Source organism: Ursus americanus, chromosome 24 (genome assembly GCF_024610735.1).
Source record: "Ursus americanus isolate L20-20 chromosome 24, mUrsAme1.1.p, whole genome shotgun sequence".
NCBI classification, from domain to species: domain Eukaryota; kingdom Metazoa; phylum Chordata; class Mammalia; order Carnivora; family Ursidae; genus Ursus; species Ursus americanus.
This window is the reverse complement of record NC_142150.1, coordinates 35,299,056-35,371,144: the sequence shown is the minus strand read 5'-3', so window position 1 is coordinate 35,371,144 and position 72,089 is coordinate 35,299,056. Positions and strand designations below refer to the sequence as shown.

At 40.6% G+C, this 72,089-nt stretch overlaps 5 protein-coding genes across 5 annotated transcripts; all 5 read left to right on the top strand.

Moving 5' to 3' along the window:
• Positions 1-8,787: 8,787 nt before the first annotated feature.
• On the top strand, positions 8,788-9,732 carry LOC123785322 (olfactory receptor 5B2-like). Its single transcript, XM_045787054.2, has one exon. It carries the CDS (start codon positions 8,788-8,790, stop codon positions 9,730-9,732), a length of 945 nt encoding a protein of 314 aa, XP_045643010.2.
• An 11,308-nt stretch (positions 9,733-21,040) lies between these two features.
• Positions 21,041-21,988, top strand: LOC123785321 (olfactory receptor 5B12-like). The gene has a single exon (XM_045787052.2). The coding sequence runs from the start codon at positions 21,044-21,046 to the stop codon at positions 21,986-21,988; it is 945 nt and encodes a 314-aa protein (XP_045643008.2). The 5' UTR covers positions 21,041-21,043.
• A 9,557-nt stretch (positions 21,989-31,545) lies between these two features.
• LOC123784979 (olfactory receptor 10Q1-like) lies at positions 31,546-32,505 on the top strand. The gene has a single exon (XM_045786515.2). It carries the CDS (start codon positions 31,546-31,548, stop codon positions 32,503-32,505), a length of 960 nt encoding a protein of 319 aa, XP_045642471.2.
• Positions 32,506-44,239: 11,734 nt separating this feature from the next.
• LOC123785320 (olfactory receptor 10W1-like) lies at positions 44,240-45,184 on the top strand. The gene has a single exon (XM_045787051.2). It carries the CDS (start codon positions 44,240-44,242, stop codon positions 45,182-45,184), a length of 945 nt encoding a protein of 314 aa, XP_045643007.1.
• An 18,874-nt stretch (positions 45,185-64,058) lies between these two features.
• LOC123785319 (olfactory receptor 10W1-like) lies at positions 64,059-65,003 on the top strand. The gene has a single exon (XM_045787050.2). The coding sequence runs from the start codon at positions 64,059-64,061 to the stop codon at positions 65,001-65,003; it is 945 nt and encodes a 314-aa protein (XP_045643006.2).
• Positions 65,004-72,089: the final 7,086 nt, after the last annotated feature.

The window sequence follows — 72,089 nt, the reverse complement described above, 5'->3', positions numbered from 1 at the left end:
TTTGAGCCTTTCTTTTTTTTTCTTGGTTAAGTCTAGCTAAAGGTTTGACAATTTTGTGTATCTTTTCAAAAAACCAACTCTTAGTTTCATAGATTTTATCTGCGATTTTCCTTTTCTCTATCTTAGTATTTCTGCTCCGATCTCTGTTATTTCCTTTCTTCTGCTAACTTTGGGCTTAGCCGATTTTGGTTTTCTAGTTCCTTGAGGTATAAAGTTCTGTTGTTTATTTGAAATCTTTTTTAAATTTCAGTATTCATTGCTTATGAATACTTATGAATACTCTTGCTGCAATCTGTAAGTTTTAGTATGTTGTGTTTCCATCTTCATGTTTTCAAGGTATTTTTTTATTTCCCATTTGATTTCATTTTTGACCCATTGAATATTCAGGACTGTGTTGTTTAATTTCTGCATTTGTGGGCTTTCCAGTTTCCTCCTGTTATTGACTCCTAGTTTCATGCTATTGTGGTTGGAAAAGATATGTAGTCTGATTTCAATCTTTTTAATTTGCTAAGACTGGTTTGCAACCTAAATTAGTATCTGTGTTGGAGGATGCTCGGTGTGCATGTGAGAAGAATGTATATTCTCTTGCTGTGGGATGTAATGTTTTGTATATGCCCATTAGGTCCATTTGATTAAGCATAGTTCAAATCCAAAGTTTCTTCATTGATTTTCTGTCTTGATATTTGTTCAGCATTGAAAGTAGAGTACTAAAGACCTTTACTATTATTGTATTGAGATTACTCCCTTCAAATTGTTAGTATTTGTTATATTTCCCTAATCTATTTAGGTGCTCTGATGTTGGATGCATATATACCTACAACCATTATATCCTCTCAATGAATTGATGCTTTTATAATATGTAATGATCTTCTTGGTCTCTTGTCAGTTTTTTTTTTTTAAGATTTTATTTATTTGACAGAGATAGAGACAGCCAGCGAGAGAGGGAACACAAGCAGGGGGAGTGGGAGAGGAAGAAGCAGGCCCATAGCAGAAGAGCCTGATGTGGGGTTCGATCCCAGATCGCCGGGATCACGCCCTGAACCGAAGGCAGACGCTTAACCGCTGTGCCACCCAGGCGCCCCTCTTGTCAGTTTTTGACGTAAAACCTATTTTATCTGATATCAGTATAGCTACCTCTGCTCTCTTTAGTTTCCATTTGCATGAAATATCTTTTTGCATCCCTTCTCTTTGAACTTATGGGTGACTTTGAAACTGATATGAGTCTCTTGTAGGTAGCATATACTTGGGTCTTATGGGGTTTTTTTTTTTCATTCATTCAGACACACTATATATTGTGATTAGAGAATTTAATGCATTTATACTTAAAGTAGGGACTTACTATTGCCATCTTGTTCATTGTTTTCTGTTTTTTAATTCCTTCGTTCCTTTTTTCCTCTTGCTCTCTTCCTTTGTGAACTGATGATTTTTCTGTAGCATATATTTTGTTTCCTTTTTCTTTTTCTTATTTGTTTCTACTATAGGTTTTTGTTTTGTGGTTACTCTGAGGCTTACTTGAGACATCTTACAGGTATAGCACTATTTTAAGCTGATTACAACTTAACTTCAATTGCACACAAGTCTACTCTTGAATTCCCCCTTCACATTTTATGTTTTTGATATTACTCTTTTCATCTTTTTATATTGTGTGCTTATTAAGAAATTATCTTAGCAAGAGCTACTTTAATAGAATATTCTGAATCTGACCACAAACTTACCTTTAACAGTACATCATTTCTATTTATATGCTTTTGTTACTAATTAACACTCTTTCACTTCAGCTTGAAGAGCTCCTTTCAGTATTTCCTGTAAGGCAGTTCTTGTGGTTTTGTTTGTTTGGGAGAGACCTTATCTCACCTTCATTTCTAAAGGACAACTTTGCCAGGCAAAGTATTCTTGGTTGGCCATTCCTTCTTTCACTTCAAATATGTTATCCCATTTTTTTCCTGAACTGCAAGGTCTCTGCTGAGAATACCCTGGTAGCATTATGGGGGTCCCCTTGTGTGAGATCATTTTTTTCTCTTGCTGCTTTAAACATCCTCTCTTTGTGATTTTAGTTTGAAAATTTGAGGTGATCTATAGCAGTGGAGGCCAGTGACAGGAATTAGGCCAGCACCGTACAGGTGCACAGCTGGAGGGGCTAGCCCTCAGTGCACTCACAGTTGTGCAGGTCGGCTTCAAGGGTCTAGGGTGGCATCTTACTCCCAGCACAGCTGCAGAGGCCTGTGTTGGCTGGTAGTACATGTTCCAGGCTTTGGCAAGGAGATGGGACTGTTAGATCTTCCAATCATGAATACAGAATGCCTTTCATTTATGCATGGTAGTTCTTGGATTCTAACAAAATTCTGTAAATTTAGTGTAGAAGTCTAACATCACCTTGGTTAAATTTATTCCTGGGTACTTTATTCATTTGGATGCTGTCGTAAATGGAATTATATTTTAATTTCTATTTTGTATTGTTCACTGCTAACCTTTTTTGTGGATTTTGTAGCCTCTAACTTTGCTGATGTGTTTATTAGCTCTAAACTTTTTTGTGCAGCCTTTAGAATTTTGTATGAATGCAATCATGTTATCTGTGAATGGAGATAGTAATTCTTGTTTTTCATTTCAGATGCCTTCTATTTTTTTTCCTAATTGCTCTGGATAGGACATCCAGTACAATTTTGAATAGAAGTGGTGAAATTAATATCCTTTTCTTGTATTTTAACTTAGGGAAAGATTCCTGTCTTTCATTTTTGAGTAATATGTTAGGTGCGGTTTTCTTCGTAAATGCCCCCTCATCAAGCTGAGGAATTTTCACAGTCTTCTAGATTTCTGAGCTTTTCTTTTTATAGTAATAGTATGAAAGATTTTGATAAAAGCTTTTTCTAAATAAATGAGGTGATCATATTCTTTTTTCCTTGATTCTATTTAAGTGGTTTTGCTTTCCATATATTGAACCATCCTTGCATTCCGAGGATAAATCCTATTCGGTCCTGCTACACAATTATTTTATTACGCAGCTGGAATTTGGTTTGCTAACATTTTGTTGGGTATTGCTGCATCTATATTCATGAGGAATACTGGCTTGTGTTTTCATTTCTTGCAATGTCTTTGTCTGACTTTCATATTGAAGTAATATTGACTTCACAAAATGTGTTTGTGATATCCCACTTGTGCATTGAGGAGCTACTTCAGTGGGGAGGTACATTTTTAAAATCAGATTTGGGGAAATTCTAGCCTTTATTTCTTCAAATAATCTTTCTGCCTCCTTTCTTCTCTCTTTCCAGAACTCTCATTATGCAAATGTGGGTACACTTGATGGTGATCCACAGGTCTCTTAAGTTCTGTTCAGCTTGTCTTCATTCTTTTTTCTTCCATTCCTTGCACTGATTAATTCAATTGAAATGTTTTGAAATTTGCTAACTCCTTCTTCTTTCTATTCAAATAATTGTCAAAGCCCTTTAGTGAATTTTTCATTTCAGTTATTATATTTTCAGCTCCAGAGTTTATGTTTAGTTCTTTTATTATAATTTCTATAGCATTATTGATATTCTCTAATATTGAGACATAATTCTCCTTGTTTCCTTTAGTTCTTTCACTTTCCCTTTGCATCTCTCCCCTGCACTCACTCTCTCCCATGGATGGGACATATTTTCTTGTTTCACTGCATGTCTCAATTTTCACTGAAAAATGGATATTGTGACTGTATAGTTTGGTAACTCAGAAAAATCAGGTTCTCCCAACTCAGGATCTTTGGGGTTTTGTTGTTGTTGTTGTTAATTTAAATTCAATTAGCCAACATATAGAACATCACTAATTTCAGGTGTAGAGTTCAGTAATTCATCAGTTGCACATAACATCACACCAAGTGCCCTCCTTAATGCCCATCACCCAGTTACCCCACTCCCCACCCACCTCCCCTCCAGAAACCCTTGGTTTCTTTCCCATAGTTAAGAGTCTGTCATGGTTTGTCTCCCTCTCTGATTTTTTCCCATTCCATTTTTCCCTCCCTTCCCCTATGATCATCTGTGCTGTTTCTTATATTCCTCAGGTTTTTGGTTTTGCTGTTGTTTTGCTTGCTCTGGGTTGTATTTGTTTGTTTAATGACTTTATAAGCTATTTTTATTGACTGTGTATTTTGTGTGTGGTGTCTGATGTCTCTGTCACTTTAGCTTGAGGTCACTTACTTGTTTGACCTAATTGCCTTAAACACCATGGCTAAGTCATTTTCATGATTCAGTGTTTACTTGGTTGCTATACTTTTTGGTATTTTCCATATGTCTGAGTCCAAGTTTATTATGACAGTTTGGCTTGTATTTTATTTTATTTTATTTTATCTTTTTTTAATAATAATATTTTTTATTATATTATGTTAGTCCCCATACAGTACATCCCTGGTTTTTGATATAAAGTTCGATGATTCATTAGTTGTGTATAACACCCAGTGCACCACGCAATACGTGCCCTCCTTACTACCCATCACCAGTCTATCCCATTCCCCCACCCCCCTCCCCTCTGAAGCCCTCAGTTTGTTTCTCAGAGTCCATAGTCTCTCATGCTTTATCCCCCCTTCTGATTATTTTATTTTTGTTTTGTTTTGTCAGGGTTTCTGTGGAGTGCCAGGCCCTTGGAATCCTTTCTCTCACATTTTCCTTGCCTTTCTCTTATAAGACACTGAATATTGCCTTTAGGGTGCAAAAATTAACCCATCTCCCATGTCTATGTGTTTAAGTTAACCGTAATTTCAAAGTCTTTGTTATATGGAAAACATTACATATTCCAGCCAAAAAGATCATATATTTGGGGGTAATTATTCAGTGTATTACAGATTTATTTCTCACATATGAGAGTATAAGTTTATAACACAGGTTGTCTGGGGAGGGGCAGGAGCTCTCCATGTCATCACTCAAAAACACAATTTGGCAGTTTCCATCTAATTAAACATATGCTTACTATCTGACCCCGCAATCCAACTCGACACATTTATCCAGATGAAATTAAAATCTAGACTAGGAAAAAATATTAGGTAAATGTTTAGCTATACTTTATTCCTAATTCTGAGACATTAGGTGGGACACAAGTGTCCCCTAACTGGGAAATGGATGAACAATCTATAGTGTCCATATAATGAAATATAGCCAGCAAGGAAATAAACAACTTACTACTAATATATTATGGGTTGAACTGTGTCTTCTAAATTTTATATGGTGAAGTCCTTACCCCCAGTACTTCAGAAGATGGTCTTTAAAAGTAGGGTCATGTCAAATGTATTAGTTAAGATGAGGTCCTACTGGAGCAGAGTGGGCTTCTAGGTCAATATGACTGCTGTCTTTTTTAAAAGGGAAAACTTGGAGAGACATAACACAAGGAGAACACCTTGTGAAGATGAACACAGAGATCAGAAGGAGGCAGCAGAAAACAAGGAAATCCAAAGATGGCCAGCAAACCACCTGGCAGCTAAGAGAAAAACATGAAGTAGATGCCCCTTAGAGCTTTCAGAGGGAACCAAGAGAACCATGTTGCCAGCTCCTTGATCTCAGACTTCTAGCCTCCAGAAATGTGAGACAACAAATTTCCATTATATAGGCCATCCAGTTTATGGTACTTTTTTATGGGAGCTCTAAGAAATTAATACAGCTAACAATACGGATGGGTCTCAGATGCCCCGTGCTAACTTGAAGTAGCCAGAGTCAAAGTCTCCATGTGCTAAGATTCTCTTTAAATGACTTTCTTGCAAAGGCAAAGCAATATGGACAAGAAATGGTCCAGTGGACACCATGGGCATTAGGTAAGAAAGGGTTGACCACAAAGAAACTCCGAGATTTTGTTTAGATGATGGAACTCTTCCACATCGTGATTTTGTTAATGGTTACATGACCATATAAATTTGACCAAGTTCAAAGAGTTGTTCAAGCTATAATATTAGAAACTATAAAAATTACTGTTTGTAAATTATGCTTTAATTATAAAGTGTGGGGGGAAACATGTAATACAAAAACATGCATGCACCCTCAACATATCCAAGTCCCCACAGGCAATTTAATTGATTTTTTCCTAGAAAAATAAGAGTTACAGATGCCCTCCTGGGAAGACATCCCCAGAGAGCTCATGTCTCTGGAACTCCCTCCTGATCCCCATGAGTTAGTCTCTAAAACTCCCAAGATGACTTAATGTGACCTCATTTGAGAAGGACCAGACTTGCTGAGCCCCTTTGGCCATCGTGTATTTATTTGTCTGAATGTTAGTGGTCTTTAGGACATGCAGCACTTTCCTCCCACCCCCAAATCCTGACCTGAGGATTTGTCATGAATCTCCAATCATGGCCAGGACAACACCTCAAGATGAAAATTATATTCATTGACTTTAGAATGATAACCCCTTGGACAGATGTTTTATAGAGGATCCCTCATTTGCTACTCACAGACACTATTCCTTGAATTATGTGGGAGAGGTAATTTTCTGACTTTTTTTTTCTTTGAGATAAGAAGATTAGAGACTCCTCCAAGGGTACACAAAGAATGCATGGTGGATTCAGCATCTGAACATGGGTTCCTGGCTCCATCTTGTGTTCTTCCCCTCATTTACCTTAAAGATTTTGGAACTATTTGACCAGTACCTGATAGAGAATCTCTCTCACGGCATGTATGCACCATCCCATGGCTGGATTTCTGATTCCAAACTCACTCTTCAGGATTGACTGCACCTTCTTTTCCAGCAGCAAGGTAAGCTTCTATGTTCTATCTACACTTTTAGTGAGAAATGTCATTCAAGCAAAACTCATAGGGCATCGATCCCTGCTGCAAGTGATTTAAGTACAGAAATAAATTCTTAATGCACTGAGTTGAGGCTGTACGTATGTATCAAAACTTCCTCCTGTAGGGAGTTTGGTGATGATTTTGAAATTTATTGTGTCACTCTCCTAAAAGAGATCAGTAAAAATAGATGGATAGGGGATGCTCTGACTGGGTAGGTGTTAATTTTATCTTATTCACTACCTGTGGAAAGAATCAAGGAGGACTGCTGTAAACCAATGATTAACAAGTGACAAATGTCCTTCTAAAGGCTTCCAAGTCAAATGTAAAGATTAAAAACAAGATTCCTACATACAAGATTATATTCAAATAAACTATATTAAGACATGTAGGGGCACCTGGGTGGCTCTGTTGGTTAAGCATCTGCCTTAGGCTCAGGTCATGGTCCCTGGGTCCTGGGATCGAGCCCTACATTGGGCTCCCTGCTCAACAGAGAGCCTGCTTCTTCTCCCTCTCCCACTCCCTCTGTTTGTGTGCTCTCTCTGGCTCTCTCTCTGTCAAATAAATAAATAAATAAATATTAAAAAAACAAAACCAAAAACATGTACTTGTCCAAAACACAGATCTATGGGCTAAAGATACCAACAAACTAGGAACTTTCTACCCATTGATCCCTGTGATTCAACTGTGGGATAACTGTAATGAGAGAAACAATGAGTTTAAGAAAGGGGATACTTTCAACCCAAACTGAAACATGGATATTAAGAAAGAAATTAAGCAAAAGAATGACTCACGTGCAGTAACTGGAACAGCCACTTATGCAGGCAGAATATGGACAGACTGAGAAACACTGAGGACCCAGAAGATCCCAGGAGACCAAGTGTGTCATATAAGGCATACTGAAGAGGGAGGCCAGCTGGCTAAACATTCCTCCCCACCGAGCCTTGACTATCACCTCTGACCTTCCTGAAACCGACGGAGAGGCTACCATTCCATCCTAATACCAATAGTATACCTAATACTGACCAGGCTGTGCTAAATACTCAGCATTTTGCTCACTGGTTTTTATATATCATTTACCTCTTACAATCATACCTTGAGAAAAGTCTCATTACTGTTTTCGTTTTATAGATGAAGCAAAACAGGTTCAGGGAGTTAAGTTAGGACCAACGACTCTTCGGGAGTGAATAGTAGGGCTGACATGCACCTGTTCCCAGAGCCCAACCTTTATACTCGATGCCATGCCGTCCCTTCAGGCTGCCTCAGCTGGTTGTCTGAGCCCCTGCTGGTACCATTATCCAAGCACACGCACTATGCAAGTACCTCCCCATCACTTCCCTGTGAAACCCCAAACACTGAGGTTAGGGCATTGGAGACATAGAGTGATTGTTAACTGAGTTAAATTCAATTTGATTTAAACTCAGTTGAGATTGATGGCCTTGAGAATCACTCTGCCTAGGCACAAAGTTTCGGGTTGGCAGTACTAATTTTGTAAGCCTAAATATAATATTCAAGCTCTGTGCTTCATAAATTACACGGGGATAACAAGTAATCAATCTCATAGGGTTGTTGAGAGTAATAAATGAATATTCATCCAGTGTCTAGAGCAGTTCCTGCCACATAACAACTATAGATATAAGCATTTACTTGGTTCAGGGAACTGAATTGACAGATTCATTCAAGACCTCTAATCATGATCAAGATGTTATATTTTCTACATCTCAGCTTATAAATTTACAAAATTGAAAAGTTAGAAAATAATCCGTGAAGATCCTTCACTTCAACAACATGAAACTTGACCAGTAATTTGTGCCTTAAATTTTATTATCTACTCCATATTTTAGATCTGGAGATATTAAAGTACAAATTATTGCTATAATGAAATATTGTGTGTGTGTGTATACATATATAGTATACGTGTGTGTGTGTGTGTGTGTGTGTGTGTGTGTACACACAAAAAATATTGAATGAATCTCCATTCAATCTCTCATTTGTTTATGACTCTGTCCTTTTATTCCATTGCTACAGGGCTTCCTGTGATTCCCCAACAACACCCATGGAAAACAACACAGAAGTGACTGAGTTCATCCTGCTGGGACTAACCGATGCCCCAGAGCTGCAGATCCCCCTCTTTATCGTGTTCACCCTCATTTACCTCATCAATGTGGTTGGGAACCTGGGCATGATGGCGCTGATTCTCCTGGACTCCCATCTCCACACGCCCATGTACTTCTTCCTCAGTAACCTGTCTCTGGTGGACGTTGGTTACTCTACAGCTGTCACTCCCAAGGTCATGGCTGGATTGCTTATAGGAGACAAGGTCATCTCCTACAATGCATGTGCTGCTCAGATGTTCTTTTTTGCAGCCTTTGCCACTGCGGAGAGTTACCTCCTGGCTTCAATGGCCTATGACCGCTATGCAGCCGTGTGCAAACCCCTCCATTACACAACCACCATGACGACAGGGGTGTGTGCTTGTTTGGCCGTAGGCTCCTATGTTTTTGGCTTTCTGAATGCTTCTGTTGATGTTGGAGATACATTCCTTCTCTCCTTCTGTAAGTCCAATGTGATCCATCACTTTTTCTGTGATATTCCTGCAGTCATGGCTCTCTCTTGCTCTGATAAACATGTCAGTGAGCTGGTTCTTGTTTTTGTAGCAAGCTTCCACATCTTTTTGGCTCTCCTGGTTATCTTGATTTCCTACCTGTTCATTTTTATCACCATCCTGACGATGCACTCAGCTGAGGGATATCAGAAGGCTTTGTCCACCTGTGCCTCCCACCTCACTGCAGTGTCCATCTTCTATGGGACTGTCATCTTCATGTACTCACAGCCCGGCTCCAGCCACTCCATGGACACCGACAAAATGGCATCCGTGTTCTACACTATGGTCATCCCCATGCTGAACCCTGTGGTCTACAGCCTGAGGAACAAAGAGGTCAAGAATGCTTTCAAGAAGGTTGTTAAGAAGGCAAAATCATCTCTAAGCTTCACCTCTTAGGGTTGTAGGATCCACAGTAACCCAGTTCCATTCCTGTCAGTTCTTCTCCGTGCACTTACTCAGGGGTTACATCCCACACAGCATTTAAATTACCAACATGATACTTTCCTCTTCAAAAGCCTGTCACTATGAAAGAAGATAGCATGTCCAGTTGTGTAACATCTGGATGAGAATAGCCACGAGGACCTTATATATTTAATGATCATGCTTATCAGGAACCTTATGAATTATAATTGATATATTCATATTGTTCACATTTTCTCCACCATATGTTAATGAAAGTATATTTGTAAAACAGGGCTCAAAACCATGAAAACAAATGCACGCAAGGATCCTATCTGTGTAGATACATACAAAAGTGGAAAATTTGCTTAAAAAGTAGCTAGAGTTGTGTATAATACCCAGTGCAACTAGTGGATTGTTGAACACTATATCAAGAACTAATGATGATGTACTATATGTTGGCTAACTGAACATAATAAAATAAAATAACAAAAAATAAAAAAGAATTATCAACATGTAAAAAAGTAGCTAGAGTATGGCTAGTTTTTAATACAAAAGTTAAAATAATTAATTATTGGATCAGAGTATAAGTCAACGTCTAGCATTTTTTGTTTTTTTTCTAGTTTAAAAAATTATTCCAGAATCATGGAACATTACATCAAAAACTAAGGATAGACTGTATGGTGACTAACATAACAAAATAAAAATTATTGTTAAAAAAAATAAAGACAAAGTGGCTAAAAAAAATATTCCAAGAGTCTAAAATGAAGAAAAACATGACATGGATTTTAAAAAAGATTTTATTTATGTGTTTATTTGAGAGAGAGAGAGAGACATAAAGAGAGGGAGAGAGAAGGGAGAGGGGCAGAAAGAGGAGGGAATCTCAAGCATACTCCAGGCTGAGCACAGAGCCCAACATGGGCTCGATCCCACAACCCTGAGATCATGACTTGAGGTGAAATTAAGAGTCAGATGTTTAACTGACTGAGCCACCCAGATGCCCCATGACACGGATTTTTAAATGAAAGTATGTATTTTTTTATTTAAATAAAAAATTTTTTAATTAAAAAAATTAAAAAGCATGTACTTTTTGTTGGAACATTTTTTTCAGAGCTATATGTCTGAGCTATAAAATCTTGAAGGAGTTAATATTTGTGTCTTCAGAAAGCCGTTTGGTAGAAAAAGTAATGAGAATTTTCGAAAGCTAGAAGACCAAGGTTTAAGAAGGGATCAATTGATGATAAAGAAATTTCTCAATCTTTCTGTGTAGGACTACCAACTCTTTGACTTTGTGATATAAATGCATGGAGTAATAATGATGTCATCCATACTATGAGACAGCTAATGCCACTCATGCAGGAATACTTTAGGTTCAGATAAATTATGTCTTGCTGTTCTCCTATTCATTCCCTCTTTACTCACACTGAGTTTCCTGTAGTTTCTGGACAATCCAAGCTCCTTCCTGTCTCAGCGTCTTTCTACTTGCCAATGCTCAGAAAGCTCCCTTACTTCCCTTAGGTCTTCGTGTAAATGTTTCCATGCCATAGTCATCCCACCCCCCATGGACACTGTTCTCAACTTGCTTTATTCTTCATGGTTCTGATCACTCCTCAACTATTTCTATTTTTTTGTTCATTTGTTTATTCATTTACCTATCTACCTAGAATGTACACTGCACAAGAAGAGTGATTTTGTCTTGTTTACTAACAACTTCATCCCCAATACATAAAGTATAGCCTGGTTCACACTAATTTCTCAGTAAACATTTGTTAAATTAATCAATCAATCAATCAATTAATTGAGCTGTGAGTCCAACAGTTAATATATTTGAACTACTGATAATTTAGTTCATTACCTATTATGCATTCTTTAGAAAAGAATTCTAGAACATTTCATATGACACAACTAGTTTTGGGGCACTTGGTGGCTCAGTCAGTTAAGCGTCTGACTCTTAATTTCTGCTTAGGTCACGATCTCAGGGCTGTGAGATCAAGCCCTGTGTCAGACTTGACGCTGAGCACGGAGCCTGCTTGAGTTTGTCTCCCTCCCACTGCCCCTCTCCCTCTGCATGCTTGTGCTCTCTCTCTCTCTCTAAAAAAGAGGGAAAAAAGCCACAACTATTTTTTTACTCACTACTTGTATTCCCCAGATTTGGGAAAATTAATCTTTTGAAAACAACATTGTCAAATGGATAACATATAACCAACTTTTAAATTAAAATTTTCTCATTAAATGGCAAATAACATAAAATTAATTCTATTTACTAAATCATACAAAGGCAAAGTATATACAGTTTCTTAATTAATAGAGCTTTAAAGTAAATTATGAAATCAGGTAAGAAGGTTATGCCAACTTTCTGGTTTTTAAGAACTACTTTAAGTAACCTACTAGGTTTATATCTTCATATAAATTTTCAATCAGCTTGTTAGTATTTCCAAAATTCTTCCTCAAATTTTCGTTGAGATTAAGTCGAATCTGTAAATCAACATGAAAATGGCATATTAAAGTCTTCCGATCCATGAACATGAGACACCTTTCCTCCTGTATAGCTTCTCCCTGATTCTTTTCATTGGTGTTTTTGGTTTTCTACTTTCCGGTACTGCACATATTAACTTAGATTCTACCTAATTGCAAATTAATGACCCTCTACAATGACATCTTGTGGAGCCCTGTTGGGATTTCAGAGGATAATGATAAGAATGAGTAGGGACTTTTAGAGACATGGAGTTCTCAGGGGAACAGGACCCCTTGAGGGCATCCAGAGTTCCTCATCCAACTTACTTGCAGAAGAAGCAGTTTACTTCTAGGGACTTTGTTTGAGTTGTTAAGTGAGCACACAGATACATTGTCGTTTCTTCTTTTCCTATTTTTGAGAGACATTAGCTCTATAATATAAAGTTCTCACATTTCTGTATGCCCATTCCTGAGAGTTTAGAAAAATGTATGCAGTACCCACCCAGATCAATATACAAAACAGCCCCATCCACCCAGAATTGTCTCCTGCTTCCTTTGTGGTTAGCCCCTCCCATCCCCCCAGACCCTCATAACTTCTGATCTGCTGACCCCCCATATAGTTTCGCTTTTCACATTGTCATAAAATGGAATGATAACAATATGCAACCTCTTGAGTCTGGCTTCTTTCACTTAGCTCAGTGCAATTAAGATGCATGCATATCCTTGACTGTATCAGTAGTAGGTTCCTTGCTGTCAAGCTTCATTCCTTTATTGAGATGTAATTTATCTATCATAAAACTCACCAAAGTATACAATTCACTGGTGTTTAGTATACTTACAAATTTGTGCAATCATCACCCTAGTTAATTCTTGAAGATTTCCCTCACCTCAGAAACACTCTACACACCCAACTAGCAGTCAATGTTCATTCCCTTGCAACCCCCTTCCTCTGGCCCTAGGCAACCGTTAACCACCTTCTATCTCTATGGAGTTGCCTAGTCTATACATTCCCACCATGTCTTGTGTAATATGAGATCAATTGTGACAGACCTCTTCCACTTGTCATAATGGTTTCGACGTTTATTCATATCGTATCATGCACCAGTACTTCATTCTTTCTTGTTGCCTGGAAATACTCCTCAGCATGACTAAACCACACTTTGTTTATTCACTCTTCACTTGATGGGCTTTTGGGTGCAAGTGGTGTTAGTGTTTTAGGTATGGGTGCTCACAGAAGAGCCTTGGAGCTGGTGTTTGAGGAAGGCATGAACACAGCTCTGGGGTCTAGTGTGTGGGTATTCCTGTGGCCACGGTGGTTCCAGTGTGCTAGGTGTAGGCACTAGTGGAGTGGCTGTGCAGTGGAGGTAACTATAAAATAATGCAGAAGAAATTAAGGAAGATCTAAATAAGTTGAAAGACATGCCATGTTCATGAGTAGGAAAATTTAGTTTTAGTGTAAGATGTCAATGCTATCCAAAGTGATCTAGAAATTAAATAAATTCCTTTCAAGATTCTAATAGCTTTTTTGGCCAACACTAAAATGCCAATCTTAAAATTAATTTGAAATTAGAAAGGACCCAGAATTGCCAAAACAAGCTTGGGAAACAAAGTCAGAGGAATCACACTTCTTGATTTTAAAACTTACTACAAATTTACAGTCATAAAAACTGTGTGGTAGTGACATTAGGATAGACTAATCAATCAGTGGAATAGAATTGACAGTCCAGAAATAAACCCATACATATGTGATCAATTGATTTTTGCAGGGATGCCAAGTCCATTGAATGTGGAAAGAACAGTCCCTCCAATAAATGGTGCTGAGACAATAGGATTTTCATACATTAAAAAAAAATTAAAGTTGTATCCTTACCTCACATCATATACAAAAAGGGGACTCAAAATGGATTAATGACCTAATATAAGAAGTAACCCATAAATTTTTAAAGGAAAACATAGAGGTAAATTTTCATGACTTTAAATTTATGTATGGATTTTTAAATATGACATCAAAAGCATAAGCAATAGGAGAAAAAAATAGACTAATTGGACTTCATCAAAATAAAAACACCAAGAAAGTGAGAAAATAACCCACAGAATGGGAAATACATTTGCAAATCACATGTCAGATAAAGGTTTGATCTTTAGAATGTATAAAGAGCTCATACAATTCAATAATGAAAAAAACAACACAAATTAAAAATGGGTAAACATTGCTGCTAAGAACATTGGGGTGCATATGGCCCTTCTTTTCACTACATCTGTATCTTTGGGGTAAATATCCAGTAGTACAATTGCTGGGTCATAGGGTAGCTCTATTTTTAACTTTTTGAGGAACCAAACTGTGGAAGGAGCTGAGATGCCCTTCAACAGATGAATGGATAACGATGTGGTTCATATATACAATGGACCTCCTTCTTTCTCTGCCTCTTTGCTTGCTTGTGTTCTCTCTCTCTCTCTCAAAAAAAAATTAAACATAGAGTTACCATATGACCCCACAATTTCACTTATAGGTTTATGCCCAAGAGAATTGAAAACATACATTCAAACAAAAACTGGTATAATAATACTCATAGCAGCATTATTTACAACTGCCAAAAAGTTGAAACACCCCAAATATCCATCAGCTGATGTATCAAATGTGGTCTGTCCATATAATAGAATATTATTCAGCCAGAAAAAGGAATGAGGTACTAACACATGCTAAAACATGGAAGATCCTCAAAAATATTATGCTAAGTGAAAGAAGCCAAACATAAAAGGACAAATATTGTATAATTCCACTTTTATGAATTAGCTAGAATAGGTAAACCAATAAGAAAAATGATTACTTGTTTACAGGACGTTAGGGAATAGGAGGAATGAGGGTAAACACTAACATATATTGGGTTTAATTGTATGGTGATGGAAGTGTTCGGGAAGAAGGTACTTGGATGTTGCAAAGCATGAATATGAAAAGCCATCAATGGTAGACTTCGAAATGGTGAATCTTATGTGATTTATATCTCAGTAAAAAATACTGAAAATAAAAAGAATGAAATTGAGCCCCTTCTTCACACCACATACAAAAATTAACTCAAAATATAAACCTGAGTGTAAAAGTTACACCTCTAAGATTCCTAGGAGAAAATACAGGAATAAATCTTCATAAACTTTGGTTGGACAAAATCTTTTTATGTATACTACCCAAACCACAAGCAATAAGAGAAAAGATATATATATTGGATTGCATCAAAATTAAAATATTTGTACTTCAGAAATCACCATCTAAAAAATGACAGGTCAATCTAGAGAGTGAAAGCAACTATTTGAAATCTTATATCAGATTAAAATCTGACAAAGAGGAATGAAGTATTGATACATGGTAAAAACTGGATGAACCTTGAAAACATTATTCTAAGTGAAAGAAGCCACTCACAAATGATCACATATTCTATTATTCTATTTATATGAAATTTCCATACAAGGCAAATCTATAGAATTGGCTTTGCGGTTTCCTAGGGCTGGGGTGCAGGTGGAAGGCAATGGGAGTGACCGATAATCAGTACAGAGTTTCTTTTCCATGTGATAAAAATGTTCTCAAGTTGTGGTGACGATTGCACAGCTCTGAATATGCAAAAAAATCATTGAATTATAAACATCAACAAGTGAATTTTATTTTTTTAAGAATTTATTTATTTATTTTAAGAGATTATGCCCAAGTTGGGGGGGAGGGAGAGAAAGAATCTCATGCAGATTCCACGCTGAGCATGGAGTCCAATGCGGGGCTCCATCCCAGGACCCTGAGATCATGAGCTAAGAGAATTGAAAACATACATTCAACTGACTGAGCCACCCAGGCGTCCCAACGGGTGAATTTTATAGTCTGTTAATTATATAACAATAAAGCTGTAATTTTAAAAAGACATAATAAATGATAAGGGGACCAGTACTCAAGGATCTGTTAAAAAAAAAAAAAAAAGAAAGAAAGACACACAGACAACAAAACATATATAGCTTATTATATGCGTATTAGGGCAGGATAGACTTTGTCATTTGCAAGAGCAAATCAGCCCCAAAGTCCAGGATTTAACACAACAAAGATTTATTTCTTACTTCTGCTGCTACGTGCCTCTCTGCATGTGTTCATTCAAACCCGCAGCTGGTGGAGGCTTTGTCGTCTGTAGCTACCCCCCTGGAACGGGGGTACCGTGGCAGGGGGAGGCAGAGGAGAGGCAGTCCATAGCTGTGTACTGGCTTTTCTATACTTCAACCCAGAAATGACACACATCACTTCTTGTCCAACCCATCACATGGAACTCGTTCATGGCTCTACCTGGTTGCTAGCAGACGAGGAAACGAGGGGAGCAGATGCAATGTTTGAGCACCACTATTTTTGTTCCACATAATGTATCATTTTTTACTGATGGTAAAGTAGTAGCGCTTAAATTTATTGACCTCTTGATATGTGCTGGACATCTCATTAAATCTTTAGGACACTCCTATGAGGGATATATAGTATTATCCTTCTTTTTATAGGTGATACTTTGAAGTTTTGAGAGACTAGATAACTTGGCCAAGGTCACCCTGCAACAGGGGGCAGAACTAGAATTTGAAGGCAGGCCCCATGACTACACAACTCAGACTTGCAGCAGCTACATTGCACTGCATTGATGAAGGAGAGATAATTCTACCTGGTGCTTGTTTATGGTCAAAGATGACTATGCAGATGAAAGAATGGATCCACACCCTTAGTTCTAAAAATGGGGGGGAATCCCCCCAAATATCCCTGAATCAGCTCTGTAGGTTAAGATAAATGAGTATTTTGTTTTAAAAAACTTTCCTGGAGGGACGCCTGGGTGTCTCAGTTGGTTAAGTATCTGATGCTTGATTTCAACTCAAATAATGATCTCAGGATTGTGAGATCGAGCCCCATCTTGGGCTCTGTGCTCAGTGTGGAATCTGCTCGAGATTCTCCCTCTCCCTCTGCCCCTCCCCACCACGCACTCTCTCTCTCCCAAATAAATAAATAAATAAAATCTTTTAAAACTAATTTAAAAATATAAATAAATAAATAACATTCCTGGGGATAATTGGAGGCCTTTAAGAAAGATGTAGATTTGAGAAAGCTCGCGTGAGTTCCTGACATCACCCAAGCCAAGATCTTAGTGAGGTTTTTTATTTTTGTTGCCTAGCATGGCTATGGTACCGCTGATTTGCCGATTGGAGGCTCCTCTCTAAGCTTCCATTCCCTTGTGTCTTCAAAAGCTCTCTCAGCTAAAATACACACAGACGCTATCCTCTGATAGGTCCTGTCAGGTTCAGGTCAGAAGGACCAATCCTGGATCGGGAGCCTCCTGAGATATCCACTCACCCAACACTAAATGTTCCCCTGAGATCTGTGGTATGAAAAGATCATTGTCTCAGCCCTGGTGTTTGTAAGGGCACAAATTATGTTCTACAGCACAGTGCTTCTCCAGCATGATGCTCCCCTGGTTAGGGACTTCCGGTCAACAGTGTGGCCATGAAGGTTTTCCGTACTCCCAACTTTGTATCCTCCTTTGTTCCTAGGACAAAAGTAAGTATCAAGAAAACACACAACCGTAACCGATTAGAAAGGAAAGGGGCTCTAGAAGGTCCAACGATGTTCATTTTACAAATGAGGAAAACAAAGCCAAATCAGCTAGATCACAGATCCCCTGTTAGCTGATCATTCACCACTCTCTCCACTGATTGCAATCAGATGTCTTAAATGAATGGTTGGGGTGACAAAGTCAAAAAGGGAGATCGCGCCTCCTTATTCCTTTTATTTAGAGCATGCTAGAGGAATAGCAGTACAAATACAGCTCCCTTTCTGAACCTCAGGAGTTGTACAACTTTCAACATCTGTTTGGGTATCTTGAGCATAAAGTCATTTTCTTTGGGAACGTCAAAGTTTGGATTTTCAATATTATGGGCTGAATATCCTGCAGTAACCATGAGATGAGATAGACCGTGGAAAGTAATGGCTTAGAGTGCTTGACTAAAATGTTAGCATCTTTTATGCTTTTCAAAGAACTTTCATATTTCTTGTCACATCAGAGCAGAAAAGCAGCCTATGAGGAAGATGGACAGTGTTTCATTGTGAATTAAGAAGATATGGGCAGCATCAGGTCTATACCCAACTGATTATCAACAGAACCAGGATCAGAATTGGGCATGTATTTGTGGTAGAGTGGTATCCACACCCCTACATCTCAAATTCCTGCATCAAAAGAAGCTGTTTTGTGTCCTATTATACCTACAGACTGTATAGATAAGAAATTTGGTCAGTATGTTGGCCAATCTTGGTACATCAGTTACAGAAATTAACTTTTTTTCAAAACTAAATGCAATTGGATTCACATGTGCATTTGGGCCAAATCTAGAAACTCTAGCCAGCACAGACATTTACGAATTGAGGAACCAGTCTCAGAAGGAAGTAACTTCATTGTCACTAGGGTGTTCTGGCACATACCGGACACTTTCATGATAATTTTGTAATACTTTATACATGCATTTATAAAAGCACTTACCACGTTGGGGAGATAATTTCTAGAGCCGACTGACTCTACCCCTTTAAGAAGTCGGGATCATGTTATTCATTTTGTAATGCCGGCTGCTGGTGCAGAGGTGGCTTATGTGCCAAGGCAGCTATGAGGAGAACAAGAGGGAGTTATCACCGAAAACATGCCACGTGCTAGGCATCGCGTTAGTAGAGCTCCAGAAATCACTTAATTTCATCTTTTCAGCTGTGTAAAGTCGATACATTGGGCATTATATGAACTAGGTCTTTCACAGACAACGAACTGAGGTTCACAGAGTATAAGTAATGTTCCCAAGGTCACATCCTGTCTAGGCTGCTAATCAGTGAGTGACATTTATCGGTACTTCTATGGGTCAGTTATACATGGCATAAATAGTCCCCTTAGGCTTTTCTTCTAAATGGTTGTATTAGATCTATCACCTGACACATTTTTTCTGCGCATTTTTTCTTTTAGGTTTCAATCCTATCTGTCTCATTTCTACCAACTACTTTTGCACATCACTCCTTAATTGAGATTTTGATTGTGCCCTGCATTTTCCTAATTACTAATACCTTTTTGCTTATAATTGCCTATTTATACAAATGTGCTTACCAATTCATGCTTTTATCCATGATGTTTCTTCTACCTAGTATAGTAATAGTCGTAGAAATAGCTTGAATTACTTGAGTACTTGCTGTGTAATTGACATTATTTGAAGTGTTTTGCGTGATCTAAGTTATTCTATTCATCTACTTCAAAAGATGAAAATTGTGATCATTCCTGCTTGAAAGATCAGGAACCTGAACCACAGGAAAGATGATTAACTTGACCCACTATTTTGAGAAAGCTGCTTAGTATTATGGAATTTATACAATATTGGCTGGGTTCAAATCCCAGTTCTACCACCAGATTTGCTACTTTGGCAAGTAACTTACTTCTTTAAGCCTCATTCCCATTTGAAGTAAAACTGGGGTAATAATAGTATTTGCCTCCCAGAGTTGCTAAATGAGTTAATATATGTGAACAGCCTAGAACAGTTTCCTGATACAAAATAAGTACTATATAAGGATTTGTTATTATAATAACTAATAATTGTTATTATATTTCTTGAGTCTCCAAAGCCACCACTCAGGAGTAATCATCTCCAGAGGGTTTTCCTTAGTCCTTGTGTTGGGCTAACCATACATCCCTTCTACTTCCAAAGCTCCCTGGAAATACATACTTCTACTTTAGGAATACGTTATGGTGAACATATCTTTTGGATAATAGGTCTCTCTCACAAGGCTATTTGTAAAGGCAGGGCTATATCATATCCTTCCTTCATTATGAAGGATTTTTAATCCAACATAAATGAATGTGATAGGTTCGAGTGAGAAGTGTCTCTTGGGTTGGGAGGGCTTCTCATACTTATACCCAGGGCAGCCATAGTAAGCTCTTAGCTAAGCTGCAATAGGAGGTGAGCACAACCAGATACACCAGAAAACATGGATGGACATCCATGGCTTGGTTGAGGATACAAAGTCTCTAGGTGAGATTGAAAGTGACTATTGCATCTCCCCCCATTCTTCGTCCCCATGAATAAACAAAGACATGGGTGGTGGTAAGAGATAGAAAACAACAGCCTAGGAGAAAAAGAGTGTGACAAAGAGAGAAAACAACTAAAGTTTTGCTTCCACCTTTTGGAAAGCCGTTTCTTCTTTTTTAGAGTTACTGAAAGACGCCAAAATATAGCTAAGAATGTGCCAGAAATCATGAAGTTTCCTTCAGAGGCCAATGGTTAATGTGGAGCACCCAATTGAGGGCCCTTGCAAATTAGAAAGATTAGAGCAGGGCCCCAAATCACTGCATATCTTCAGCCATTATGAATATTATGAACAAGTCAGTGAGGGGTCCCTCAGAGACAGGGAATGTATTTGATGAAGCTTGTCATATCATATGCCAGTGACTTTCTTTTCTATTCTGTTGATTAAGCTTCCTATGTACTTGTAATAAGAGTGCTTTCGAGGTACGGCAAGTAGTGGGAAAGAGTACTACTAGTGTAGTGTAATAGCGTGTACCACACAGCAGGCAAGCTGAAATGTGCCTCCAGAGTCATAAGGACATTCCAGTGTCCTTCCACATCACTTCTAGATGAAGAGCCGCACTCAACCCACCCCTTCCCGGTGTTCAGTCCAACTTGTTGCCCACGGACTCCTGCCCTTGGCAGAAAGCTGACACATGTGGACAAGAGGCACTGTTCACAGTCAGTTCCCATGCTAGTGATCAAATAACATTTTCTTGTGTTTGCCCATCTTGTCATAGGTGGCTCTCATGATGATTCCCAAGTGACTTTGATGGAGAACATCTCAGAGGTGACTGAATTCATTCTTGTGGGGTTAACAGATGCCCTAGAGATGCAGGTCCCTTTATTTACAGTCTTCACTATCATTTACTTCATCATTCTGGGTGGGAACGTTGGGATGATCGTGTTGATTCTGTGGGACTCTCGTCTCCACACACCCATGTACTTCTTCCTCAGCAACCTCTCCCTCGTGGACTGTGTTTATGCCTCAGCTATCACTCCCAAGGTAATGGTGGGGTTTCTCACAGGAGATAAGATCATATCCTACCATGCGTGTGCTGCCCAGATGTTCTTCTTTTCAGCCTTTGCCACTATTGAAAGTTTCCTCTTGGCTTCAATAGCCTTTGACCGCCACACAGCAGTGTGCAAACCCCTGCATTATGCCACCACCATGACAAGTGCTATGTGTACCTCACTGGCCACTGGCTCCTACATCTCTGGACTCTTGCAGGCTTCCATCCATGTTGCCCTCACCTTCCACCTCTCCTTCTGTCATTCCAACATAATTAATCACTTTTTCTGTGACATTCCCCCACTGCTGGCTCTTTCTTGCTCTGATATCTATGTGAATGAGATTGTGCTCTTCACATTGGCAGCATTCAATGTCTTTTTCACCCTCTTGGTTATCTTGAACTCTTATCTGTTCATTTTTGTTGCTATTCTGAGGATACGCTCAGCTGAGGGACAAAAGAAGGCTTTCTCCACCTGTGCATCCCACCTGACCACTGTTTCCATCTTCTATGGGACAATCATCTTCATGTATTTACAGCCAAGTTCTAGTCATTCCATGGACACAGACAAAATGGCATCTGTGTTCTACACCATGGTCATCCCCATGCTGAACCCTGTGGTCTACAGCCTAAGGAACAAAGAGGTCAAGAGTGCATTTCAGAAGGTGATTGGAAAAGCAAAGTCTCCACTGGGTTTTTCCTACTAATTAAAAATAACATGCAAACCATGTGATACTTCTATTGGACTTTTAGTACCTAAGAATATTTTTTTGAATTTTAATTCTTTCTTGTCTTTTATTTCTCTGAGAAGTTCCTTCCCCAATGAGACTGGTTCTATTCATGCTTTGGGAATGTGACTGGGCAGGAAAAATTTTGGATATTTTTTTCCAGAAAGAGAATGTTGCTTCTATCTTAAAATGAAGATTATAGTCCTGGATACTGTAAGATCCTAGACTACTACTACATTGGTCTAAACATCTTTGTAGATGAATCTCTAAAGTGTATGGTACCAGAATTACATTTTTAATTACTAGAATTCAAAATAACTCTATGATTTTTGCATATGGTATGGTTCTCAGACATTCATGCTCTTAAGAATTACCTTGAGAAACATTGAAATGCGGAATTCTAGGAGCTATCCAGATAATTTAACGTAGTATATTTCTGATAGAGCCTAGACATCTATAGAGTTATCCCCCACTATTCACATATACCTGGATCCTGAACTTAGCAAAAATGCCAGTGGTGAGCGTAGATAATGAGGGATACTATTTGAGCTTAATCTACTTAGTGCCTGAATTTCAGAGAGAAATACATAGTTCAGAGGGTGAAAATATATCCATACCTATTCCTTAACGGCGTTCTCATAAAGTTCATGTAAGAGACTATGGATAGGGAGGACTGCCTGCATTCTAACAAGCTTCACCTGTATTCCAGGTGAGCTTGGTGTGCAGATCACACTTTGAGAACTGTGTCCCTAGAGCAGCAGTTCAAAAACATTCTTGCAAGACCAGCAGCATCAGCTTCACTTGGAATTTATAGAAATCCCCACCCCAGACCTACAGATTCAGAAACTCTAGGAGTATAGCCCAGCTATCTGTGCCTTAGCAAGCCCTCCTGGTGACTCTGAAAGGTTTGGAAACCACTGGACTCAACCTAGTAACACTAATCTAGAACAAGGGTTCTCAACCTTGGCTGCACATGACAATAATCTAGAGGAGATTTTTAAAATACTGCTGCCTGAATCCACCTCCAGAGTGTAGGATCTAAGGAAAAGACCTGGACACCAGGAGATTGTCAAATGCAGTCCCTTCCTCAGAGCCTGGTATAAAGAGGGGATTGAGACCAAAGAAAAGAGTATTTATTTAGCATCTAGTGCCTGCTCACTATCTGCCTATGTGAACTCATTCAGATCCCACACTACCTCTGAGGGGATCAGCCATATAGAGAGGAGGAAATGGAGGCTCAGACACAGGCAGAGGGTGGCTAAGTGAGAATTTTGAACCCAATTCTGTGGGACCCCAAAACACACCCTTTCCAGTTTAGTTCAGCTAACAATTGTTTAATAGCATAATACAATGTAGTGGGCATAAAGGATATTAGGGTTAAGAATTTTTCTATTTTGAGGTGCCTGGGTGGCTCAGGTGGTTGAGCGTCTAACTCATGATTTCCAGTCAGGTCATGATCTTAGGGTCATGGGATCGAGCCCCATGTCAGGCTCTATGCTCAGAAAGGAGTCTGCTTAGAACTGTCTCTCTCTCCTTCTCCCTCTGCCCTTCCCCCTGCTCTCTTTCTCTTTAAAAAATAAAAATAAAATATAATTTTTTGAAAATTTTTTCTCTTTTATCAGGGACCACTAGTCTTCTCAGTACAATACAATTATCTTTGTAACGAAAGCGTTAAGACACAAGGAGACATGAAAAGTCACAATAATATTGATCTAACATCTCCTTGAAACTGTTCAAATCTCCTTCAGTGTTGACATTCTGAAGACCCCAAATCCCCACACTCATCACAGCTCTAAGCAAGAGCACATTAAACAACATTGGTCTTTGAGGTCCTCAGAGGAATGTAAAGCAGACCAGAGCGCATGTGTTCTATCCATGCATTGCTACTATTACAATGAAGCCCTTGCTATCTGGGAAGGTCTGTCATCCCTGTTTGCTAGAAGCTTTATGCTACAGACTCACTTAGATAAAGCAGCTGAGCTGGGAAACCTGCATGTTCCAGTGAACATCTATTTTTAGGACAGATGATCGTGAACCTGAACATTGGATGTGCTCCCCTTCAAATCCCAAATGTCTCATCACCTTACTGGAAAGAAATAGGAAAAACAGTAAAAGGTGAATGTGTGCCCAGAAAGCCTCCATGCCCTGACCTTCTAAGTCCTGGTGGGCTTGTGTGGGGTATGAGTCACAAGGGCTGTATATCACATTCAGCAGACAGGTTTAGACCATGATTTAACCACGTCTAACACCCTGTGGGGGACAGCAATGGAATAATGTAGCAATTCATCTCCTCTCAAAGATGTCTGTAACTTTTTAATAAAAATGTTTAATAAATGTATACAACTAAAAGTTTCTGTCCGATTATTTGTGGGAATGGGAGCTGGTATAGACAGGATGTGTGACCCCAACTTTCATACATTAAATCCTAACGTCCCATGTGATGGTAGTAGAAGATGGTCTTTCAGAGAAGACAGTTTAAGTGTCTGGTGAAGGTGATGAATGCTTTTAAAAAAGAGATCCCAGAGAAGTCCCTTGCCCCTTCCACCATGTGACAAAGGAGCAAAAATGCAGCCATCTGTGGACCAGGAAACAAGCTCTCATCAGACAGCAAATCTGCCAATGCATTGACCTTGGACGTCCCAGCCTCCAGAACTGTGAGAAGAAATAAATTCATGCTGTTTATGAGCCCCCCAATCTATGATGCTCTGAGTAAACTAAGACACAAGCATCAGGAACAGCCGAACGAACTCAAGCCCTCCCCCAAACTAGTAACTGTCACTTTGATTTTAACAAGACACTGAATTCCAGATCAATAGTGAGGGGAAATCTTTTTAGTTGAGCCACAGAAGAATGAAATGATATCCTTGGTCACTCAGGTTCAATCAGGCCAAGTGGGAGTTTTCTACAAGTCAAAAGATGATCCCTGGACCTGGCATCTGACGGGAATTGTGCACGCCTGAGGATTGCTATTAGCTCATGCATCTGCCCTTTCATCTCTACCAGGCTTGATTTTTAATAGGAACCATTAAATGTTTATTCAGTGAAAAATTAAACTAATGAGTGAGGGAGTGTGTGACTGGGTGATTACATGAGTGAATAAATGAACGAGTGAATGAACTGAGATTGAGTAAATGAGTCAGCACCAAGCTGGGTCCCTGACAGCTAATTACAGGACTCAAGATTTGCTCATTTTATGTGCCCAAATCACAGGAATCTCTCAGATCACCCCACAATGTTCTTTCTTCCCTCATCCCTTAAAGTACAAAGCATATTCCTTCTCACTAACTAAACCCAATGCTTATGTGTTAGGATAGAGTCTACCTGTCACCCTGCAAGCTTTTGAGGCATTCCAGATGATCACAAAATTCAAGAAATTAAAAATGATCAGTTTGAGTCTAACACAGGGAAACAAAAAATAACAGGATGTCTAACCCTTATAGGAAAACCTCTACTGGTGAATATGGAATAGGAAAAAAAATAATGACCCCAGGGCACCTGGTTAAGTGGATGATTCTTGATTTTGGCTCAGGTTGTGATCTCATGGTCCTGGGATAGGGTCCCACGTTGGGCTCCATGCTCAGTGGGGAGTCTGCTTGAGAATTCTCTCTCTCCCTCTCCCTCTACCCCTCCCCACACTTGTGCTCTCTCTAAAATAAATAAATAAACCTTTAAAAAAGAAACAAAAAGAAAAAAATAATGACCCAATCTTTTCTATCCCATGGCCTGATAGCCAGATAGAAAAGCAGAGGGGATAAGGACTGGCGTCCACTGAAGCTACTCACCGTAATAGTGTTAGATACTCTCAATCTAGATGACAGCGGAAGTCTTTATTCCTCACGGAGGCCTCATAGTTTGCATTGTCACTCCTTGAAAACCAGACTGCAAGGACAAGGACAAGGACAAGGACAATACTGTTTTTTTCTCTCAGGAATTCTCATTAGAAAGATAAACATCCAGTAAAGAGGAAACTAACAGCCTTGCAACCATAAGAAAATTTTTTCATGAATTCTCCATTCCGAAGGAGTCTGTTGTGCTAGTAGTTGGAAAGAAAGAAAAAGAAAGAAAAGAAGGAAGGAAGGAAGGAAGGAAGGAAGGAAGGAAGGAAGGAAGGAAGGAAGGAAGGAAGGAAGGAAGGAAAAAAGGAAGGAAGGAAGAAGGAAGGAAAGAAAGAAAGAGTACTAAAGCAAGAGTTAAATCAAAAGCCTTTGATATGAGATAATCTGGATTCAACTGTATTAATAGTGCCTCAGTTACCCTGTCTACAAATGTGCATAATAAGAGTACCTACTTCATAGAGTTGGGGTAAGATTTAATGAGATAATACATTTTATGTACTTAGTACAGTGCTTTGCATAGATTAAGAAATAAATTTTAAAATTATTTTTATTATACATTTAGCAAAATTAACAGAGACAAAACTGGACCATCAATCTCTCTGCCTCTCTCCCACTTCATAATCACCTCACCTTATTTCTCCTCTCCTGAAGGTTCTTGAACTTTCTGACCCAGACCTGTGTTTATACAATACCTTCACCTGAGGACATGGTGCCAAGGACCGTATGGAGAAACCATAGCAAAGACCAAGTTCTTTGTCTGACTTTGTTTAACCCAACCAGTGAAGATACGATATGTTTCACGTTGTGACCTCCATGAGTACTTCATAAAAGTAGCCATTTCTACTGTTCTAGTGAGATAGAACCAGATGTGCTTTGGGATAGCGTGTGTGCATTTTGTTGGTGGCTTTCCCAAGGGAGTACTATTTGCTGAAAATGTGGGTAGAGGGTGAAAAGAAGAGGGAGGGTGGGGCAGAGAAGATGCTGAGTACGTGTGAACATAAGGGAGTATTTCTGTCACATCCTGTCATGAAGAGTTGCTTCTTTGCATGGTGTGATACCCCTTCCATACAGTTTTTGATGAATCCATCAGGAATTATTTATTCCGAGTCCAAATTCTACCATGAGTGTGAGTGTCAGCATCATTATACAGGCAAACACTTCTGAGCCTCTTGATTGGGATAAACCTTACCAATTCAGGGGTTAGAGCACTTGGAACCCATTGAAGGTAATCTGCGACTCGATTGTCAATATTCTTCCTTACGGATTGAGTGAAATTTCATCAGTCATTGTCCATTTACATCGAAGAAGAAAGTAATGAGAAAAATCTTCTTCCACTACTCTAACTACATAGAAATTATATACCATGTTAATACCTACTTTTGCTAAAAGTTATGACTGGACTTGTAACCTGCCCATGACAGGCGGAAAGTGCTCTGGTGACTTAGGTGGGTGAATACCAAAATAACGTGCATGCTCGTGGCAAAGGTATTCAAGTACACAATAGCTAAGTCAAGCCACCCACTTGCTTGGGGCATGAAATTATAAACATAAGCACAAACATGCTCATTATAAATATAATATCCAAATTCATTATCATCACAGAAATGAATGGGAACAAGGCAGGGAGAAGTAGGATATGATTGACAGGGGAAATGAGAAAGCTACAAGTGACAGCTGGGACACAGTTCTTCCATATGTTCTCTATGCCTTGAGAGAGAAGGCGAAATTGTAGAGTTTTGAGGAGAGAGGGACCACGAAAATCATCTAGTTCAACCACTCATAATATAGATGAGGAAATTCAAATGTAAAAATCTTTAAAATTTGCCTGAGGTAACTTAGCATTTGAGTGACAAAGCTCAGCCTAAAATTCGCACTCCCAATTGCCCAGGCGAGGGTAGTTTTAATACAGTCTACGCCTTCTGGGAACCCTCAGCTGGCATGAACATTTCCCGCAGATCGAATTTGCCAGAATATCTATCCATAGGTTCCTACAGGTTGGGTATGGTAGGAATGAGGACACCATCTTGTGGCCCCCAGAGGACAGTTGTCTGTGACTGTCATGTGAAAAGTTGCCCATTAAGTTTGTGACAGTTGATCAACCCAGGAAATTTCCTCCCAGTATTTTTTAGTTGGATTTGGTTTAAGAAAGACCACTAGGGAAATTCCTCCTCTTTGGGACCCATTATCTTATGACATCCTATAGGGCAGTAAATTATCTGGCTAAATCAGGCAAGAATGGCTGTAAAGAGTAAAAAAAAGAGTGCAGAAAAGGATCCTGGTCCTTCCATGCAGGACTCTGGCTTAGAATAATTCCAAAGTATCCCTACTTTCCTGGGTTCCTCTTCATCTTGTCCTATCCCAAGAATGGTTTTCTAAAACCTGACTCTTCCTAAACACAAGCACACTCTTGTGTTTAGGAAGAGTCATAACACATCGAGATGTTATGAAGACATCGCCTACTGGTCACTTTTCATTTCTAGGGGATTATACACATCTGGATCCTTATTTCCTGAAAGTAAGGAATACAGGGGGTCAGGCAGCATTCTGGAAGAGCTGCCTTAGTCATCTATAGGCAGAAACAAAAATTTTGCCCTTATGAATGTTCTCTGATGGCTGATGGAATGCAGTGAACTGCGAAGAGGTAAGGAAACATCTTGAGACTCGACTTTGTAAAAACTAATGGCTATTTTGTTTCCTAATTGATCTTAACCTGCTGTGTATAATACTTTAGAGCAAGGGTAGGCAAACTAGACTACAGACCAAATTCAGCCTCTTTTGGTACTGCCCTTGAGTTAGGAATGTGTTTTGTATTTTAAGAGAAAAGAATGAAAGAGAGAGGAGATGGGGAAGGAGAGAGGCAGAAAGACAGAGAGAGGAAGGGAAGGAGGGAGCAAGGGGGGAGGAAGGGAAAGGCAGGGAGGAAAGTGGGATCTAGGAAGTGGTGAAGCCAGGGTCCAAACTTAGATCTTTCTTTTCTAGATCCAAAATGCTTGGGCTGACATCACAACTCCACCACGGACTAGCTATTTAATCTCAGACGATTTAATCTTTTGGGACCTCGGTTCTTTATCTGTAAAATAGGTATAACATATTACCTGCCCCATGGTGTCGTTGTGAGGTGCATCCGAATTAACACATGGAGAGAATTTAGAGGAGTGCCGTCACATTATGGCACAAGTCATTATTATTATTACATCTGAGGACGCTTCCAAGACACCGAAAGAAGCTTTCGTGAAACATCAGAGAAATAAGTTTTGAGGAGTTAAATCTTTTCAAAGGTTTTATTTTATTTATTTGACAGAAAGAGAGAGAGCACAAGCAGGGAGAGCGGTAGGCGCAGGGAGAGGGAGAGGAGAAGCAGGCTCCCCACTGAGCAGAGAGCCAGACGTGGGCTCAATCCCAGAACCCAGGACCCTGGGATCATGACCTGAGCCGAAGGCAGACACTTAACCAACTGAGCCACCCAGGCGCCCCTGAAAAGTTAAATTTACACATACTTCCCATTAGGATTCTAAGGTCCTTTTAATGCTTATTTCCACTGTGGATCACAAAGAGAATTTTTAGTTTTTCCCAAATGTGCCTGACTATGTACATATGCGTGCATGTACCTATTAACCTATTTATTTATAAATGTATCATGTTTGTTTGTGTGCATGTATCCGTCGTTCTATCTGGGAGGAGGAGCATTTTATAGCTCCGGTATTCTAGAAAGATCACATGAAACCCTCATTTAGTAGAATTTTTCCCAAATTCTATTAAACATCAGGTCTCCCTTGCATGATTAAGGACACAGATCACTTGTTTTAAGATTTTATTTATTTATTTGAGAGAGAGAGAGTAAGAGAAAGAGAGAGAGCAGGAGCAGGTGGACGGGTAAGGGGAGAGGCAGAAGCAGACTCCCCACTGAGCAGGAATCCTGATGCAGAACTTGATCTCAGCACCCTGGGATCATGACCTGAGCCAAAGGCAGATGCTTAACCTACTGAGCCAGCCAGGAGCCCCTCATTTCTTAAAATTTCTCATAATTATGGTCAAATGATAAATGTTTCATGAATGTTTATACACAGATCATTTTTTAATATTACCCTCTAACATATACAGTAGTTCTGCCCATTTTAGCTAATTCATCAGTAATTACTCATTTGCAACTCACGTTTCTCAAGTATTTCCAAAACATTACAACTGATTTGCCTTGATGAATGGATATAAAAAAATATGGGGTCTGTCTATCTATCTATCTATCATCTATCTATCTATCTATCTATCTATCTATCTATCTATCTATCTATCTATGTATCTATCTATCCACACACAATGGAATATTACTCAGCCATCAAAAAGAATGAAATCTTGTTAGTTGCGAAAATGAGGATGGAACTAGAGAGTATTATGCTAAGCAAAATAAGTCAGTCAGAGAAAGACAAATTCCATATGATTTCATGCATTGAAAAATTCTTTTTTGCTTTCATGGTTCAACATTTCATACACTATTCTATTAACTTGAACAATAATAAGTGTACTTGGCTTGGTCATGGTTGGAAACAAAATCAATGGACTTGATAAGTAAAAACTTCAACTGGAGGGAGCATAAATGTTCAGATGTACAGAAATGAAGACTACTTGCCTAGAATTAATTCACTGTGCTATGAACACCCTACAGGACATTTTATAGAGGGAAAGGAGATCAAGGTGGTTAAGTACAAATCAGTTAACTATTGGCCATCTTAAGACATTTCCTTATCGGTTCTAACCACTTCTCAGTTGGCTGCCTTGGGATTTTCGTAGAGACAATCAGATGCCTGTCATCTTTTTTAGTTGGGGATCGTGGTTTATTTCATATTTCAGAATTTCCAGAAAATTTTCAGATAAAAAGAGTGGTAGTTTTTACATGACACTGTTTTTTTTGCCTCTCCTCTTAAAAATATTTTGTTTCTTAAATCAATCTGAACATCTTTATGGTTTAATACAGCGTATATGCCCATCTGTATTTATTGTCCTAATTGATAATGTATCATTCTGCTTCTGACCACATTTCTTAAAAGATTTTTGTTCTATGGAATTCTGCATCCACTTTGCTCTTCTTTTTCTTTTGAATGATAACTTCCTTCTTTCATTTTTCTCTTTAATTTTGGGGAAAGATATATATATGTTTATATTACATATATCTGGAAAAATACATTGTTTTTGTGCTTAATATTAAGGTGACTCATATTAAATTATTAACGTTAAATAAAGAATAAACTTTTCTCTGATCATCCACATCTAAAAAATAATGTGGTTAATACTGGTGACTCTATATGATTTGAGAAAATTAGGCCAGTTTTACCTCTCTCTCCTTTCTCTTACCCATTTCTTATATTTGTATATCAGCTGAGAGGTTTTAGATCTGGATTACTTGAAAACTTATTTTTCATAATGAACTTCTTAAGAATTAGATCTGAATTGAAATAATTATTTAGACACAATGGTGTTTTTATGATCTTTTATGATCATATGATCATATGATCTTTTATGAACTTTTATGATCACAAAATACCCAACACTAAATTTTTATTTAAATTTTTAACAAACTAGATTATTTGAGTAACTGAGTTACTATTCTTGCACCAAACAAAACTTGCCATTCTTTATTTTACCCAGGCAATAAAGCAACTCGGCAAAGGAAGATTCAGCACTTTCTGCTCTTCCTTCGCAGGAGGCATGGTTGCTAGGAGCCCTGTCCTCAACCAGTCCGGCCCCGCTGAGTTCGTGTTCCGCGTGTTCACCACCGTCCCTGAATTCCAGGCCCTCCTCTTCCTCCTCTTCCTCATCCTCTACTTGATGATCCTCGGTGGCAACAGCGCCATCATCTGGGTGGTGCGCACCCACAGCTCGCTCCGCACCCCCATGTACTTCTTCCTGTGCAACCTGTCCTTCCTAGAAATCAGCTACACCTCTGTGGTAGTGCCTTTGATGCTTTCCAACATTTGGGGGGCCCGGAAGCCCATTCCCCTGGCTGGCTGTGGGGCCCAAATGTTCTTTTTTCTCACCCTCGGCGGGGCTGACTGTTTTCTCTTGGCAGTCATGGCATATGATCGCTATGTGGCCATCTGCCACCCACTGCGCTACACCCTCATCATGACCCAGAAGCTGTGCATCCAGATGGTGGCGTGCGCCGCGGGCCTGGCCCTCCTCCTGTCCCTGCAGCTCACGGCCTTAATCTTCACCCTGCCCTTCTGCGGGCACCGCCGGGAAATCAACCACTTCCTGTGCGACGTGCCCCCGGTCCTGCGGCTGGCCTGCGCGGACATCCGCGTGCACCAGGCCGTGCTCTACGTGGTGGGCATCCTCGTGCTGACCATCCCCTTCCTGCTGATCTGTGTCTCCTATTTGTTCATCACCTGGGCCATCGTGCACACGCGCTCCGCCGAGGGCCGCCGCCGGGCCTTCTCCACCTGCTCGTCGCACCTCACCGTGGTCCTGCTGCAGTACGGCTTCTGTGCCTTGGTCTACCTGCGTCCCCAGTCTAGCTCCTCGGTGGACGAGGATCGCCAGTTTGCCCTGGTCTACACCTTTGTCACCCCCCTACTCAACCCGCTGATTTACACTCTTAGGAACAAGGATGTCAAATGTGCCCTGAAAAAGGCCATCAGTAGCAAAGGAAGAGCTGAAGCTCTCTGAAGTTTTTGGGGGACTTGAAGGAGGTCCTTGAGCACGTGACAACAGTGAAACTCTTCCATGCCAGATTTACATTTCTTTCTCCAAAGTTTGGATTTTCATGAATTCTGCAGCGTTTCGTTGCTACAGTTCATTTTCATTTTTTTAAAGTTCTCTGAAACTTTAAAACTCTGTAAACCGGACAGGGATACTGTAGGCTACTGTTCACTTAGCCACAAATTAAAGTCTACATTTCTTCTGAAGTAACATCATTGTCTTTGAAGCCTCCTCTTGAGAAGCCATGGTATTAACTGATTCCTTGAAGAATGTTCATAAGGATATTTCACTTCATACACCTTATTCTTGTGTTTGTCTTTAAAGTGTGACAAGTAACTGCCTGGTCACTTTACCCGTTTCCTTCATTAAGCCTCTTTCTCCTGTTACAAGGTCCCTGTGGGTGGGTCTAATCTACGCTCCCACATTTCAATCCAGGAATGTACAAGTAGATCGGGAAAGATGGCGCATGATGAGGTCGGGGATATACGTGAGGTTCAGTGGGGTGGAGTCCGGAGCCGACCACCAAGAAAGAATTCTCGAGGCATCTTTGGTGCAAAATTGGTGGTTTATTAAAGCACGGGGACAGAACCCGTGGGCAGAAAGAGCTGCTGCACCGGGGTTGTGAGAGGTGGCTGATTATATACTATGGGGTTGGGGGAGATAAGGAAAAGGGAGGTTGAGGAAATACTATCATATGTTAAAGAAGACTCACAAGATACCAGAGGCCTTGCCATTGTCAAGTTAAGGTTTTCCCTCTAGCAAGGCATTAACATTAAGATGGTTGGGAACTTCCTGGAGGCTGCAGATTATAAGGACATTTAATTGTATCTACATTCCCATCCAGAAGCTAGGTTATTGGTAGAAATGCTTCATTCCTGTAAACTGCTAAAGACATTTGTAAACTGAGGGAGACTCAAGTTTTGCTGGATTGTGGTATCTATAGGTTAACTATTTCTTTGTCCTTTAGGGCAGCCAGGAATGCCTGAGGAATGTCAGGTACATCCCATGGGGGGGGAGGGGTTGCAGGGTGTCAGTTTCTGCTTTGCCCTCAGCTTGCCTTCTGTTCCCTCATCAGGGCAGAGCCAGTTTGCTCGGAGAATTAACATGGGTTGAGAGAACACTGCAGATTTCCAACATAAGACCCCTAAATTTGGGAAAACAAGAGTGGCCCATCAAGTCTCGTGGTCAAACACTAGCAGTCATCCTCTGTATTGGTCAGCACTCTCCAGAGAAACAGAACCAATAGGAGAAACAGAGAGGTGCTTTTAAGCAATTGGCTCATGTGATTGTGGAGTTTGGCAAATCCAAAATGTTCAGTCCAGGCCAGGAGGCTGGAAGTTCCAGCAGGGGTTGGTGTTGCCACCTTGAGTTTGAAGAAAACAGAAGAAGAATCCCTTCCTTTTCTGGCCATCTCAGCCTTTTCTCTCAAGATCTTTAAGTGATTAGATGAGGCCATCCACGTCACAGAGGGTAAGCCACTCTACACAAAGTCTCCTGATTTACATGTGAATCACATCTAAAAACACCTTCACAGCGCCATCTTGACTGGTGTTTGACTAAACGACCAGGTACCATGGCCTCGCCGAGTTGACTCATAAAAGTAACCATAACAATCCACGCCTTGTCAACTTGGCGCCCAGACTCATCTCCTTAGACCATATTTGATCTCATAAAGACAATAGCAAAGTCATACTTCTCCCTAACCTGATACAATTATCCTGCATATGACCAAAAATGTACTAACCCTTTCCCCGGAAGAGGATGCAAAGTCCTTGGGCGATGGTCACGTCTCCTTTTTACCCTGGAGCATAAATACTATGATGTAAAGTTAATACATTTTATGTTATATTATAATGGGGTAAGAGAGGGAAGAAAATACATACATACATATAAACATACTCATTTTAAAAATAAACACACACAATTATAGTCCTCCGCAAATGGTATGTGGTCCAAACTGGTATTTATAAATCCCTTCTTCCAATACCCATTCCATATTCCCTTTTTCCTCAGAAAGTATCACAGCTTGTTATGGTTCTTTACCTAGCAGGGTGACCCAAACTTTTCTTCCTGAAAGGCCTGGGACTTTAGCAGTCCTGCTTGAATTGGGTTATTGTAGTCCGTTAATTTTAACCACAGGGCATGCTAGTGCTAAGAAATACTCCAAGGGATCTCCTGTATTAAAGGCATACTCTTCATTACATCCACTGTGGAACAGCAGTCCAAATCCCCCTTAGTAATCAGGATCAGTTACCCCAGTCACATATATTTACCGGTTGATTCAGAACCACGAGGAGCTCAAAGTGGCCAGGTGACAGTCTTAATTTCCAGTTCAATAGAATCATTGTTGTGTCTCCTAGTGGAGTCGTTCCTCCCATTGGTACAAAGACCTCTTGACCAGAAGAGCTTACGGTCATGGGGACAGAAAGCGATAATTTTGCTAGTGGATAAGCAGGGTGCCACTCCCATTTCCACCCACTGATTTGTAAGAACTGCCTATGGAAAAAACAGCACCACAACCCATTTGGAGCACATATAGCCTCCTGAAGAAATCTGCCCCAGCCCTGAAAGGTACTGCCAGCTAGCTGGTGCTGTAACTTAGTCTTCGAAAGGTCATTCACCACCGCACCAAGCCAGATGCTTCAGGATGGTGGGGAACATGGTAAGACCATGAACATTTATGCACTTAAATTTACTATAAAGTGAGTTCCTTGAGCAAAAACAATGCCATATGGGACACCATGACTGTAAATAAAATATTCCGTAAGTTTGTAGTTTTGGCAGAAGCATTGTGTGCAGGGAAGACAAACTGATATCCACAGTAAGTGCAAATATGCATCCCAAACTGGGGGGAAAAAACCTCGGGATGGGTTTAGGGGCCCCCTGGACCCACTGTGAGATGAACTTGGACTAAAAAAAAAATCCATTAATCACCTGGCCTCCATCCGCACCTACTCTGACTAGGGACTAGAGTGACATCTGGGTCTCCTGAAACTAGTGTCAACTCATTGCCAGTGTATAGTAGTCCCGAAAATTCTGATTATTTCCTTTCCCGCAATGTAGTGATGGTGCTATAGGTCTATTGGCCCATTTCGGGAAGGTTGGGGAAAAGATTGATGGTATAAACTTTTGGCAGCACAGTAGGGTCCTTCCTCATGAGGACCCAGCCTCCCCTTCATTCAAGGGGCTCTAGGTCTGTAAATTAGCTCAAGTCTGGGAACTGATTCTCTGTTTTATGATTCAAGTTAGACTCGTTCACTTGACGTGGAACTCTTCCACTTACACAGATCAAGTAAGAATGTAGTAGACTTCTCATCCAGTGTTCTAGGAAGACTGTGATCAGCTAGCCAAGGCCATCGGTCTCTGTAATCAGACTATTCTGATCACTGCTTTGACTCTGTGCGCATCATGGTAGCCATGCCCATGTTGCCTTTCACAACTAAGTACCATCACTTGGCCCTCGCCACCTTTGGGATCCCATTATTTCCGTTGCATTTAGGTTTCCCAGTTTAGTGGCAGGAGATCTCACTGTAATTTCTGACAGAGAGAAAAGCAGTCACTCAGCTCTTCAAAATGCTGGGGCTCCCTTTACAAATTTGTTTCTCACAGTCATGGTGAAAAGTGTGTCTTCTGGACTCTCCTGGGGTAGGTAAGCCAGCAAATCCACTCTAACATCTAGTCTCCTAAAGCCTTTGAATTGTTTTCTCTACAGTATACCAAGGCAAGAATGGTATTTCAACTTATTTTGGTGTAGGCCACCACGTTTGAGCCAATCAAGTTCTTAGAGCCCTTTCTAGCACCCCAAGCTGCAATGCGAATCTAGAATCTATGCTTTGTGGGCCCTTGTCAATAAGTTCAGCCCGATCCAACATTGTGTACCTTCCATCATTAGCCCACATATGTAACATCCATTTCCACACACATTCCCGAGATGTTTGTTTGTGTAAATTGGAAAAAAAAATCATGTAGTTCTTTTATAGTGTAGTGCACCTCTTCATAGGTTAGACTTTGTACCTCACTTTTCAGGGCTGCTGGGACTTGAGCCTAGTTACAAGTCCAGAAGCAAAGAGGGGTTGTGGGAATGGGTCCAATGGAGAACCAGCAGTATCTCACAAGACAAATCCCTTGGAGGAGGCCATTACAGGCATAGCAGGTTAATCTCCTCAGTGGGAGTGGTATGGTCATTCTACTGGCAAAGAAGACTCATCAGAATTTAGGGATTCTATGTCCCCAGATTCATTAGGATTATCCCATATGTCTCTGGTCCAACTTTCAGGACCCCATTCCTTCCCGACTAATGCCTTCAGGTTTCAGAAGGAAACCCTGTGAGATTGGGAATCTCATCTGCATTGTAAATCAGACACTCACAGAATGATATTCTGGGTTTGGTTCTCAGCACCCTCAGCTCAGGAACTATGGATACACTGGTCTTTCAAGGCACACATAAGTTTTCAGGTCATTTATGCAATAGTTGAGCTGAGAATTTGAGTCTCCAAGCTCAACCTTCTCTTTCCCACTTATTTTAGTGCATTTAGAAGCAACCAGCCAATCTTATTATATTCATCACTTTGACAAAAATGTTTGAAGGTATCGCGTGCATGGTCACCCAAAACCTTGTCTCTGTAAGTACTGATTTGTTGTATCCAGTGGTGACATTTTGCAGATCTCTGTTGCTGTATCACACCATGGATTCTCAGTGTTCTCTTTACAACAGAAATGGAGTCATTAGTACCTTTAAATCTAATCAGATCAAAGAATCAATTCCACACACAGCAGAACCAATTCAGAAAATTCATCCTTCATATTTTGTTCCTCAGGAACCACTCTTGGTATCAAAAGCCGTATTAATGAGGATTCTCCAGGAAGCAGAACCAATGGAAAGAGTTGGAAAGAGTTGGTTGTATGGAGAGAGAGGGAAAAAAAGAAAAATTTATTTTATGCAGTTGGTTCGTGCAATTGTGGGTCTGGTGAGTCCAAAATCTGCAGGGTAGGCCAGCAGGATGAAGACACGGGGATGAGCTGATGCTGCAGCTTGAAAGGGAAGTTAGTCTAGAGGCAGAATTCCCTCTTGCTCAGGGGGCCTCAGTCTTTTTTCTCTTAAGACTTTCAACTGATTAGATCAGGCCCACCCACATAACAGATGGTAGTCTGCTATACTCAAACCCGTCTCATTTAATTGTTAATCCCACCTAAAAATACCTTCACAAGTAATATCCAGACTGGTATTTGACCAAATATTTAAGGACTGTGGCTTAGCTAAATTAACACATAAATGGACTACTACGGCCCAGGAAATGACAAAAAATGATCTGATACAACTTCAAAACTCAGTGGTATTCCTTATGTTTCTATCTTAGAAAACTGTGAGGAAATCCTTTAACAGCATTTTATTCACTAGAAACTCATCATATAAAATATTATGTCAAAATATGCAGTTATCTAGGTCTTCAAAATACATTGAATTTCAAAAAAATTCTCACTCTGTTTAGTTTTAATCTTTAGAAAAAGATTAAACCCTTGGTCTAAGCAGTTACTGAAAGCAGTGTGACATTCTTTTAAAAATAGATACTTATTCTTCTCACTTCCGTTGGGATTCTGAAAAACCTCTGGGTTTTTACGCTCAATTGTCAGTGGACATTATTAGATGAAATCAAAAGAACCAAGTGAGTCCTATTTTTGCCACTGACTTGTTGGACACTCTACAAATCAGGCCACTTCTCTGCATCTCATTTTCTTTTTTTTTCTTTTTTTTTTTTTTTAAAGATTTTATTTATTTATGTGACAGAGAGACAGCCAGCGAGAGAGGGAACACAGGCAGGGGGAGTGGGAGAGGAAAAAGCAGGCTCCTAGCGGAGGAGCCCGATGTGGGACTCGATCCCAGAACGCCGGGATCACGCCCTGAGCCGAAGGCAGACGCTTAACGACTGCGCCACCCAGGCGCCCCTGCATCTCATTTTCTTAATGAAGGTCTCTGGATGATAGGATTTCCAATATCCTCATGCCTGGATATGCTTCAATTTCAGTATTTTTTACTTTAGGCATGCTGGGTTGGGTTTTTTCGTTTGTTTATTTGGTTGGGTTTTTTTTTTTTTCCCCAGCTTTGGGTTCTTTACTACTTCCATTGCATTCCCCTCTGTTTGAATTGCTTTCTCCCCCAATGTCATGGCTAGATTCCTGTCATCACTTATGTTTCAGGTCAAATGTCACCTCCTCAAAGACGAGGCTTTTGATGACCTTCCTCCCCTAATCACTAACCATCCCTATAACTTGTTATGTTTTCTTCATGGGACTCGTCACTATCTGATGATATCTAACTGACTTCTTTACCGTGTTTATTGTCTGTTTCATAGCAACAGTGTAAGCTCCGTGAAAGCAATCTTGTTTGTCTTATCTGTCTTTGTGCCCAGACTCAGACAGTGATGGGCACATCATATTACATAAATATGTGTTTAATCAGTCAATCACTGATGAACCAAACTCTAAGTGAGTGAACCCTAAGTCTGTGTAATTCTCAGCTAGCAGAAAGAGTATATCCAATGTACGTTCCATTGTGGAAGATTTAACAGACTAATGGAGACAAGGGAAAGAGAAATGCAATAAGGGTAAAGATACTAAAAATCTGCAAGTTTAATAAGGCCAAGTAATATCCGAGCAGGGACATGATCGAGCCTATAGAGTGTATGGTACATTGAGTGAAAACATGTGGTTTCTTCAAATCCTGGAAGACCACCCACTCTAAAGGAGTTATTTAAAAAGTACCAGGAAAGTTAAATGTCTGCCCAGTGTTACCCTCAATTAGTTCTTTTCTATACAACCAAGGTTACCAAGCCCTCTTTTTCATATAAAATATAAACTTCGGTCTCAGTTCCCCAGGGCAATAATAATTTGGGATGTGGGCTGGCCCAGCTATGGCTATCTGGTGAGATTCAAATCCTTGAAGCAGGAGGCATATATTACCTTGATTAGTGAGTTTCCTATTTCTTAGGAAATTAAATTGGATGCTTAGAATGTTGATAAAGGGTTTAATACTGGTATTCACTTTGGGGTGCCTGGGTGGCTCAGTCGTGAAGTGTCTGCCTTTGGCTCAGGGCATGATCCCAGCATTCTGGGATCAAGCCATCCATCAGGCTCCTCCATTGGGAGTCTGCTTCTTCCTCTCCCACTCCTCTGCTTGTGTTCCCTCTCTCGCTGGCTGTCTCTCTCTCTGTCAAATAAATAAATAAAATCCTTAAAAAAAAATACTGGTCTTCACTTTGACAAGCATACCACAGATCACCCATTGACAGGAGATCCCAAGTGCAAGGACAGTTTTAGTTTGGACTCATTCTCTGGTAACAGGGGAGATCAACAACCATCCAACTACCTCCTGGGAGACGGAACTTATGGGATAAGACCCTACATCACAGAGCAATTTACTCCTCCCACGGCTTTTGTTGGGAAGGTTACTAAAGCCTCCATCCCACGGGGCAGCCTCTCCAGGCTCATGGTCCTCCTCTCCCTCTCCACCATAGCAGTCAGACCTCATCTGCCGGCTTCTGTCCCTTGTGAACATATCCAAGGAGACTGGCTCCATACACCTCCTTCCCTTCTCATGATAAAGGTAAGAGGAAGTCTTTTGCTGCCTCCTTCTAGAGTCACAATAGACCAGGCACGCGCTGACTCGCTGGCACTGGGCTAGAAAAGCGAGTAATGGTTTTACAAGTAGAGACTCTAGGATTTCAGAGCTCATTCAGCCCACAGCTTACGGTGTTTCTCTGAATTCCCTTGGAAGCCCTGTTCTTCTGATGAAAACGGTAATAACTAATCTTAGCCCAAAAAATATTGAAGGGATGGCTACTGTAAATTTGGGTAAGGTTTAAGGATTAATGTAAACCCTTTTCCTGTGAGGTGCTTCATTTAATCCTCTGCTATGAAGCAGGTATTATTAATATCATCCCTTTAATAGATTCAAAGAAAGGGGAGAATTAACATTTATTATGCAACTTAATAGGTTTCACACATCAAACCAATGGTCTGAATACTTTATCCCATTTAATTTCATCAGCTGCATTAGGTGAATATTATTATTTACATCTTCTAAATATGAGGAAACAGAAATTAATGTGAGTTCATCTGCCCCGGTGACACTGCTATTAATAACTGATTGGGATCCTACCTCGACCTGGTATTGCCAAATCCGCTAACCCCATTATTTTACACAGTGCTGACTCAGCAATTCGAGAGCCATCCAGTCTAGGCTCCTTGTCTTTCCAGAATGCACATGGACAAGGTTTCCCACCACACTCTGGCCACCTGGGGCTGGCCTGGCTGGAGAGGTAAGAAGGAGGATGCAGATACGATGTGGGATGTGACTTGGAGATACTGAGGGGGGTGTGGATTCATGAACAGATGCCAGGCTGGGCAGATTTCTGGGGATGTGGCTGAGGTGCTCGTACCTTGCCTCTGTCCTATGCAACATGCTTACTAACCACTTGGAATAACAAGGGGATCATATGTGGATGTAATAAGTTTCACTCTCTTTGAACCATAAAATCCACTATTTCATCTGGCCAGAATATGGGCCTCATTACTCTGCCCACCTCTTTTCTAGTTAATTCCTGTTTTTCAGATCTTAGCTTAAATATGACTTCCTCTAGGAAGCCGTTTCAGAATCCCCTAATCACAAACTGTGCCAGGGTCATATGCTGTATAATCTTAGAACACACTGCTCCTTTAAGCCTCAATCACAGATTTACTTACATAAATATATCATCATACATATAAAATATCTGTAATATATTATATATAATACAATTATAAATACACCGGATTCTTTAACAGCTTCTCTCTTTAGGATAACCAACTACTTGGCAACACTGTGCCCTTTTGATCACCATTGTATGCGGGGCTTAGCACTTAATCAATGCAAAGTAAAGGTGAGGGATTGCAGGAAGGCTAGTTAAGATGTGGAGCCACAAATTGAAGATTTTTTATAATGTCAACCTAAACAGACCACAGCAATGAGCCACTGTTAAAGGAATGATGGTGTGTGCAACTGATGAATTATTGAACACCGCATCTGAAACTAGTGATGTACTGTATGCTGGCTAATTGAATTTAAATATTTAAAAAAGGAATGATGAGCATGTTCCCGTTCTCTGAAAATGAAGAAAAAAAAGTTTAGAGTTTTAGCATCCAAGTCTGAGGAGACTATCAAAAGAATCAATCAAAACCATGTCATTTGAGGAATACCAAAAGGAAATTGGGAAAACGATTTAGGGCTACATGATAAGAGCTCTTAGCTCCTGAAGTGTTTCAGGGAGAAATGGCCCAATGGGATAGAACCGAATGACATGTACAAGTTACAGAGGCAGGTTCCAGCCATCACACGAGGAATCTTTGAGGGAATGATACCATCCAACAGCAAAGCAAGCAAGTCGGGAGGTAATGACATTCCCTAGGCTTTGAAGATGACCTGATGTTCAGATACTGTATGGAAGATTCAAGTATCTGACAGAGGACTGAACTAGGCAATTTCTGAGGTCCTCTCCAGCATTCGTGACCTGTAGATAACTCCACTATAAGTATTTTATTATAGATCCTGGAAAACACCATTAAAATGACAGAAGTACGGTTATCATAAAATTCTCCAAAGTCATCATTAGTACACAGATTCCAAAGCCCTCTAGCAGATATAAGTGGAAAACTAGCCCTAGATGAGTTTGCTGTTGCCTTCTCCATGTTATGTTCCTTAGTGCCAGGATTTTCTCCACAATGCAGCCCTAATGCTGGTTACCAAGCTTTCCGTGAGGGTTCTTAAATAGGTGATTTGACTCTGAAATCATCTTAAAAGTCAAAGAGAAAATGACAGAAAGTATAACGACATGCTTTTCATAGTGTATTTATCCATGCAACATATATTTATTGAATGCCTATAATGCATACATTAGGCTTGGTGATATGGGAGATAAAAATATAACTAAGGATAGATGGCTGCCCTTGAACTTACTAACAATAATGCTCATAGGGAAAGGGAGGGACAAATGAATGGGAAGAAATCAGAGAGGGACACAAAACATGAGACTCGACTCTGGGAAACAAACTGAGGGTTCTGGAAGGGGAGGTGGGTGGGGTGACTGGGTGATGGGCATTAAGGAGGGCATGTGATGTGATGGGCACTGGATGTATACGGAACTGATGAATCATTGAACACTACATCAGAGTCTAATGATGGACTGTATTTGGCTAATTGAATTTCAATTAAATAAATAATAATGATCTGCGATTGGGCTGCTCTTACTATGGACTATGCATTGCGGTAGATACTTTACATAACGATCTCCTTTAATCCAAATACAACCCTCAAAACCAGGTATAATTATTATTCCTATTTCTCAGGTAAAAAAGTTAGGACTCTGAGAAATATATGTTGCCTAGAATCCCAGAGCCAGGACTTGGGATCATACAAACCATATCATTTAATTTCAAACTGATCCCACACACTGATGCACTGCCCCTACTCCTCATGTTTTAATAAAATGTTGAATACGACAGATGACATTAGAAATCATTCAGAGTGTGATTGAAGGTCAGAACAGGAGAAGAGAATGAATAGGAGTTCACGCCCTACGTGCTCTGAATGTTTGTGACAGTCTAATTACGTTTCTCCCTGTGTTTGCGACACAGAGCTGGGTCCATGTGGATGATCTGTCCCGGAGTGCTGCTTCTGGATTAAGATTTTTCTTTAAAGCTCTTCATAAATAATTAAGGTTGAAATTAGGCAAATTGAAACAAGATCACATGTCCCCTCTTTTCCTTCTTAAATATGAGTTGATCTTGGGAAAACAGTAGAATAGATGCCCTTTGTGAGTTATGTCTGTTCATTCCAAGGTTTTCAAGGAAGCAAGAAATCCAGGAAGTTGGATTTCCCTCTGGCCCCTTAGAGGAGAAGAAAAATAGATGGAGACTGACTGTCTTTCTTATTCATCCCCAAACTCACGGGAAGGAATCTCAGCTCTCCAACAGTTCATGATCACATATTTCCCCATACCACCACAAGCCAGGAGGAGCCCTATGATAAAACTCCCCGTTTCCTCAAGTCCTGCTATCTCCTGATTACTTATGGAGAGAGAAACCAGGAGAGGGAAGGTTTTGTTTCTGAGGCTCATCCCTGATGCTGTTGATCTCAGACCTATGTGAGCTCTTTGTCCATGGGCCTAGTTTTCTTTCTTCCTTTTCCATCATATGACTAGGTTTCAGTGTTACATCCATACATGTGTGAGTCAATACCTCATGAAGCATTGTGTGTCCATAAATAGATGAATGAATGAGTGAATGAATGAATAGCTTCTACCTCTCACCGTCATGACCCCTCCTTTCAAGAACTCTCTGATACGTTCTTGCAAATTTACTGAAAGCATTAATTTTCATTCCACTTCCACTAAAAATCATTTTGAAGACCATAAACTTCTTCTGCCTCATTTTCTCAAAAGATTCTTACACAATTTAGGCCAACTCTTGGCACTTAGAAATTAAGTTATAGATACTTATGTGAAGAGACTTGATAAAAGAGGAGGAAAAGAGAGTTAGTTCTAATAATTCTCTGTTTCTAACTCCAGACCTGCTTAGATTAGATCATGGCTCAAAATGTGAACTAATATATCGTTGGTCCAATGTTTCCTCCTGTCTTTGTAACTCTCCGCAGAGAAAATCTGTTTGCTCAATGATCTGGGGAAATCACTCACTATTGATGGAATTTGTGTTCCTGGCCTATCCCTCCCAACCAGAGCTCCGTGCCTTGTCCTTCCTTGGAGTCAGCCTAGTTTATACCTTGATCATCAGTGGGAATGTGCTAATTATAATGGCCATCCAGACAGAAGCCCGCCTACACACACCCATGTACTATTTCCTGGGCAGCCTCTCAGGACTAGAAGTCTGCTACACGGCTGTGGTGGTGCCCCACATCCTGGCCAACACCCTACAGTCAGAGAAGACCATCACCCTCCTGGGCTGTGCCACTCAGATGATTTTCTTCATCGGGCTTGGAAGTGCCGATTGCTTCCTCTTGGCCGTCATGGCCTATGACCGCTATGTTGCCATTTGCCATCCCTTGCAGTACCCTCTCACCATGACTTTAACTCTCTGTGGCCGTTTGGTCATGGCCTCTGTGGTCATTGGCTTGTTCCTGTCCATACAACTGGCGGCCTTCATCTTCTCCCTGCCATTCTGCCGGACTCGCACTATCGAGCACTTCTTTTGTGATGTGCCACCAGTGATGCGGCTTGTTTGCGCCAACAGCCACATCCATGAGCTGTCAGTGCTCGTGGCAGCCACACTGGCCCTTGCCATCCCTTTCTTCTTCATTGCCACCTCCTATGTCTTCATTGTGGCTGCCGTGCTCAAGATCCACTCAGCAGCTGGGCGTCACCGGGCCTTCTCCACCTGCTCCTCCCACCTGTCTGTGGTCCTGCTGCAGTACGGCTGCTGTGCCTTCATGTACTTGCGCCCCAGCTCCAGCTACTACCCCAAGCAAGATCAGTTCATCTCACTGGTGTACACACTGGGAACTCCAGTGCTCAACCCGCTTATCTACACCCTGAGGAACAGCGACATGAAGGGGACCCTGGGGAGACTGCTTACCAGGAATTGCCTCTCCCAGAACAACTAGGGGAGCGTCCAACCTTCAGGCAAGGGTTTGATTCCAGCTCATGCAAATCTCCATGCAACTGGGATTTCTCCCAGAAAATGCTAAGAGTAATCTTTTAAAAATGGCATAAACTATCTGGATATCGTTTAGCTACGTGTATCAGAGACCTTTAAAATGCTTCTACTATTTCACTCAGTAATTCTCTTCTAGAAAGGAAATTAACTAATGAGCATAACAATGAAAGTGAGAAGTATAACACTGCATCTCAGGTATCAGCTGGAAAGGCATGGCTCATTCAATAAATTTTGAGTGAAAAAAATAATAATAGGATTATATATAGAAATCTGAGTAAAGGAACCAATACGGTGGCAACACATTTCATCCTAGCAGTCGCAAGAAGCCACGATCATTCCTAGACCTCACAGACGCAAGAGGGTACAGTATTATCAGAGACCTGTAAGAGCTAGGTTTATGGAGAGAAAACACTTGGTAGGAACTGTGGCTTTGGGGGGAAGAAGCAACAGTTGACAGAACTACGGCCAAGCAAGGAGAGAGCAGGGAGATAAATACCCCAATCCCTCTCTGTTTGTACCCTCCCAACTTGTGCCCTGTTTCCCATTGGCCAAACCCAACTGGAAGCAAGAGGGAAGTGTGGACTGAATGATTCAGTTCTCAGAAATTAGCCTTTTGGAGCAAGACAAGCCAGAGAAGGACCTTGAGGGTTACGGGCAAACAGAGCATAACCAGAAAAAGATTGTTTCTTATGTAGTATTTTGTGTAGAAATGAAAGTATGTTAACCATCCAATTTCCCCATAATAAAGTATTGGCTAAACAACTAATGTATGAAAGAATATTGTTCACACCCTCTGGCCCCTGATGCATGTCCTCCAAAGAAGCCTTATTTTCTGGGAAGAATAAAAGCAGCTTTCATGCTCATTCACCTTACTGAATTCCTGTCTTCCTGGTAATATTTTGTTATCTTGTCAGCCATTCGGGGTTTTTAAGGAGATGATTTTTTGTGTGCGTCTTTTTTAATATTCTCTCTGTCATCTAGCGTTTTAGGTATAATTGACTTCTCAGTAACAAGTTCATTTACCAGTGATATGCTAAAGTCAATAATCCCTAATTAGTTATATCATTAAAGCAGTGGCGATCGTGCAGGTTTTCAGATAGGCAATGAAGAAGGTTTGTGGAACAGCACAGGCCTGGGTTTGCCTCTTTCTACCTGTGTGGCCAGGAAAAAAATCACTTAAACCCTCTGTGTCTTGACTTTAATTTCAATCAAATGGAGACTACAATAAACCAATCATTTAAGGATCAAATGAATTAATATGGGTTTTATAGTAAGCCCTATAACCATGATATCAATTATTATTGTATTACTCTTGCTACTACTATTACTATCATTATTTGGGGTACACAGTGGTAAAATAAAGGAAAAGAATTGGGGAGACTATGTTCACAGGTGATGTTTTGAGCAGTTCCTCCAGCATCTTCTCTACACTCCCTTGGAATGTTCTGCCGAGCTCATCAAAGAGAGTTTAGCTCCACACCATTTTCAGCCTTGAGGGGATTAACAGTAACAATGAAAGGTAAATTTACCTGAGAGATTCCTTCTCTTTGAGATTTCCCAAAAATATAAGCCATTTAAGGTACTTTGAGGTTGGAAAATTGTATTTTAGTTTGTAATTTTTGTAGTAGTAATGAATGTCATGACTTTAAAGGAAACTTTTCCCAGTCTACCTAAACCCGTTGAATGGGATACTATAGCAAAATACTGTAGACTGGGGGAGTTTACATAGTAGCACCCAGCTCTTGGTTTTGGCTCAGGTCACGATCTCAGTGTTGGGAGATGGAGCCCCACGTCAGGCTTCACACTCTGCGGGGAATTGGCTTGAGGTTTCTCTCTCTCCCTCTCCTTCTGCCCTTCCTGCCTCTTGCGCATGTGTTCTCTCTCTCTCTCTCTCTCTCTCTCTCACGTAAATAAATAAATATATATATAAAATCTTAAAATAAAAAAAAAACTATATTAAGGTCTCAGAGAAAGCTTACAGTTGTTAGTAAAGATTGAAGCCATGACACCTACAGGCAAACTGGGATTTTCATGCCACTGACCTACTAAAGTATCAGATAATTGTTGATAAAAAGCAAATTGCTCCACACTTTAGTTCCTTGAAACAAAACTACTTATTAATTTTCACAATTATGTGGTTTGGTTTGGCTGGGCTGATCACTGCTTCAATTTCATTACTGGTTATTGGTCTATTCAGATTGTCAATTTCTTCTTGTTTCAGTTTTGGTAGTTTATAGGTTTCCAGAAGGCATCTATTTCTTCCAGGTTGCTTAATTTATTGGCATATAGTTGGTAATAATAATTTCTAATAATTGTCTCTCTTTCTTTGGTGCTAGTCGTGATCTCTCCCCTTACATTCATAATTTTATTAATTGGGTTCTTTCTCTTTTCTTTTGGATAAGTCTGGACAGAGGTTTATCGACTTACTAATTCTTCAAAGAACCAGCTTCTAGTTCCGTTGATCTGCTCTACTGGTTTTCTGGTTTCTATTTCATTGATCTCTGCTCTAATCTTTATTATTTCTCTTCTCCTGCTTGGTTTAGGTTGTATTTGCGGTTCTTTCTCCAGTTCCTTTAGGTGTAAGGTTAGCTGTGCATTCAGAATTTTTCTACTTTTTTGAGCCAAATACATTTGGCTATGTTTTTCCCCCTTAGGACCGCCTTTGCATTATCCCATAGGTTTGGGACCAATGTGTTTTCATTCTCATTGGTTTCCGTGAATTATTTAAGTTCTTCTTTAATTTCCTGGTCGACCCAAACATTCTTTAGCAGGATAGTCTTTAGCTTCCAAGTGTGTGAATTCCTTCCAAATTTTTTCTTGTGACTGAGTTCATTTCAAAGCATGTGGTCTGAAAATATGCAGGGAATAATCTCAATTTGTTGGTATCAGTCAAGACCTGTTTTGTGAGCCAGTATGTGATCTATTCTGGAGAGAGTTCCATGTGCATTCAAGAAGAATGAGTATTCTGCTGTTTCAGGGTGGAATGTTCTGTATATATCTATGAAGTCCATCCTGTCCCATGTGTCATTCAAACCTCTTGTTTTTTTGTTGATCTTCTGCTTAGATGATCTGTCTATTGCTGAGAGTGGAGTGTTGAGGTCTCCTACTATTCAAGTATGATTATCAATACGTTTCTTTCTTTTGGGTAACAGTTGGCTTATGTAGTTGGATGCTCCCATGTTGGGGGCATAGATATTTATAATTGTTAGGTCTTCTTGTTGGATAGACCCTTTAAGAATGATATAGTGTCCCTCTATAATTCTTTCTACAGTCTTTAGCTTAAAATCTAAATATGAGAATTGCTACCCCAACTTTCTTTTGAGGTCTGTTGGCATGCAAAATGGTTCTCCATCCCCTCACTTTCAGTCTGGATGTATCTTTAGGTTCAAAATGAGTCTCTTGTAGACAGCATATGGATGGGTCATGTCTTTTTCTCCAATCTGCAACCCTGTGCCCTTTTATCTGAGCATTTAGGTCATTCACATTGAGAGTGACTATTGAAAGATATGATTTTAGTGCCATCCTGTTGCCTGTGAAGTCCCTGTTCCTATAGATTCTCTCTGTAAATTTCTGGGCTATACTACTCTTGGGGTCTTTCTTTTATAGAAACCCCCTGAATATTTCTTGCAGGGCCGGCTTGGTGGTCACATAGTCTTTCAGTATCTGCTGGTCCTGGAAACTCCTTCTCTCTCCATCCATTCTGAATGACAGCCTTGCTGTATAAAGTATCCTTGGCTGCATGTTCTTCTCATTTTGTACCCTGAATATGTCTTGCCAGCCCTTTCTGGCTTGCCAGGTCTCTCTGGACAGGTCTGACATCATTCTGATGTTCCTCCCTCTGTACGTAAGAAATCTCTTCCCCCTCACTGCTTTCAGGATTACTCCCTTGGTTCTAAGATTTGCAAGTTTTACTATTATGTGTCCAGGCATTGATCTATTCTCTTTGATCTTGGGAGGGGGCCTCTTTGCCTCTGGGACACAAATGCTTGTTTCATTCCCCAGATTAGGGAAGTTCTCAGCTGCAATTTGCTCTAGTATATCTTCTAGTCCTTTCTCTCTCTCTACCCCCTCAGGGATCCCAATAATTCTGACATTGGAATGTTTCATGGCATCATTAATCTCTCTCAGTCTGATCTCTTGGGCTTTCAGGAGTTTATCCCAGGCCTCCTCGGCATCCTTCTTTTCTATCATTCTATCTTCTAGCTCACTAATTCGTTCTTCAGCCTCATTTACCCTGGCTGTCAGAGTATCCAGTTCAGACTACATCTCATTCATAGCATTTTTACATTCAGCTTGATTAGATCTCATTTCTGCCATTAGAGATTCTATATTATCACTAACATTTTTCTCAAGCATAGATATCAACTTCATAATTGCTACTCTGAAGTGTATGTCTGATATCTTGCTTATATCCATATCCATCGGGTCTGTGGCAGAAGCCACAGTCTCTGATTCTTTTCTGTGTTTGGGGTTCCTCCTCTTAGTCATTCTGTTGCGGGGTGGTTGAGGGAATGTACAGAGTCCAGAGTATTAACCACGACCCAAGCAAGATGCACCTGTCTTATAGGGACCCTAGAGTTGTTGTCCTCTTGTTCTTCCAGCCTGTCTTCTGGGGGAAGGTCCTGCCCTGCTCTTACTCATGCAACCCTGCTTGGGCAGAGCTGCCCTGGCCCCTGTTGGGGCTGGGGGGCACTCAGTGAAAACTGGTTTTTGAGCTTTTGTTCTCTGGTGGCTTTCCATGTCTCTTCGGTGTCTTCGGAGAGTCAGAGCAGAAATGACCACACCCAAACCTCTGTCCTAGACCAGAGAAATCATGGTCTGGCCTTCACTGAGATCTCTAGGACACACAGTCTCCGTTTCTGTCTGTGCTGCTAAAAACCACAGCCTCCCGGCTGGTGCGCCCCACAACAGCTCTCCCAGAGGTCTATCGAAGGGCCAGGCATGTCTCTGCCCCTTGTGCTTCTAAACCCGCGAGCTGCCCACATCTGTGAGTACGTACCTGCGGCACCTGGGTCCTGTCTGGGGACTGCACTAAAGTTCTTTCCCCACTGCTACTAGTCTGCGAGTCTGTGCCCGGTCCCCAGCACAGGACCCTTTTGTGCTCCACTGAAATATCACCTTCTTGGGACCAGCTTATGGCATCTCCCTCCCCTTTCTGTTTATTTTCCAATATCTGCCCACAGACTCACAGCTCCACATTTCGTACCTCAAGATGCTGGAGATTTTCTGCTTGTAGAGATCCAGATATATATTCTTCCATCACAGGCTGATCTTGTGGGTGTTCAGAATGGTTGGTAGATATCTAACTAAGTGCAGGATGCCAGTTGAAATAGGGTCCCTACTCCTTTGCCATCTTGCCTTTCTAGTACCTTGAAATCTAATCTGATCATAGAACCAATTCTACAAACCCCAGGACCAATTCAGAAAACTCACCCTTAATATTTTGTTCCTCAGGAACCACTCTTGGTATCAAAAGCTGTATTAATTAGGGTTCTCCAGGAAGAAGAACCTATAGGTTGTATGGAGAGAGAGAGGGAAAAAGAGGAAAAATTTATTTTATGGATTTGATTCATGCAATTGTGGGTCTGGTGGGGCCAAATCTGCAGGGTAGGCCAGCAGGATGAAGACATAGGGATGAGTAGATGCTGCAGCTTGAAAGGGAAGTTAGTCTAGAGGCAGAATTCCCTCTTGCTCAGAGGGCCTCAGTCTTTTTTCTCTTAAGACTTTCAACTGATTAGATCAGGCCCACCCACATAACAGATGGTAGTCTGCTATACTCAAACCCTCCTCATTTAGTTGTTAATCTCATCTAAATAACACCTTCACAAGTAACATCCAGACCGGTATTTGAAAAAATACTTAAGGACTGTGGCCTAGCCATATTAACACATAAAATTGACTACTACGGCCCAGGAAATGACAAAAAACGATCTGATATAACTTCAAATCACAGTGGTATTACTTATGTTATTATATTAGAAAACTGTGAGGAAATCCCTTTAACAGCATTTTATTCACTAGAAACTCATCATATAAAATATTATGTCAAAATATGCAGTTACCTAGGTCTTCAAAATACATTGAATTTCAAAAAAATTCTCACTCTGTTTAGTTTTAATCTTTAGAAAAAGATTAAACCCTTGGTCTAAGCAGTTACTGAAAGCAGTGTGACATTCTTTTAAAAATAGATACTTATTCTCCTCTCACTTCCGTTGGGATTCTGAAAAACCTCTGGGTTTTCACGCTCAATTGTCAGTGGACATTATTAGATGAAATCAAAAGAACCAAGTGAGTCCTATTTTTGCCACTGACTTGTTGGACACTCTACAAATCAGGCCACTTCTCTGCATCTCATTTTCTTAATGAAGGTCTCTGGATGATAGGATTTCCAATATCCTCATGCCTGGATATGCTTCAATTTCAGTATTTTTTACTTTAGGCATGCTGGGTTGGGTTTTTTCGTTTGTTTATTTGGTTGGCTTTTTTTTTTTTCCCCAGCTTTGGGTTCCTTACTACTTCCATTGCATTTCCCTCTGTTTGAATTGCTTTCTCCCCCAATGTCATGGCTAGCTTCCTGTCATCACTTATGTTTCAGGTCAAATGTCACCTCCTCAAAGACGAGGCTTTTGATGACCTTCCTCCCCTAATCACTAACCATCCCTGTAACTTGTTATGTTTTCTTCATGGGACTCGTCACTATCTGATGATATCTAACTGACTTCTTTACCGTGTTTATTGTCTGTTTCATAGCAACAGTGTAAGCTCCGTGAAAGCAATCTTGTTTGTCTTATCTGTCTTTGTGCCCAGACTCAGACAGTGATGGGCACATCATATTACATAAATATGTGTTTAATCAGTCAATCACTGATGAACCAAACTCTAAGTGAGTGAACCCTAAGTCTGTGTAATTCTCAGCTAGCAGAAAGAGTATATCCAATGTATGTTCCATTGTGGAAGATCTAACAGACTAATGGAGACAAGGGAAAGAGAAATGCAATAAGGGTAAAGATACTAAAAATTTGCAAGTTTAATAAGGCCAAGTAATATCCGAGCAGGGACATGATCGAACCTACAGAGTGTATGGTACATTGAGTGAAAACATGTGGTTTCTTCAAATCCTGGAAGACCACCCACTCTAAAGGAGTTATTTAAAAAGTACCAGGAAAGTTAAATGTCTGCCCAGTGTTACCCTCAATTAGTTCTTTTCTATACAACCAAGGTTACCAAGCCCTCTTTTTCATATAAAATATAAACTTCGGTCTCAGTTCCCCAGGGCAATAATAATTTGGGATGTGCGCTAGCCCAGCTATGGCTATCTGGTGAGATTCAAATCCTTGAAGCAGGAGGCATATATTACCTTGATTAGTGAGTTTCCTATTTCTTAGGAAATTAAATTGGATGCTTAGAATGTTGATAAAGGGTTTAATACTGGTATTCACTTTGGGGTGCCTGGGTGGCTCAGTCGTGAAGCGTCTGCCTTTGGCTCAGGGCGTGATCCCAGCATTCTGGGATCAAGCCATCCATCAGGCTCCTCCATTGGGAGTCTGCTTCTTCCTCTCCCACTCCTCTGCTTGTGTTCCCTCTCTCGCTGGCTGTCTCTCTCTCTGTCAAATAAATAAATAAAATCCTTAAAAAAAATACTGGTCTTCACTTTGACAAGCATACCACAGATCACCCATTGACAGGAGATCCCAAGTGCAAGGACAGTTTTAGTTTGGACTCATTCTCTGGTAACAGGGGAGATCAACAACCATCCAACTACCTCCTGGGAGATGGAACTTATGGGATAAGACCCTAGATCGCAGAGCAATTTACTCCTCCCACGGCTTTTGTTGGGAAGGTTACTAAAGCCTCCATCCCACGGGGCAGCCTCTCCAGGCTCATGGTCCTCCTCTCCCTCTCCACCATAGCAGTCAGACCTCATCTGCCAGCTTCTGTCCCTTGTGAACATATCCAAGGAGACTGGCTCCATACACCTCCTTCCCTTCTCATGATAAAGGTAAGAGGAAGTCTTTTGCTGCCTCCTTCTAGAGTCACAATAGACCAGGCACGCGCTGACTCGCTGGCACTGGGCTAGAAAAGCGAGTAATGGTTTTACAAGTAGAGACTCTAGGATTTCAGAGCTCATTCAGCCCACAGCTTACGGTGTTTCTCTGAATTCCCTTGGAAGCCCTGTTCTTCTGATGAAAACGGTAATAACTAATCTTAGCCCAAAAAATATTGAAGGGATGGCTACTGTAAATTTGGGTAAGGTTTAAGGATTAATGTAAACCCTTTTCCTGTGAGGTGCTTCATTTAATCCTCTGCTATGAAGCAGGTATTACTAATATCATCCCTTTAATAGATTCAAAGAAAGGGGAGAATTAACAATTATTATGCAACTTAATAGGTTTCACACATCAAACCAACGGTCTGAATACTTTATCCCATTTAATTTCATCAGCTGCATTAGGTGAATATTATTATTTACATCTTCTAAATATGAGGAAACAGAAATTAATGTGAGTTCATCTGCCCCGGTGACACTGCTATTAATAACTGATTGGGATCCTACCTCGACCTGGTATTGCCAAATCCGCTAACCCCATTATTTTACACAGTGCTGACTCAGCAATTCGAGAGCCATCCAGTCTAGACTCCTTGTCTTTCCAGAATGCACATGGACAAGGTTTCCCACCACACTCTGGCCACCTGGCGCTGGCCTGGCTGGAGAGGTAAGAAGGAGGATGCAGATACGATGTGGGATGTGACTTGGAGATACTGAGGGGGGTGTGGATTCATGAACAGATGCCAGGCTGGGCAGATTTCTGGGGATGTGGCTGAGGTGCTCGTACCTTGCCTCTGTCCTATGCAACATGCTTACTAACCACTTGGAATAACAAGGGGATCATATGTGGATGTAATAAGTTTCACTCTCTTTGAACCATAAAATCCACTATTTCGTCTGGCCAGAATATGGGCCTCATTACTCTGCCCACCTCTTTTCTAGTTAATTCCTGTTTTTCAGATCTTCGCTTAAATATGACTTCCTCTAGGAAGCCGTTTCAGAATCCCCTAATCACAAACTGTGCCAGGGTCATATGCTGTATAATCTTAGAACACACTGCTCCTTTAAGCCTCAATCACAGATTTATTTACATAAATATATCATCATACATATAAAATATCTGTAATATAATATAAGTCATAAATACAAATGTAAATACACCGGATTCTTTAACAGCTTCTCTCTTTAGGATAACCAACTACTTGGCAACACTGTGCCCTTTTGATCACCATTGTATGCGGGGCTTAGCACTTAATCAATACAAAATAAAGGTGAGGGATTGCAGGAAGGCTAGTTAAGACGTGGAGCCACAAATGGAAGGTTTTATAAAATGTCGACCTCAACAGACTAGAGCAGTGAACCAGTGGTAAAGGGATGATGATGTACGTAACTGATGGTTATTGAACACCGCATCTGAAACAAATGATGTACTATATGTTGGCTAATTGTATTTAAATTTTTAAAAAAGGAATGATGAGCATGTTCCCGTTCTCTGAAAATGAAAAACAAAAATGTTTAGAGTTTTAGTATCCAAGTCTGAAGAGACTATCAAAACAATCAAACACAAGAAGTGGATTAATCTAATTTTGGTTAGACTGAAGAAATAGACAGCCAATGCACAGATAGGTGATATCCAGATCTTTTTAAACCTTTTTTAAAAATAATATTTAGTTTTATTAGTCACCATACAGTACATCCCCAGTTCTTGATGCAATGTTCCATGATTCATTAGTTGTGTATAACACCCGGTGCTCCATGCAATACGAGCCCTCCTTAATACCAATCACCGGCCTATCCCAATCCCCCACCCCCCTCCTCTCTGAAGCCCTCAATTTGTTTCCCAGAGTCCACAGTCTCTCATGCTTCATTTCCCTTTCTGTTATACCCCCCTTTCATTCTTCCCTTCCTTCTCCTACCTATCTCCCCGCTATTTCTTATGTTCCATAAATGAGTGAAACCATACGATAATTGTCTTTCTCTGCTTAACTTATTTCACTTTGCATAATCTCCTCCAGTCCCACCATGTTGCTGCAAATGTTGTGTAATCGTTCTTTCTGATGGCTTAGTAATATTCCATTGTATATATGGACCACGTCTTCTTAACCCAGTCATCTGTTGAAGGGCATCTCGACTCCTTCCACGATTTAGCTATTGTGGACAATGCTGCTATGAACATTGGGGTGCATATGGCCCTTCTCTTCACTACGTCTGTATCTTTGGGGTAAATACCCAGTAGTGCAATGGCTGGGTCATAGGGTAGCTCAATTTTTAACTTTATAAGGGACCTCCACACTGTTTTCCAGAGTGGCTGTACCATCTTGCATTCCCAACAACAGTGTAGGAGGGATCCCCTTTCTCCACATCCTCTCCAACATTTGTTGTTTCCTGCCTTGTCCATTTTTGCCATTCTAACTGGTGTAAGGTGGTATCTCAGTGTGGTTTTGATTTGAATTTCCCTGATGGCTAGTGATTTCGAACATTTTTTCATGTGTCTGTTAGCCATTTCTATGTCTTCATTGGAAAAGTGTCTATTCATATCTTCTGCCCATTTATTGATTTGATTATTTGTTTCACGTGTATTGAGTTTGAGAAGTTCTTTATAGATCTTGGATACAAGTCTTTTATCTGTAGTGTCATTTGCAAATATCTTCTCCCATTCTGTGGGCTGCTTCTTAGTTTTTTTTTGACTGTTTCCTTGGCTGTGCAGAAGATTTTGATCTTGATGAAGTCCCACAAGTTCATTTTTTCTTTTGTTTCATTTGCCTTTGGAGATGTGTCATGAAAAAAGTTGCTGTGGCCGATGTCAAAGAGGTTGCAGCCTATGTTCTCCTCTAGGATTTTGATGGATTCCTGTCTCACATCGAGGTCTTTCAACCATTTGGAGTTTATCTTTGTGTATGGTGTGAGAGAGTGGTCAAGTTTCATTCTTTTGCATATAGCTGTCCAATTTTCCCAGCACCATTTATTGAAGAGACTGTCTTTTTTCCACTGGATGTTTTTTCCTGCTTTGTCAAAGATTAGTTGCCCAAACAGCCAAGGGTCCATTTCTGGGTTCTCTATTTTGTTCCATTGGTCTATGTGTCTGTTTTTGTGCCAGTACCATGCTGTCTTTGTGATCACAGCTTTGTAGTATAGCTTGAAATCTGCCAACATGATGCCCCCAGCTTTGTTTTTCCTTTTCAACAATTCCTTGGAGATTCGGGGTCTTTTCTGGTTCCACACAAATTTAAGGGCTGTTTGTTCCAGTTCTTTGAAAAATGTCATTGGTATTTTGATCGGGATGGCATTGAAAGTGTAGATTGCTCTGGGTAGCGTAGACATTTTAACTATGTTTATTCTTCCGATCCATGAGCATGGAATATTTTTCCATCTTTTTGTGTCTTCTTCAATGTCTTTCGAGAGTGATTTGTAGCTTCTAGAATATAGATCCTTTATGTCTCTGGTTAAGTTAATTCCGAGATAACGTATGATTTTTGGTGCTATTGTAAATGGAATTGATTCCCTAATTTCTCTTTCTTCAGTCTCATTGTTCATGTATAGAAATGCAACTGATTTCTGAGCATTGATTTTGTATCCCGCCACATTACTGAATTGTTCTATAAGTTCTAGTAGTTTGGGGGTGGAGTCTTTTGGGTTTTCTATATAGAGTATCATGTTATCTGCGAAGAGAGACAGTTTGACTTCTTCTTTGCCAATTTGGATACATTTTATCCCTTTTTGTTGTCTGATTGCTGTTGCAAGGACTTCTAGTACTATGTTGAACAATAATGGCGAGAGTGGGCATCCTTGTCGTGTTCCTGATCTTAAGGGAAAGGCTTTCAGCTTTTCCCCATTAAGAATGATATTCTCTGTGGGCTTTTCATAGATGGTTTTTATGAAATTGAGGAATGTATCCTCTATCCCTACACTCTGAAGGGTTTTAATCAGGAAAGGATGTTGTATTTTGTCAAATGCTTTTTCTGCATCAATTGAGAGGATCATATGGTTCTTGACTCTTTTCTTGTTGATATGATCTATCACACTGATTGATTTGCAAATGTTGAACCACCCTTGCATCCCAGGGATGAATCCCACTTGGTCATGATGGATAATCCTTTTAATGTACTGTTGGATCCTATTAGCTAGGATCTTGTTGAGAATCTTGGCGTCCATATTCATCAGGGATATCGGTCTGTAATTCTCCTTTTTGATGGGGTCCTTGCCTGGTTTGGGGATCAAGGTAATACTGGCCTCATAGAATGAGTTTGGTAGTTTTCCTTCTGTTTCTATTTTTTGAAACAGCTTCAGGAGAATAGGTATTATTTCTTCTTTGAATGTTTGGTAGAATTCCCTGGGGAATCCGTCAGGCCCTGGACTCTTGTTTTTGGGGAGGTTTTTGATCACTGCTTCATCTCTTCATAGTTAATTGGTCTGTTTAAGTCATCAATTTCTTCCTGTTTCAGTCTTGGTAGTTTATAGGTTTCCAGGAAGGCATCCATTTCTTCCAGGTTGTTTAAATTATTGGCATAAAACTGTTGATAAAAGTTTGTAATGATCCTTCCTATTTCATTGGTGTTGGCTGTGACCTCTCCCCTTTCATTCATAATTTTATTAATTTGGGTCCTTTCTCTATTCTTCTGAATAAGTCTTGCCAGTGGCTTATCGATCTTATTTATTCTTTCAAAGAACCAGCTTCTAGTTCTGTTGATCTGCTCTACTGTGCTCCTGGTTTCTAATTCATTGATCTCTGCTCTAATCTTGATTACCTGCCTTCTTGTGCGTGGGTTAGGCCTATTCTTCTGTTCCACCTCCAGCTTCTTGAGGTGAGAATATAAAAACTGCATTTTAGATTTTTCTCTTCTTTTGAGTGAGGCTTGGATGGCTATGTATTTTCCCCTTAGGACTGCCTTTGCAGTGTCCCATAGGTTTTGGACCGATGTGTTTTCATTCTCATTGGTCTCCAGAAATTACTTAAACTGATTTTTAATTTCCTGGTTTACCCAATCATTTTTGAGCAGGATCATTCTTAGTTTCCAAGTGTTTGTATTTCTTCCAAATTTTTCCTTGTGATTCAGTTCCAGTTTCAAAGCATTGTGGTCTAAGAATATGCAGGGAATAATCTCAGTCTTCTGGTACTGGTCAAGACTTGTTTTGTGACCCAGTATATGGTCTATTCTGGAGAAAGTTCCATGTGCATTCAAAAAGAATGAGTATTCTGTTGTTCTGGGGTGTAGTGTTCTGTATATATCGATGAGGTCCCTCTGTTTCAGTATGTCATTCAAAGCTTTTGTTTCTTTGTTGACTTTCTGCTTAGGTGATCTGTCTATTGCTGAGAGCGGAGTGTTGAGGTCCCCTACTATTAATGTATTTTTATCTATATGTCTCTTTATTCTGGTTAAGAGTTGGCTTATGTATCTAGCTGCTCCCCTGTTGGGGACATATATATTTATAATTGTCATATCCACTTGTTGGATACATCCTTTAAGAATAATATAGTGCCCTTCTGTATCTTTCACTACAGTCTTTAGTTTAAAATCTAATCTGTCTGATATGAGAATTGCTACCCCAGCTTTCTTTTGGGGTCCATTGGCATGAAGAATGGTTTTCCATCCCTTCACTTTCAGTCTGGATGTATCTTTAGGTTCAAAATGAGTCTCTTGCAGACAGCAAATGGATGGGTCATGTCTTTTTGTCTAGTCTGCAACCCTGTAGCATATTATGGGAGCATTTAGGCCATTCACATTGAGAGTGATTATTGAGAGAAATGATTTTAATGATGTCATGTTTCCTGTGAAGTCTTTGTTTCTATAGATTGTAAATTTCTGTTCTGTATCACTCTTGGGGCCTTTTTACTTTTATAGAACCCCCCCTAATATCTCCTGTAGGGCTGGTTTCATGGTTACAAATTCCTTGAGTTTCTGCCGATCCTGGAAGGTCCTTGTCTCTCCATCAATTCTGAATGACAGCCTAAATGGATAAAGGATCCTTGGCTGCATGTTCTTCTCAGATAGAGCTTTGAAAATACCCTGCCAACCCTTCCTAGCCTGCCAGGTCTCTGTAGACAGGTCTGACGTTATTCTGATATTTTTCCCTCTGTACGTAAGGACTTTCTTCCCCCTGGCCGCTTTCAATACTGTATCCTTGGATCTAATATTTGCGAATTGTACTATGACGTGACATGGTGTAGGTCTGTTCTCATTGACCTTGGGAGGGGTCCTCTCTGCTTCCTGGACACGAATGCTTTTTTCCTTTGCCAGATTAGGGAAGTTCTCAGCTACAATTTGTTCAAATATCTCTTCTAGACCTCTCTCTTTCTCCACCCCCTTGGGGATGCCGATGATTCTGACATTGGAACATTTCATTGAGTCAGTAATCTCCTGTAATCTACATTCTTGAGATTGGATTTTTTTTGAGGCAAGTTTCTGTTTTAGCTTTCTCTTCTACCATCCCTTCCTCCAATTCACTAATTCGTTCTTCTGCCTCATTTACCCTGGCTGTCAGAGCATCTAATTTAGACTGCATTTGATTCATAGCATTTTTAATTTCTGCCAGACTCGCTCTCATTTCTGCCCTTAGAGATTCTATATACTTGTTAATATTTTCATTAATAGTTTTTTCAAGCCTACACATCATCTTGACCATTGTTACTCTGAACTCCATTTCTGACAATTTGGTTATATCCATATCCATCAGTTCTGTGGCCAAGGCCACAGACTCATTATCTTTTCTTTGCTGGGGGCGGATTTCTCCTTCTCGTCATTCTGATGAGGAGAGGTTGTGGGGATGCCCAGAGCCCAAGTTATTGACCAGGACACAGACAGTATGCACTTGTTTTATAGGGACCTTAGGGATGTCGGCTTCCTGATTTTTCAGGCTTCCTTCAGGGCAAGGGGCCTGCCGCGCTGATATTCAGGAAACCCTGTTTGGGTAGAGTTGCCCCGTCCCCTGTGAGGGGGGATGGGGACGGGCACAATGTGAGCTGGTATTTCCGGGCTTTTGTTCTCTGGTGGCTTTCCCTGGTGGTTTTCTGTGCCACTTCTGAGAGTCAGAGCAGCAATGGCCGTATCCTAGCCTCTCTCTCAGAAGAGAGAGATCATAGTTCACTCTCCACTGAACTCTCTTGGCCACTTTAACTCTGTTACTATCGGTGCTGCTAAAAACCCTGAAGTGACCCACAGCCTGTGTCCCAGCCCTCACTTCCAGGGCTGGCGTGTCTCTGTCCTTTGTGCTTCTAACACTGCCAGCCCCCCCCCCCCCCCAGTTCCCACGCATGCTCCTGAGCTCCCGAGCTCCCTGTTTCAGTATGGTTCACAGGCACTCTGGAGCGCAGGTTTTCAGTCTGGTCGCACGTGCACTCCTGAGCTCTCGGTTTCAGTCTAGTTCGAGTGTACGCTCCGGAGCTCCTGTTTTCAGTTTGGACACGCGCACGCTCCCGAGCTCCAGGTTTAATCCAGTTCCAGTGAGCACTCTAGAGCTCTAGTTTTCAGTCTGGTTGCACGCGCTCCTGGCTCATGGTCTCAGTCTGCTCTCTTGGGGGTGCCAGTCCACCAGTCCGGCGCGCTCCCCAGTGCAGGTGGCTACTGCTTTCCGATGTCCGTGTGTGGAGGCTCCCTCCCCCTTCCGTTTCTCTTCCTATATCTGTGCGCGGATTCACAGCTCCCCGTTTCATACCTCAACACTCAGTGCTGGAAATGTCAGTTTGTAGAGATCCAGGTATATCTTCCTGCATCTCAGGCTGATTCCGTGGGTTTTCAGGATGGTCTGGTAGATATCCAGCTCGACTCGGGACCAGCTGAGAAAGGGTCTCCTATTCCTCCGCCATCTTTTCTCCTCCTTGCAAAAATTGGTCACTTTTCTGTTCGTAGAATTTCTGCTACTCTTTTCGTCATTCTCCGGTTGCATTCATAGGTATTCAGAATGGTTTGGTAGCTCTCTCGCTGAATTCCTGGGACCAGGAGAACTTTAGGTCTCCTGCTCCTCTGCCGTCTTGGGACGCTGAGCTGGAGCTCAACTCCTGTTTTAAACTGGGTTCCTTGCAGAAAGTGGTCGCTTTTCTGTTCATATAGTTGCTGCTATTCTTTTCTTCATTCTCCAGTTGAGTTTGTAGGTGTTCGGAATGGTCTGATAGCTATCTAGCTGACATCCTGGGACCAGGTGAAATTAAAGCCTCCTGCTCCTCCGCCAACTTGGACTCCAGATCTTTTTAAACTTGACCATCCCTGTGATCTCTCCCATGCACTACACTTCTAATTAAGTTATTTAAAATGAGAGCAGTTCCAGGGCTAAAATTGTGAGACATATCAAAACCATGTCATTCAAGGAATACCAAAAGGAAATTGGGAAAACGATTTAGGGCTACATGATAAGAGCTCTTAGTTCCTAAAGTGTTTCATGGAGAAATGGCCCATTGGGATAGAACAGAGTGACATGTACAAGTTACAGAGGCAGATTTCAGCCATCACAAGATGAATCCTTGAGGGAATGATACCATCCAACAACAAAGCAAGCAAGTCGGGAGGTAATGACATTCCCTAGGCTTTGAAGATGACCTGATGTTCAGATATTGTATGGAAGATTCAAGTATCTGACAGAGGACTGAACTAGGCAATTTCTGAGGTCCTCTACAGCATTCGTGGCCAAAGATAACTCAATTATAAACATTTTATTATAGATCCTGGAAAACACCATTAAAATGACAGAAGTACGGTTATCATATAATTCTCCAAAGTCATCATTAGTACACAGATTCCAAAGCCCTCTGGCAGATATAAGTGGAAAACTAGCCCTAGATGAGTTTGCTGTTGCCTTCTACGTGTTATATTCGTTAGTGCCAAGATTTTCTCCACAATGCAGCCCTAATGCTGGTTACCAAGCTTTCCGTGAGGGTTCTTAAATAGGTGATTTGACTCTGAAATCATCTTAAAAGTGAAAGAGAAAATGACAGAAAGTATAACGACATGCTTTTCATAGTGTATCCATGCAACATATATTTATTGAATGCCTATAATGCATACATTAGGCTTAGTGATATGGGAGATAAAAATATAACTAAGGATAGATGGCTGCCCTTGAACTTACTAACAATAATGCTCATAGGGAAAGGGAGGGACAAATGAATGGGAAGAAGTCAGAGAGGGACACAAAACATGAGACTCGACTCTGGGAAACAAACTGAGGGTTGTGGAAAGGGAGGTGGGTGGGAGGGTGGGGTGACTGGGTGATGGGCATTAAGGAGGGCATGTGATGTGATGGGCACTGGATGTTATACGGAACTGATGAATCATTGAACACTATCAGAATCTAATGATGGATGAAATGTTGGCTAATTGAATTTAATTAAATGAATAATAATGATCTGCCATTAGGCTGTTCTTACTATGGACTATGCATTGCGGTAGTTACTATACATAATGATCTCCTTTAATCCAAACACAACCCTCAGAACCAGGTATAATTATTATTCCTATTTCTCAGGTAAAGAAGTTAGGACTCTGAGAAATATATGTTGCCTAGCATCCCAGAGCCAGGACTTGGGATTATACAAACCACATCATTTAATTTCAAACTGATCCCACACACTGATGCACTGCCCCTACTCCTCATGTTTTAATAAAATGTTGAATATGACAGATGACATTAGAAATCATTCAGAACGTGATTGAAGGTCAGAACAGGAGAAGAGAATGAATAGGAGTTCGCGCTCTACGTGCTCTGAATGTTTGTGACAGTCTAATTACGTTTCTCCCTGTGTTTGCGACACAGAGCTGGGTCCATGTGGATGATCTGTCCCGGAGTGCTGCTTCTGGATTAAGATTTTTCTTTAAAGCTCTTCATAAACAATTAAGGTTGAAATTAGGCAAATTGAAACAAGATCACATGTCCCCTCTTTTCCTTCTTAAATATGAGTTGATCTTGGGAAAACAGTAGAATAGATGCCCTTTGTGAGTTATGTCTGTTCATTCCAAGGTTTTCAAAGAAGCAAGAAATCCAGGAAGTTGGATTTCCCTCTAGCCCCTTAGAGGAGAAGAAAAATAGATAGAGACTGACAGTCTTTCTTATTCATCCCCAAACTCACAGGAAGGAATCTCAGCTCTCCAACAGCTCATGATCACATATTTCCCCATACCACCACAAGCCAGGAGGAGCCCTATGATAAAACTCCCCATTTCCTCAAGTCCTGCTATCTCCTGATTACTTATGGAGAGAGAAACCAGGAGAGGGAAGGTTTTGTTTCTGAGGCTCATCCCTGATACTGTTGATCTCAGACCTATGTGAGCTCTTTGTCCATGGGCCTAGTTTTCTTTCTTCCTTTTCCATCATATGACTAGGTTTCAGTGTTACATCCATATATGTGTGAGTCAATACCTCACGAAGCATTGTGTGTCCACAAATATATGAATGAATGAGTGAATGAATGAATAGCTTCTACCTCTCACCGTCATGACCCCTCCTTTCAAGAACTCTCTGATACATTCTTGCGAATTTACTGAAAGCATTAATTTTCATTCCACGTCCACTAAAAATCATTTTGAAGACCATAAACTTCCTCTGCCTCATTTTCTCAAAAGATTCTTACACAATTTAGGCCAACTCTTGGCACTTAGAAATTAAGTTGTAGATACTTATGTGAAGAGACTTGATAAAAGAGGAGGAAAAGAGAAAAATTAGATCTAATAATTCTCTAACTCCAGACCTGCTTAGATTAGATCATGGCTCAAAATGTGAACTAATATATCGTTGGTCCAATGTTTCCTCCTGTCTTTGTAACTCTCCGCAGAGAAAATCTGTTCGCTCAATGATCTGGAGAAATCACTCACTATTGATGGAATTTGTGTTCCTGGCCTATCCCTCCCAACCAGAGCTCCGTGCCTTGTCCTTCCTTGGAGTCAGCCTAGTTTATACCTTGATCATCAGTGGGAATGTGCTAATTATAATGGCCATCCAGACAGAAGCCCGCCTACACACACCCATGTACTATTTCCTGGGCAGCCTCTCAGGAGTAGAAGTCTGCTACACGGCTGTGGTGGTGCCCCACATCCTGGCCAACACCCTACAGTCAGAGAAGACCATCACCCTCCTGGGCTGCGCCATTCAGATGATCTTCCTCATTGGGCTTGGCAGTGCTGATTGCTTTCTCTTGGCCGTCATGGCCTATGACCGCTATGTTGCCATTTGCCATCCCTTGCAGTACCCTCTCACCATGACTTTAACTCTCTGTGGCCGTTTGGTCATGGCCTCTGTGGTCATTGGCTTGTTCCTGTCCATACAACTGGTGGCTTTCATCTTCTCTCTGCCATTCTGCCGGACTCGCACTATCGAGCACTTCTTTTGTGATGCCCCACCAGTGATGCGGCTTGTTTGTGCCAACAGCCACATCCATGAGCATTCAGTGCTCGTGGCAGCCACACTGGCCATTGCCATCCCTTTCTTCTTCATTGCCACCTCCTATGTCTTCATTGTGGCTGCCGTGCTCAAGATCCACTCAGCAGCTGGGCGTCACCGGGCCTTCTCCACCTGCTCCTCCCACCTGTCTGTGGTCCTGCTGCAGTACGGCTGCTGTGCCTTCATGTACTTGCGCCCCAGCTCCAGCTACTACCCCAAGCAAGATCAGTTCATCTCACTGGTGTACACACTGGGAACTCCAGTGCTCAACCCGCTTATCTACACCCTGAGGAACAGCGACATGAAGGGGACCCTGGGGAGACTGCTTACCAGGAATTGCCTCTCCCAGAACAACTAGGGGAGCGTCCAACCTTCAGGCAAGGGTTTGATTCCAGCTCATGCAAATCTCCATGCAACTGGGATTTCTCCCAGAAAATGCTAAGAGTAATCTTTTAAAAATGGCATAAACTATCTGGATATCGTTTAGCTACATGTATCAGAGACCTTTAAAATGCTTCTACTATTTCACTCAGTAATTCTCTTCTAGAAAGGAAATTAACTAATGAGCATAACAATGAAAGTGAGAAGTATAACACTGCATCTCAGGTATCAGCTGGAAAGGCATGGCTCATTCAATAAATTTTGAGTGAAAAAAATAATAATAGGATTATATATAGAAATCTGAGTAAAGGAACCAATACGGTGGCAACACATTTCATCCTAGCAGTCGCAAGAAGCCACGATCATTCCTAGACCTCACAGACGCAAGAGGGTACAGTATTATCAGAGACCTGTAAGAGCTAGGTTTATGGAGAGAAAACACTTGGTAGGAACCGTGGCTTTGGGGGGAAGAAGCAACAGTTGACAGAACTATGGCCAAGCAAGGAGAGAGCAGGGAGATAAATACCCCAATCCCTCTCTGTTTGTGCCCTCCCAACTTGTGCCCTGTTTCCCATTGGCCAAACCCAACTGGAAGCAAGAGGGAAGTGTGGACTGAATGATTCAGTTCTCAGAAATTAGCCTTTTGGAGCAAGACAAGCCAGAGAAGGACCTTGAGGGTTACGGGCAAACAGAGCATAACCAGAAAAAGATTGTTTCTTATGTAGTATTTTGTGTAGAAATGAAAGTATGTTAACCATCCAATTTCCCCATAATAAAGTATTGGCTAAACAACTAATGTATGAAAGAATATTGTTCACACCCTCTGGCCCCTGATGCATGTCCTCCAAAGAAGCCTTATTTTCTGGGAAGAATAAAAGCAGCTTTCATGCTCATTCACCTTACTGAATTCCTGTCTTCCTGGTAATATTTTGTTATCTTGTCAGCCATTCGGGGTTTTTAAGGAGATGATTTTTTGTGTGCGTCTTTTTTAATATTCTCTCTGTCATCTAGCGTTTTAGGTATAATTGACTTCTCAGTAACAAGTTCATTTATCAGTGATTTGCTAAAGTCAATAATCCCTAATTAGTTATATCATTAAAGCAGTGGCGATCGTGCAGGTTTTCAGATAGGCAATGAAGAAGGTTTGTGGAACAGCACAGACCCTGGCTTTGCCTCTTTCTACCTGTGTGGCCAGGAAAAAAATCACTTAAACCCTCTGTGTCTTGACTTTAATTTCAATCAAATGGAGACTACAATAAACCAATCATTTAAGGATCAAATGAATTAATATGGGTTTTATAGTAAGCCCTATAACCATGATATCAATTATTATTGTATTACTCTTGCTACTACTATTACTATCATTATTTGGGGTACACAGTGGTAAAATAAAGGAAAAGAATTGGGGAGACTATGTTCACAGGTGATGTTATGAGCAGTTCCTCCAGCATCTTCTCTACACTCCCTTGGAATGTTCTGCCGAGCTCATCAAAGAGAGTTTAGCTCCACACCATTTTCAGCCTTGAGGGGATTAACAGTAACAATGAAAGGTAAATTTACCTGAGAGATTCCTTCTCTTTGAGATTTCCCAAAAATATAAGCCATTTAAGGTACTTTGAGGTGGGAGAATCGTATTTTAATTTGTAATTTCTCTAGTAGTAAAGAGTGTAATGATTTTAAAGGAAACCTTTCCCAGTCTACCTAAACCTATTGAAATGATGAACAAAACACATATATTGTAGTCAGTTTGGGCTGCTATAACAGCGTACTGTAGGCTAGGGGGTGGGGACTTAAACAGTAGCACCCAACTCTTGGTTTTGGCTCAGGTCATGATCTGAGGGTTGGGAGATGGAGCCCCACGTCAGGCTTCACACTCTGCAGGGGATTGGCTTGAGGAGTCTCTCTGCCTCATCCTCTGCCCCTCCCCCTGCTCACATGCATGTGTTCTCTTTCTCTAAAATAAATAAATAAATAAAATCTTTAAAAAACAACAACTACGTTAAGGTCTCCGTAAACATGAAGCAAAGAAAACTTAGAGTTGTTAGTAAAGATTGAAGCCATAAGACCTACGGGCAAACTGAGATTTTCATGCCACTGACCTACTAAAGTATCAGTTAATTGTTGATATAAAGCAAACCGCTCCACACTTCAGTTGTTTGAAACAATAACTACTTACTAATTTTCACGACTATGCGGTGCGCTTTGGCTGGGCTCAACAGAATGGCTCTTGTGTTCTGTGCTTTTAGGGTCACAAATTGTTGCATTCAGCTGGAACTTTGGCTGGGGCTGAATTATCTAAGATGGCTTCATTCACATCGTTGATGTTTTGTGTGTTGGTTTCACCTTCCTCTTTCCCCACACGGTGTTTCACCATTCAGGAGTCCCGCCCAAGCTTCTTTATATGGCGTGTGGATCCAAAGATTGAAAGTGGAATCTACAAGCGTGCCTGGGTGGCTCAGTCCGTTACGCATCTGTCTTCAGGCATCTGCTTCTCCTTCTCCCTCTGTACTCTCTCTCTCAAGTAAATAAATAAAATCTTTTTTAAAATCTTTAAAAATATTTAAAAAATAAAATGGAAGCTACAAATGTCTTGTGGCTATGCTGCAAGTCCTAGAACTTCATTTCTGCTCCATTTCATCTTGGAGGAGGAGGATGGTGGTGAGGATGAGAATGATGATGATGGTGATAACGATGATGATGGTGATGATGATAGCCAACCCCTACATGATCGCTTACATGGTTTGATTCATTTAACCTTTCCAAAACCTTAGGAGAGGGATATCATTATTACCCTCAGTTCACAGATAAGGGAACTGATGCACAGAAAGTTTAAATTGCTATCCAAGGTAAACAAACAAGCAAACAACAATGGTAAGAAGCATAACCTGAATCAAACCCAGGCAATATCACTTCTGAGGCCATACATTTAATCAAATATGGTCTAATGCTCTTCCCAGAACAGTGCCCAGTGCCCAGTGAAACAAACAGCAAGGAGGCTGTGTTACTTGAGACATGGAGTGAAACAGAGAGCAAGAAAGGGTGGTATCAAGAGAGGGTGGTATGGTGGAGGACAGGATAAAATATGGCATGAGATAAGAAATTACACAAAGTCAAAATCATGGAGCAATTTATAGACCATAGTAAGAACTTTGATTTTACCCTAAGTGCAAGGCCACCAAACAGATTTGAACAAAATGGTGGCATTGTCAGCCTTGCATTTGAAGTGACTCACTGTGCCTACAGAGTGGAAAATCTGCTATTTTAGAGGAAAGAGGGGATCAGAGTCTTGTCAGGCATCTATTATAATAATCTAGGCAAGTAATCATATTTTGGATGTCTTCTGAAAGTAAAGCCAATAGAATTTTATACAGACTGGACATGAGGAGTGAGTGGAAGAGGGGAGTCAAGGATGACTCTAAAGTTTTTTGACCTATAAAAGTGGAATAATGAGATGCCATTTACTAAAACTGAGAATCCTACAAGAAAATAAAATTTAGTGCAGAAAATCAAGAATTGTGTTTTGGGTATGTTGCATTTGAAAAATATTTTGGATATCTAGATCAGAAGAAAGGTGGTTGGTACCACCATAAATTCACAATGATTGACATGTGGATGGTACTTCATTAAGCCTCCCTGTCCTTATTTTCATCGTCCTCACTCTCCTTGGCTGGATTCTCTTTATTGTCCTGACACCCAAATGTCAGTGCACCCCAGGGCTCAGTCCTCGGTCTTCTTCTTTCTGACTTCGGTCACCTCTTAAAGTAATCTCACTTGATACCATGGTTTTAATATATTTGTAAATTCATATATATTTAAAATTACTACTATTGTCTGGCATCGATTAATCATTCAGAAATTATTAGCAATGTTATTATCTATTATCACTGCACTGCAGCCGTGGACCACAGCAGACTTCATGATATTAAGCTTGGACCAGTTTGTCATTGCAATTGCTGTGGAGTGTGCTTGATTATGTAGTACTGATCTTATCGTGGCTGATTCTACTGAACTCCAGAAACTGTGACTTTATCAAGAAGTCCCCATAAAAGGCAAATAAGTCTGTAAAGATCACTGATATCGAATTTACCATAATTGAGTTAATTAGATACCATCATTGGCAAATATGATGCATGAACTTTTCATAGCTGATTTCTACAGAACTTTTCCTGATGTTTTAAAAAGACACCTGCTACACTTTAAAAATACTTATCGTGGTTCTAAAAAAATTTTATTATGGTAAGAACACGACATGAAATTTATCCCCTTAAGAAATGTGAAGTGTATCACACATCATAATTACCTTCTAAATCACACAAAAATATCCATGAAAATTGAGCAAAGGGGCAGTAAGAAAGTATATGGGATGACTAGAGGAATCAAATAATCTAAATTAGCTATATATATATATTTTTTTAAAGATTTTTTATTTATTTATTTGACAGAGATAGAGACAGCCAGCGAGAGAGGGAACACAAGCAGGGGGAGTGGGAGAGGAAGAAGCAGGCTCATAACGGAGGAGCCTGATGTGGGGCTCGATCCCAGAACGCCGGGATCATGCCCTGAGCCGAAGGCAGACGCTTAACCGCTGTGCCACCCAGGCGCCCCTGAATTAGCTATATATTTATCTGAAGTAGTAAAAAATAAAATAAAAACACACTAAATGTCCAATATTAGGGAATAGTTTAATAAACTGGAACATCAATACTACTAAGTAGTCACAAAAAGTTATGAGTGAACATGACATTTAAAAAGGAATTTAGGGGCACCTGGGTGGCTCCTGATTTCAGTTCACATCATGATCTCAGGGTCCTAGGATCAAGGCCAGGTCAGCCTCCACACTCAGCAGGGAGTCTGCTTGAAGATTCTCTCTTCCCTCTTCCTCTGTCCTCCTTTCATGCATGCTCTCTCTCTCTCTCTCTCTCTCTCTCTAAAATAAATAGATAAATCTTTTTAGAAAGAAAGAGAGGGAGGGAGGAAAAGAGAAGAGGAGAGGAGAGGAGAGGAGAGGAGAGGAGAGGAGAGGAGAGGAGAGGAGAGAGAAAGAAAGAAGAAAGAAAGAAAGAAAGAAAGAAAGAAAGAAAGAAAGAAAGAAAGAAGAAAGAAAAGAAAAGAAAAGAAAAGAAAAGAAAAGAAAAAAAGAAAAGAAAAGAAAAGAAAAGAAAAGAAAAGAAAAGAAAAGAAGGAAGAAAGAAGGAAGGAAAGAGAGAAAGAAAAGAATGAAAGAAAGGGACATTTATAACCTACTGTTACTTGGAACTATTGCAAGAGTATAAAATCTGTTCTAGGAATGAGGTCATCTGAACAAATAAATGAATCTGTGTGGGAGAAAAAAGGAAAACACATCTGAAGACAGCCTCCATAAGCATTTACCCACCCATTCAGTTACAAGAACCTGCACAGACTTAATTGTCCATTGCTGTGAATATAAAGGGCAAGCTGTCTTCATTCACATGGACTCTAGATATTTTGGAGTTTCATGGATTAATTTAACTTGCTTATTTTGGCTTCAGGGAAGACCTTTTCATGTGAAGTTGCCTCTGCCCTAAGCTTTCTCTTCTCTTCTCCTGGCTGGTGTGTCGTTTCATAGACTAGTTGAACTCCTCACAGAGGCCTTCCCAGAACGCCAAGTAAGTAGCCCCTGCACCCAACTTGTCTACAACGTCGCTCTCCTTCACTCTCTCTCCCATTGTCCTTACCCTTCTGTGCTTCTTTTCTAGAACACCCACCCCTCCAGCACACTATTAAATGTGCTTATTCTTATTTAGTGCTTATGATCTGCCTTCCTCACTCTGAGAACACAATCTCTATGAGGACAAAATTGTTGTCTGCTTTGTACCCTGAAGCATCTCCAGCATTGAAAGTAGGGCCTGGCTGACAGCAGGAATTCAATAAATATTTGTTACATATTGAATAAAATTTTGTTATTGGTAACAGACATGAAACAAGGAGGCCGAACATGGCTAAAAATTAATGGCAGCCATGATGAGAAGGTATGTGATTTTAAGTCCATGAAGTCTGGAGGGAGGTGGAAAGGGAGAAACAAAGAAGAAAAACATGGTAAGGCGGAGTTGGAAATATAACTATAATAACAAGAAAGAAAGAAAGAAAGAAAGAAAGAAAGAAAGAAAGAAAGAAAGAAAGAGAGAGAGAGAGAAAGAAAGAAAGAAAAAGAAAGAAAGAAAGAAAGAAAGAAAGAAAGAAAGAAAGAAAGAAAGAAAAAGAAAGAAAGAAAACATCTTTTAAAGACTAAGAAAGTATCAGCAGAGAAAAACCTAATCAAGAAACAAAAATAAATAAGATAAGAGAAAAGGAAGCCAAAGATCAGAAGGAAGGATTATGGAAAAATCCCTCATAAATTTTCTGCTTCTCAAGAAAAAGTTACCCTCCATTCAATAGAATTATAGACCTAGAAGGATCCATGACGTCCATTGAATACCATACCTCACAGCCCAGATGAGGAGCCCCACGTAAGAACTTCGGTACTTGCCGGAGGTCAAGGTACCACATGGCAGAGCCATTACTAGACTCCAGATTCCCCAGGTGCCTAGGCTAGTGCTGAATTAGCTTGTCACACATGCGCCATGAGCTGCGGGTGAAATGAACATGTGCATTCAACAATGCTCACTGGGAGTTTGTCTGGAACACAACATGGGAAGGTCCCCTGGTGGGTGTACAGGAGAGGAATGAAGATACCTTCATGGAATTCCCAGATAGTCATTGTGTACAGTGACCGCACAAAAGACTTGCCCAGTAATGTGGCTTAGTTGATCAACACGGGAAATTTTCCTCAAATTCTTTCTCTAGTTGGGTTCAGTTTAAGGGGAAACCACTGGGGAAATTCCTCCTCTTTGGGGACCCATTAATTTTAAAGACCTTTCATAAAGGACACTAACCAATCGGACTAAATCAGGCATGACTGGACTCTGAACGGATGTAACAGAATCTATTTTCTGTTGTTAAGGAAGAGACAGGCCTTCTAATTCAGAACTTGAATTAGGATTATTCCATAGTGTCATCCTTCCAAAGGATATCTGTCTTACCCTGCTCCACTTTGATCATAAAT

Excerpts from the sequence above, each read along its gene's own strand:
- LOC123785322 (XM_045787054.2), top strand. The coding sequence starts at position 8,788 with ATGGAAAACAACACAGAAGTGACTGAGTTCATCCTGCTGGGACTAACC.
- LOC123784979 (XM_045786515.2), top strand. The coding sequence starts at position 31,546 with ATGGTTGCTAGGAGCCCTGTCCTCAACCAGTCCGGCCCCGCTGAGTTC.
- LOC123785319 (XM_045787050.2), top strand. The coding sequence starts at position 64,059 with ATGATCTGGAGAAATCACTCACTATTGATGGAATTTGTGTTCCTGGCC.
- LOC123785320 (XM_045787051.2), top strand. The coding sequence starts at position 44,240 with ATGATCTGGGGAAATCACTCACTATTGATGGAATTTGTGTTCCTGGCC.
- LOC123785321 (XM_045787052.2), top strand. The coding sequence starts at position 21,044 with ATGGAGAACATCTCAGAGGTGACTGAATTCATTCTTGTGGGGTTAACA.